The 68,640-nt window shown below is 51.6% G+C and overlaps 4 protein-coding genes across 4 annotated transcripts; 2 read left to right on the top strand and 2 right to left on the bottom strand.

Moving 5' to 3' along the window:
* The first annotated feature begins 912 nt into the window (after window positions 1-912).
* Window positions 913-9,118, top strand: PRPF19 (pre-mRNA processing factor 19). The gene is made up of 15 exons (XM_027858914.1): window positions 913-1,142; window positions 2,331-2,480; window positions 2,678-2,754; window positions 3,355-3,570; window positions 3,698-3,760; window positions 4,023-4,064; window positions 4,174-4,248; window positions 4,754-4,829; window positions 5,008-5,117; window positions 6,849-7,004; window positions 7,193-7,262; window positions 7,356-7,441; window positions 7,652-7,822; window positions 7,951-8,056; window positions 8,960-9,118. Exons 1-15 carry the CDS (start codon window positions 1,124-1,126, stop codon window positions 9,055-9,057), a joined length of 1,515 nt encoding a protein of 504 aa, XP_027714715.1. The 5' UTR covers window positions 913-1,123; the 3' UTR covers window positions 9,058-9,118.
* Window positions 9,119-17,039: 7,921 nt separating this feature from the next.
* Window positions 17,040-27,347, bottom strand: ZP1 (zona pellucida glycoprotein 1). Its single transcript, XM_027858859.1, has 12 exons — window positions 26,919-27,347; window positions 25,708-25,829; window positions 24,759-25,092; window positions 24,420-24,563; window positions 23,753-23,940; window positions 23,560-23,657; window positions 20,520-20,647; window positions 20,238-20,427; window positions 20,021-20,168; window positions 17,847-17,928; window positions 17,543-17,662; window positions 17,040-17,272 (listed from the first exon to the last, which is right to left on the bottom strand). Exons 1-12 carry the CDS (start codon window positions 27,124-27,126, stop codon window positions 17,040-17,042), a joined length of 1,995 nt encoding a protein of 664 aa, XP_027714660.1. The 5' UTR covers window positions 27,127-27,347.
* A 109-nt stretch (window positions 27,348-27,456) lies between these two features.
* Window positions 27,457-49,633, top strand: PTGDR2 (prostaglandin D2 receptor 2). Its single transcript, XM_027858846.1, has 3 exons — window positions 27,457-27,671; window positions 42,947-43,050; window positions 48,218-49,633. Exons 1-3 carry the CDS (start codon window positions 27,602-27,604, stop codon window positions 49,394-49,396), a joined length of 1,353 nt encoding a protein of 450 aa, XP_027714647.1. The 5' UTR covers window positions 27,457-27,601; the 3' UTR covers window positions 49,397-49,633.
* Window positions 49,634-49,725: 92 nt separating this feature from the next.
* Window positions 49,726-58,125, bottom strand: CCDC86 (coiled-coil domain containing 86). Its single transcript, XM_027858847.1, has 4 exons — window positions 57,173-58,125; window positions 55,070-55,199; window positions 50,810-50,884; window positions 49,726-50,560 (listed from the first exon to the last, which is right to left on the bottom strand). Exons 1-4 carry the CDS (start codon window positions 58,045-58,047, stop codon window positions 50,441-50,443), a joined length of 1,200 nt encoding a protein of 399 aa, XP_027714648.1. The 5' UTR covers window positions 58,048-58,125; the 3' UTR covers window positions 49,726-50,440.
* Window positions 58,126-68,640: the final 10,515 nt, after the last annotated feature.

The following is a 68,640-nucleotide window of genomic DNA, read 5'->3' on the forward strand; positions in this document are numbered from 1 at the left end:
GAAAGGACTTGCCCAAGGTCACACATATGAGAAACATCTAGTCACAGGACTCCAGAATGGTAGGTTTAGGTTCAGAAGGGACCTTTGGAGGCATTGAGTCCAATCTCTTATTTTACAGGTGGGGAAACTAAGGCACAGAGAGGTTATTGGTGACCTGCCCAGGGCTCTACAGCTATGAAAGTGTCTGAGGCAAGATTCAAACCCAGCGCTTTTTCTGCTGTACCAGCATGCTGCCTGAGCTTAAAGGTTTTGCAAACACTTTGGCATTATGTCCCCCAGGGAACTGATGGATTGTAAACGCCTAGAAGGCAGAGGCGGTTCTGCTGGAGCCTGGCACTGCGGAGCATGAGGACAGGTGCTAACTACAGTCTTTACCCAGGCACGCCAGCAAGCATTTAGTAAGCAGCTACTTCGTGCGTGCCAGGCCCTGGGCTGTCACCCCTGAATGTGATATGAAAAGCTATTAAAGGTATTATGTGCTCCGTACTGGGCGCGTCATTCCCCTCCCCGGGCCTCAGTGTACCCATCTGTAAAATGGGAGGGAGGCGGTCTGGGTGCTGTCTGAGGTTCCGACCTGCTCCATCTTTGTGGTCCTGTATCTTTAGATGTAAAATTAGTACGTCTCATCCAGGCCAAGCCTGTGGGGTCCCGGCCCCCCCCCCCCCCCCCCCCCCCGTTCCAAACAAATTGAGTGACTCAGGGAAGCGGCGAGGCGAAGGCCGGTAATACTAAATCTCGCGATCTTTCAGCCTCTCCGTAATCCTCCCGGGAATTGGACGCGTCCTAGTCCGTCTGCATCATGGGAAATGTAGTTCCTGACTCCGTGTTCTTCCGGAAGAAACCGAACGCCCTCCGGAAAGTCCGGATGGGGGCGGGAGGGCTCCTTCCGGGCCCATTGCATGCCGGGAAGCGCCCGTTTCCGTTAGTTGCCCCAGGATCCCGCGCGCGACGGGTTCCCCCACGTGAAGCCCCGCGCTCCCGGCCCTCCTCTTTCCCCCTCTCCCTCCTCGAACCGGAACCACCCCCGGGAGAGGGGGAGAACCGGAAGTAGAGCCCGCGGCCCCGGAAGCAGAGCCCGGCGGGAAGGGATCCCCAGCGCGGCGGCGGCGGCGGCGGCGGCGCCATGTCCCTCATCTGCTCCAGTGAGTAGTGGCCTCCGGCCCCCGCTCCCGGCCGGGCGGCCCTCCCACCGCGGCCTCAGTGTCCTCGTCTGTAACATGGGACAGGGAGGGTTGGACGCGGTGCCTCCGGGCCCACGAGCCGGCGCGTCAGCGGCCTGGAGAGCGGTCCGTCAGTCAGCAAGCATTTATTAAGCGCCGACGGCGTGCCGCGCACGGCGCTCTGCCCTAGGGAGCAAGGGCACGGCCCCGGGCGCCCCTGCCCTCCGGGAGCTGCCAGTCTCGGGGGCGCGCACAGGCGGGGGCGGGGTGGTCCTTATCTCCTTCGGCGCACAGTAGGCGTGCTCACCCCCCCCACCCCGCTGCGCCACCCGGGGAGGGGCCGGAAGATGGGGTCTGGGGGCGCCCTGGGACCCTGGCTGGGGGCGGGGGGCTGACCCCGCAGTTTCCGCTTCCACAAGAGGGGGGGGCTGGCCTCAGATCCTCAGAAGCTGCCCCGGGGAGCCCCCGCCGGCCTGCCCTGGCCCACGGACTCCCCCGACCTTCCTTTCTGGGTGCATTAATGCGACAGACATTTGTCAGGTGCTGCCCCAGGGTCGGAGGAGGCCGCGGCGACCCACCGAGGTGGGGCAGTGGTTAGAGCACCAGCCCTAGGATCAGGAGGGCCTGAGTGCAAATCCAGCCTCAGACACTTAGCTGTGTGACCCCGGGCAAGTCGCTTCACCCCACTGCCTCAAAAGAGACTCTCCCAGTGTTTCCGATATTCCAAGCTTCTCATCTGATCCTCTCGCCCTTTAAGGGGTGGGTGCTGTTCTCCTGTTTCACAGATGAGCAGAGAGGCCGAATGTGTCGCCCAGTGTGACACGGCAGGTCTGAGAGTTCAAAGCCCAGAGCTCTTTGTGCTTCTCCTCAGTGTTTCACAAACACAAACGACTCTGTTTATTACCGAGAAGCGCATTGGACAGGTACCGACTGACGGGAGGTTAGCGAATGCTTAGGGAGCGTCCTTTGCTCCGAGCAGCTGGCTTCTGACGCGGTCCGTGGCTCCTCTTGGGCAGGCTTTCCTGGTGGCAGGGTTCTGGTCCGGCTTGGGAAGGGGGCGAGGTGCCTTGCCTGTTGTAAGCACTCAGTAAATCCTCGTGGAAGGCACGTGGCAGCTGTTGGCCTGGGGCCCCTTCTATCACTACACTCATAAGTCCTCTTTCTTTACAGTCTCCAACGAGGTGCCAGAGCACCCCTGTGTATCCCCCGTCTCCAACCACGTGTACGAGCGGAGGCTTATTGAGAAGTATATTGCAGAGAATGGCACCGACCCCATCAACAACCAGCCTCTGTCTGAGGAGCAGCTCATTGACATCAAAGGTGCCTCCTCCAGGGTCTGCCCATCCCAGTGTCCAGGGGGGCCAGGGCTCCAGTAGGGAGTGGATCTGAGGAGGATGTGACAGCTAGTAATAGCCTTGAGGAAAAGCCAAGGAAAAAAGGGACCAGAAGGGAAAAGACATGGGAGGGGTAGACTTTCCTGGAAATTTATCAAGAACCTCTGTCTGTCTCTTGGACAGTTGCCCACCCCATCCGGCCCAAGCCACCATCTGCCACGAGCATCCCAGCCATCCTGAAAGCCCTGCAAGACGAATGGGTGAGAGCACCAAGGGAAAACATCTCTCCAGTGCAGGGCAGCGGGTGCGAGGTTGTGTGTGGGCTGGAGATGAGGACAACCAAAGAGTGCTCACTAGTGGGGAAGGCGGTCTTAAGAAGCCCGTTTTTTCTTTTTCAGAAGTGTGAATTAGACCGGGTGGAGAGGGGTTGGGGTTGTAAAAGTGACCTTGTCAGTTTGCTCTAGCTGTACCCTTTGGTACAAGGGGGCTGTGTGGAAAAAGAGGGCTTCTTATTTCTTGGGTGCCCACAGACGTTGTGACAAGGTGGGAGCATCATAGCCCCCCCAAAAGGAGAACAAGTGGCAGGTCAGCTCCTCTTAGCAGAGGCCCCAGGAATCCTTGATAGTGGACGTCTGCCTGTTGGCTGAACCCTGCTCCTGGAGGAGTGTGGCCTGACTGGGCTAGGGGAGGGCTTTCGGAAGGACCCACACAGGCTGTCCCCAAGCCTCTACGTCAGCTTCCCTCGAATTCCGTTAATCATCGTCTCGCTCTCTTCCTGGTGCAGCGTCGGCCACAGACGTGGCCTGGCCTGGCATCGGGCCAGCTGCTTCTGCTCTCACCCCAGCCCGTTTCTCTCCAAGGACGCGGTCATGCTCCACAGCTTCACCCTGCGCCAGCAGCTGCAGACCACCCGCCAGGAGTTGTCACACGCGCTCTACCAGCATGATGCTGCCTGCCGTGTCATCGCCCGTCTCACAAAGGAGGTCACTGCTGCCCGAGAAGCTCTGGCCACACTCAAGCCCCAAGCTGGTCTCATTGTCCCCCAGGCCGTGCCCAGCTCCCAGCCCAGCGTGGTGGTGAGTGTCTCTGTCCAGCTGCTCCACTGACCAGGACTGTGTGTGCCCACAGCTGAGTCCTGATGGGCCTCCTACCTGTCCAGGCCTCACTTTGGGCCCCCTCTCAGCCGTGCTTTTTTTCCTCTAGGGTGCTGGTGAGCCAATGGATTTGGGAGAGCTGGTTGGAATGACCCCCGAGATTATCCAGAAGGTAGATACCTTGACTCCCCATTTTAAACTTAGCAGAGTTCCTGTGTCTTCTGCCTTCGCCTCCCTTCTCCTGTCCCTGATGGCTGCCTGGATAAAGGCTTAGTGTCTGAGTGTCAGACTGAGCCCCGGCTCCCTTTATTGTCTCTGGGTCTGGAGAAGGACATGGGTGGTGACCCGGTCACTGGCAGTCCCGTGGGCCTCTGCGCGGGGTGAGTAGTGGGGTCTGTAGCCTGGGTTTCATGGTCCTTTGCTCTCCTCTCCAGCTTCAAGACAAAGCAACGGTGCTCACCACGGAGCGTAAAAAGGTAAGTCCTGCACCTGGGAGGATTTGGGCAGTACCTTGGAGGGAGGGGGCTCAGGAGGGACCTTTGTCTCCACTCACCAGCATTCCTCCGGGGCTGTTCTTTTTGTTAGAGAGGGAAGACAGTGCCGGAGGAGCTGGTGAAGCCGGAGGAGCTCAGCAAATATCGGCAGGTGGCATCTCACGTGGTGAGTGGCACGCCTCAAAGCTGGACCCCAGGCCCTTTTGTGGTATTTCTTGTGACCCTTGAGAACTGAATCTTCTCTGCTTCTGCCTCATCTCCAGTCCTCAAGTAGAAGGGCCTCCTCCTTCCTGCCCCCTGCCCATCTCTCCTTTTAGAGAGATGGAATGCTGGTGTCCTGGTGGAAATATTCCAGGGCCCTGGGCCTCCTGCATGGAGGCATCAAGTGATCAGGGTGGGAGGGACATTGTCTTTCAGAAGAGTGGTCTGAACATTCCTTTTCTCCACTCAGTTCAGACCGCCTCTTCCCCTTGGTACGGTCCCTGCCGGGAGCAGAATGAGAAATTCCTGACTATTAGTAAAGGAGAGCGTTTGGAGGGAGATAAGTCAGTGCAGGCTTTGAGTCACGGGGCACTGAAGGGGGCGCAGAAGCCACGCTTGTCCCCCCGGCCTCGGATCAGGGATGACCTCAGGTAAAATTGGGTTGGTGAGCCACCCTTCTCTCTGTAAAGGGGCTGCACAGTGCCAGCATCCCGGGAATCCTTGCCTTGGACCTCTGCCCCTCAGACACCAACAAGATCCTCACTGGTAAGTGATGAGCCCACCCATCTTGGTAGAAGGAAAGACATGGGGTGGCCGGGTCTTGCCCCCCTTCATTCTCCCCAGGGCCTCGGGAGGGTGGGGCCCCTAGGGCGTTATCAAACGGGGTGAGGAGGGGTGTCCTGGGGCCCTTCTTGACAGCTCTTTGAATGTGGGTCATTCTCAGGAGGGGCCGATAAAAATGTTGTTGTCTTCGACAAGAGTTCAGAGCAGATCCTGGCCACGCTCAAAGGCCACGCCAAGAAGGTCACCAGCGTGGTGTTCCACCCATCCCAGGTAAGGCTGTCGCTTTTTGAGTATCTCTTGGGAGCAGCTTTGTAGGCCTCGGTCACTTGGAAGTTACTTCCACAGGCCAGTGGTCACCAGGCTGCCTAGGTTGGTATGCAGGTCAGAGGTCAGAGTGGTTGCCCTTTCCCGTAGTGTCCCTTCAGTGGACTGGGCTTGACTTAGAGGATTCCGGCTCTCAGACCTGGAAGGACCTTCAGCCCTGTCATTTGACAAGTGGGAAAACGAGCCTGAGGTGGGGAAGGAGTTGTTGAGGCCCCGTGAGCATTCCCTCTGACCAAGGGCCCCTGTGCCCCCTCAGAGTGCCGTCACGCTCCTAGGGAGCGTTTTAAAGGCTCGAGGGGCCAGACTCCAAGAGGAAACCTCCTCGTCATATCACACATGGGGGGAAAATAACAGTTCTGCTCTTTCTGCTGGGCTGTCTTTGTTTCAGCGTTCACCAGGGTCAGCCCTGCTGCGCTGCCTCAGTGGGCACACCCATGAATGAAGCCGCTGGGTGCTGTAGAGTGTCCCTTGTGTGTCCTTGCTGTGACCTCTGTCAGAGGGCTAATAAACAGACACCACAGCTAGGAGGCGGTGTGGTCGGTGCCAGAAGAGCTCTGGGTTTAAATTCTGCCTCCTCTTGATTCCTGGGTTACTCTGGGCGAGTTGCATCACCTCTGGGCCTCAGTTTCCTCATAAGTAAAATGGGGGCGTTGGAGGAGGTGAACTCGGGGACGTTCTAGCTTTAGTTTGATGAGCCCAGTGTCACTGAGTGTGTTGATGCTTGTCCATAGTTCTTTGATTTGACTAATGACCGCTGTCTCTGTTTAGAAGTTGAGGGGGCAGCTAGGTGGCACAGTGGATAGAACACCGGCCATGGAGTCAGGAGGACCTGAGTTCAAATCTGACCTCAGACACTTGACACTTACTATCTTGTGTGACCCTGGGCAAGTCACTTAACCTCGATTGTCTCACCAAAAAAAATAAGTCGATCGTGGAATTTGGGTCCTTTAAACTAGGAGCAGTGGTTGGGGGGGTCGAGTGGACTCTGAAGTTGGTCCGGTCTCCTTGAGGTCTGTTGTACCCAGCCTGTGGGAAGGATCATTAATGACCTTTCATCACAAGGTGTCCTGTTCTGGGAAAACCAAAGATGAAACAAATTCATTTCCTCTGCATTGGCCTGTCCTTCCCTACTTCTGCCGCTAGGTGGCAGAGTGATGATCTACCCTCCACCATCTACACTGAGCACAGACCTGGGCTCTGGGGGAGCTTCCAGCACATATGGTAGCATCTGCACAGGAGAGGGCCACCCATGGTCCTGGAGGGCATGGGGAGGCAGAAAGGGCAGCAATAGTTTGGCCAGACGTAAGACATGTGAAGGGGAGGGAATGAACTAAGGCTGGGAAATAGTGGGAGCCATGTTGCTGACCCTTTATTTGGTGGGCATCGGGAGTCCCCTGATGGCGTCTGCCTAGTGGTAGGGTGAGAGCAGCAAGTCAGGAAGATCCTTCAGGCAGCGGCATGAAGACCAGAAAGGCAGGAGGTGGGAAGGACGCCCAAAACATTCCCCAAACCTGGGGAAAGACACAGGCCCTTTTTTAAGGGGGTGAGCCAATAAGCAAAATCAGGAGTGGTGAAGACGGGGCCCCAGACTTGTGGCCGTCCTTGGTTTCCATTCATTGTAGTCCCATGTTCTGTCTAGTTCATTTCTGATTTCTCGTCTCTTTTCTTTCTCCCCAGGATCTAGTGTTTTCTGCCTCCCCGGATGCCACCATCCGCATTTGGTCGGTCCCCAACGCCTCTTGTGTGCAAGTTGTCCGGGCACATGAGAGTGCCGTGACAGGCCTCAGTCTTCACGCCACAGGCGATTACCTCCTGAGCTCTTCTGACGATCAGGTGAGTTCCTCTTCAGAGTCATTGGGGTGCCAAAACCCTCAAATCCTTGCAAGCCCATGTGACCACGAGCAGTGAAAGCGTTGCCTTTTGGGGGGACATTAAATCATGGAGCCCCCTCTGTCTCCATGGTACTTGTGTTCTCTAAGGGGCAGCTGCATCCCCACGCTCTCATCTTTGCTTGTCTATAGTACTGGGCCTTCTCGGACATCCAGACGGGACGAGTGCTCACCAAGGTCACTGATGAGACTTCGGGTTGCGGTAAGTGGCCCAGAAGGCCTGCCAGTTCCTCTCCTTCCCCTTTGTCACGGTCAGGCCGGCACGGACTCAACTTGTCTTCCTTTCCCTCTGCAGCTCTCACCTGTGCTCAGTTCCATCCTGATGGGCTCATTTTTGGAACAGGGACCATGGACTCCCAAATCAAGATCTGGGACCTGAAGGTAGGCGTTTGATCAGCGTGATTTAGTGTGCCTCGCAGCCGCGGCAGGTGGAGAGATGGGCTGCCGTCACCCTCCGTTGCATCCGTGGGGTGCCTTGCCCGTGCAGGCCTCCCTGGCTGTGTCTCTTCTCTCTAGAATACCCCTATATTCCCTTCTGTGGTCAGACCCCAAGAAGTACCTCTAGCTAACTTGTCTTCTCTCTGACTGCAGGAACGCACCAATGTGGCCAATTTCCCTGGACACTCTGGCCCCATCACCAGCATCGCCTTCTCAGAGAATGGTTATTATTTGGCTACTGCGGCCGATGATTCGTCTGTCAAACTCTGGGATCTTCGCAAACTCAAGAATTTCAAGACTTTGCAGCTGGATAACAACTTTGAGGTGGGTGGGTGGGTGATTCTGTCCCCGCCTTGAGCTGGATCCTCGGTCCTCTCTCTGTCCATCCGTCACCCCCGGCCTGGGGTCCCCCGCCCTCCACTCCTGATTCTCTCCCCGTCTCTCTGTGGCAGGTGAAGTCACTGATCTTCGACCAGAGCGGCACATACTTGGCTCTGGGAGGCACTGATGTTCAGATCTACATCTGCAAGCAGTGGACAGAAATCCTCCATTTCACAGGTAGGAAGGTCTTCATTCTCCATGGCCCCTGGGTGTATGGAGGATAGGCTGGAGTGGGGTGGCCCCAGAGGCAGGGAGAGCGCCGGGAAGGCTCCCTCGACGCAAGGTCCTGCCTGCAGGGCGCGACCTCTGGGTGCAGAGAAGGGACGACACCGAGAGCTTTCTGAAGGTAGAGACGGCCGGCTCGTCTGGGTCTGCCACGCTTCTCTGTACTCTGCTCTCCATTGCTTCTCCCAGCTCAGTGACATCCCATCGCAGGAAGTCCTGATGAAAATATCTTGCTTCTGCCCCTGACCCCCTTGGACGTGTAGATGTCTGGGTCAGACTGCTTTTCGGAAGAGTTAGGCTAGCTTTTCTTCGTCCGTGGTTGTTTGCCTGTTGCCTCCTCCTTTAGATTGTGAGCTCCTTGAGGGCGGGGCTGTTCTTGCTTTTCTTTGCTGCCTGGCACACAGAAGGTGTTTAATAAGTGCTTGTTGACAGTTCACAGCTCCACCAACAATGCATGAGTGTGTCTGTCTCCACAGCCCCTCCAGCACAGACCATTCCTACCATCTTCTGTCCCAGTTTGCTGGGGTGAGGGGAAAGCTTAGGGTTGGTTGGGCTTGCGTTGAGAGCCCTTTGTCCACCTCCTTTGACCAATCCGCAGGGGAATGGCTTTTGGTCTTACTCTCTTGAGCTGGTTTCCTCCGTGTCTTGGATATAACCCTTATGGGGATCATTGAGTGCAAAGGTTTTTCACACCCAGACTTCTGGAGGTCAGAGGGCGTGGCTTGGGTCACGTTGGCCCCTGCTGTTGTGGAGCGCTTCTGGAGAGGGAAGGGCAGACTGAGGAGGGGACTGTGCGCCTTCTGAGACCCCCGCGGCCACTCCTCCAGTGGTAATGGGCATCTTCTCTCCCCTCAGAGCACAGTGGCCTGACCACGGGGGTGGCCTTTGGGCACCACGCCAAGTTCATCGCTTCGACAGGCATGGACAGGAGCCTCAAGTTCTACAGCCTGTAGGCCCCGTCCCTTCCGGAACAGCTGAGGCCTCGTCCCGTAGTGGGTAGTGTGGGGGTGGGGGGTGGGGGGGGGGGAGGGGGGAGGAATTTGGAAAGGGACGCTCACATCATTTCACTCTGGTCTGAATGGTGGCTTCAGCCAGTGCTGACTGTCCTGGAGGCATGGGCTGCCCCCTGCAGGCACCCATGGTGAGGATGGATCGGGGTGCTGTGATGAGCCATTGCCCCAGAGGCTCCACAGAAGGGGTTGGGGCGCCCAGAGCTTCCCTTTTAAATAGAAATGATTTGGGACTCTCGGCCTGCCCCACATCCAGTTTGCTTTGACTCCTAGGGGAGGCTGAGCAGAGGGGAAGGGCACAGGAATTGTGCAGGTTTTTGTAAGCAGTGATCTAGTTTCATTAAAAAAAATAAACGAATGTTTTCTTGTCTCTGTAGCTGAAACGCTTGTTAGAAGGGCTCTGAGCTTCCCTTGGAGAAAAAGAGGGAGGGCTGTTAGCAGCAGAGAGGTGTTTGTTGTGGCCGGGAGCCTTGAGGGGGTGGTCCTGGGGCTGCCAGAGATGGCCTACGACAGACACACACCCACCATGGCCAGTCCTCGGGTCTGGGCCGCCTCTTCTGCCCCAGTGGGAGCATGGAATCAGAGCTGGAGGGGGCCTCACTGACCAGGAGGGCTGAGCCAGGCCTTGCAGGAATCTGCTGTGGCTTCACCCTCGAGTGACCGTCCAGCTCTGCTCAAAGGCTTGCGGGGAGAGGATGCCGCACGCGCACACGTTCACGCACTCACGCTCACACACGCCTCTCCCCCCCTGCACACCCAGAAGAATCTCTCCTCCCTGTAACTGCACTTGTAGCTAGTTGCAGGCAGCTGTCGTGTTCCCCCGAAGAGCCCGGGCCTAGCCTGTAGGTGACCCAGGCTGACCGACAGTGGAAGCACGGTCCCCGGTTCTGAATGCCTGACTGGTCAGGAGGAGTTTGGCACAAAGGAGACGCTTTTCCCAAAGGGGGCCTGAGACGTCCATCTTTGAGCCTTGGGAAGAAGTCTCAGGTTAAAGTTTGGTGCCGTCGCTCAGTACACGGAACCTGGGATGACCTGGCTGGGCTCGCGCAGCTAGTCAGTGTTAGTGGTGGCACTCGAGCTTGGTTCCTGCACTTGGCCCTCTGGAGGTGCCTTTCCAGCGTTCCCTGGGATTCTGTAATCGGGACCTGCGGGCGGGGACGGCTCTGAAGGCTGGTGCTTTGGGATCAAACCCTTCTTCTTGAGCCATCTCTCCTCCAATCCCTACGTTGAGCCCCCAGATCCTACTTTCCCACACTTTCAACCACTCGAGAGAATAAATAGCCCACTGATCATAAATATTTATCTAGTGCCTCAAGGCTTTTCAGAACGTTGGATCTGTATCATCTTTAGGTCCTCAGCGAGGTGACGTAGGTGCTTATAATCAGGCCATTTGACAGAGGAGGAAATGGCTGGGTGCGCTTGGCAGGGACACGCCCAGGGTCACAAAGTTAGCGAAGGTTGGGGGTGATACCAGAAGCTGAGGCTTCCTGACTCCCCAGCCCAGTGCCCTGTCTGCCAAACCCCCATAGATGCTTCAGAACAGCCAGCCTTTATGTAGTGCCTGGGGTCTTCTCAACCCTGTAAGGCAGGTGCTGTTATTCCCAGTTTGAAGTGGGAGACTGAGTGTAGGTGACGTGCCAGGCTCAGCTGGAAAGTGTCTCAGGCAGGATATGAACTCGGGTACTCCTGACCCAAGTCTAGCGCTCCTCCACCACCCAACTGCCCAATGAACGGTCGTCACCAATCTCACCCAGCTGGGCTTTGGGTCCCAAACCCTGACCATCCTTGTGCACTGCCCTGTGCTTCTTGGCAGCTGTTAGGACCCCTTAAGAGGGGCCTGGGATCCCCCGGACCTAAGTGCAGGCTCTGGCGGGTCCTCTGCTCATCTGATTGTTGAAGCCTCAGAGAGATCCTTTCTTTGTGGGTCTATAATGGCCCAGCTCCTCCCCCTCGCTCGGCCCCATCCAAGCTCCATGCAGGAAACTGCATCCATTGCTTGTCAGCTTCACCTTCTCGTTCTTGGGCCTGGCGTGGCGTGGGTTCCGAATCTCAAACCAGCAGCTCTGGGGGTTACATCCCAAAATGCCCACGAGGGGGCGGCAGGCCTGCACGCCGGAATCGGAGCCTGGGCTGCTGCTTTCCAGGCTGCCGGGTTCCTCAGCGGGCTGGACAGCCCCAGCCCTGGTGGCGAGGGCCCCCCAGCCTGCCCAGGCAGTGCGCTGCACTTCCGAATAGCCCCGGAGCCCAGACCAGCCCCTCCCTGCTCACCGATGGCTCCTGGTTCCGACCTCTTGGGCCTGTGTCCTCCCCGCCCGGCCATCACACGCCCGTGCTTGCTGTTCCTCTAGAACAGGGCACTGCACTCTGGGCCTCGCCTTCCTCAGCAGCCGAATGAGGTCACACCAGACAACCTCTGAGGTCCTTTTCAGCCCCCAAATCTGGGCTTCCCTCCGGATCCTTCCAGTCCCAGGCCCCAGGCCCCCTGCCCTTTGCCAGTTCTGAGTGCCCTCCAGACACACCTGGTTTCCCAATGCCATTTCTTTTTCTTTCTTTTTGTTTTGTTTATTTGCTTTTTTGGTGAGGCAATTGGGGTTAAGTGACTTGCCCTGGGTCACACGGCTAGTAAGCGTCAAGTGTGAGAGGTCGGATTTGAACTCAGGTCCTCCTGACTCCAAGGCCGGAGCTCTATCCTCTGTGCCACCTAGCTACCCCCCCCCCCGCCAATGCCGTTTCTAAAGCACAGCACCCAGAATTGGACCAGAGATATGGGCTGACCGGCACAGGGTTTAACAGGAGATATTGCCTCATTTCTCCGTAGCTGGCACAGTGGATGGAGTTCCAGGCCTGGAGTCAGAAAGACCAGAGTTCAAATCCAGCTTCAGACGCTTACTAGTTGTGTGACCCTGGGCAAGTCACTTAACCTTTTATTGCTGAAACTATTGCCTTGGGAAAATGTTTTATTAATTCTCTGGTAAACTACCCTTTGGGCACTAGGGCACCAGGCCTGGAGTCAGGAAGACTCTCTTACCAATTTCAAATTCAGCCTCAGACACTTATTAGCTGTGTGACCCTGGGCAAGTCACTTCACCCTGTTTGCCTCACTTTCCTCGTCTGTCAAATGAGCTGGAGAAGGAATGGCAAACCTCTCCAAGAAAACCCCAAATGGGACCACAAAGAGTCAGACACGACTGAACAGCAATTACTACCATCCCGCCTGAGACCACAGCATTCTTCCTTACTCCATCACAGTGTTGGCTCTGAACTTGCAGTCCACTGAAACCCACAGATCATCTTCTTGGGAGAACCTCGTCTGACCAAACATCCTCCATCTTCTTACCTGTGGGTTCCAAACCAATCGGCTTCCCGAGCGAAGGTTTCTGCGAGCAGCGATCTTTACATCTTCCACAATGGGAGCCGGACTGAGGCCGTCTGGGCCCCCCAAAACGAGGGCTTTCTTCTCTTTTCTTCCTCCCTGTGCCTCTTCTCCCTCCCCACCCCACCTCCACCCCATGGGCGTCATTTCATTCCTGTCTGGCCAAGAAGAATTATTTGTAGTTTAATTATTCTACTTACTGATGGAGCTTCAGGACGTTTAATCTAACTCCATTTTACAGATGAGGAAACTGAGGCTGAGGGAGGTGACACAGTCCAGGGGAGAGGGAAGGAGGCAAGCACCTGTTAAGCACCTTTCTAAGGGCAGTGTGCTCAGTGCTTTACAAATAGGATCTCATTGGATTACGTAAAGGAGAGAGCTCCAACAGGCCAGGACCTGGGTTCAAATCCCTTCTCAGAAGCTTCTTCTGTAATCTTGGGCAAATTATGCAGCCTCCTGGATCTCAGTTTCCCCGCCTATAAAATAGGGAGCTGGAGCTAGACCTCTGAGCGCTAGATCTGTGAGCTTATGGCCGTATTTAATGCAAAGCGGAGTCAAGGTAGCAAGCAAATGGGTGGGGATTTGAACCCAGTACCCCCAGCTTCCTCACTGTACTGGCCATCCTAGCCCATCCTTTTCCATGCCTGCTCCTTTCCCCCAGAAGCATCTTTGCAGACTGAGGCTAGAAAAAGTCTCTTCTATATCGAGGCAGCTCCATTTCACGTGCATCCAAATAGAAGACGCCCCGCCTCTGGTCGGCCGGCTCTATCTGTAAAGAGTGGGGTTTGCCGCAGAGCTGAGGCCTGGGAGGCCGGGCCCCAGAGCAGGCCTTGCTCCATACAGGCCCGGGCTGTGGTTGCTGTGGGGCTGGAGAAGAGAGAGAAAGTGGGGGTTTCCCGAGGTGCCCCTGAACCCTCGCCCAAGAAGAGAGAGCAGAGAAAACGCTGAAGCTTGCCCTTCCCCTCCGGTGGAGGGGCCCTGGTGGTTTTTTCCCCCTCTCCACCTCTTGGCAAACAAAGATTATCACCTCCATCTCCCCTGACACGGCTGTTTTCTTTATTCTGTGGTGGCTTAAGTCACACGAGAAGGTGTGGAGCAATGAGGCTGAGGCAGGGACAGATTGCTTAGAAGCCTGCTTCTGTGCCACCAGAGTCGAGGCTGATGCCTCCCCCACTGCACCTAGGGTAGGGTGGAGGGCCGGTGCCCTAGGGCGCTGGCATTCAGGGGAACTCATCCTCCCCGTGGCAATCTGGATAATGCAGGGGTTGTTAGGGCCTGCCATCTCAGTCCCAGGCCTCCATCCCTCTCCTGTCCCTGGTGGGGAGGGGGCACCCTTTTTCTTGGCATCAGTATGTGTAGGACCCACCCCCACCTCGCTTTGCTAGACTTGGCCATGCTGCTGTCCACTCTCCCCTGCCACAGCTGCTCTTGCGTCCTGGTCACGGTCCCAGCCCCAAAGCCAAGGCTGCCTTCCCCTAAAGGCTGGCTGTGAGCCAAGGCTTCCCAGCCCCGGGGCAATCACAGACCCCACCCAGGCTTCCCTTTCTTCCCTCTCTCCTTCCAACCTAGTTCAATCAACAAGCATTTATTATGTGCATACTGCGTAAGCAGAAATGAAATAATTCCCGATAAGAAAAGCTTTCCGTGTGCATGAGAAGCTATGGCTACAGGCTATCTGCTCCGCTATCTACCAGTAACCTATCAGCAATGAGAGCTAGCATTTTCATAGCGCTCAAAGGCTGGCAAAGCACCTCATAGTATAACCTCATTTGAGCCTCACAACAGCCTGGGGGGGCTGGGGAGGCACTGCAATGATCCCCATTTTACAGATGAGGAAACTGAGGCAGAGAGAGGCTAACTTGCCCAGGATCACACAGCTTGCAAGTGTCTGAGGCTGGATTTGAACTCGGGTCTTCCTGACTCCAGGTCCCATCCCCTGTGTCATCTAGCTGCCCCCAATTTATGCCGCATGCTAATCAGTCAGAAGGGAAAGCAGGCTAGGCAGTTTGCCAGGCAAGCTAGAGGAGGGGTAAGGTGGGGGAGGGATGCTAGAGGCCTTTTTCTCCATTGGCGACCTCGCCCTATGACAGTCCCAACTTTGAGCCTGTTGGCTGCCCCACAACTGTTAGGAGGTAGAACGTAGGATAGAATTAGTCATTGTATCTCCACAAGGCCTGGCCCAGAGGCAAGGGCTTGTTGACTGACTGATGGTAGCAACTGAATGTGGAGGCTAAAGGGATTTAGATCCCCATCCTAGCTGTGCGACCTTTGGTCGGTCACTTAACCACTCTGTTCAGCATTGGTATCTTTAATGAGGAATAGGCATGGGAAAAGGACTACACCTGAGGTTCGGGTACCTCCCAAGGCTGTTATCAGCAATCAAGTTAGATGGTGCCTACACAGCCCAGCTCGTTAAATTAAATGTCAGCTATTACTTAGAGACCAATTAGTTTTATACACTGGGAAATATGCCAGGCCCAGGGAGGCTAAATTCATCAAACACTCATTAAATAAGGGCTCTATAAAATGGGGCTCAAGTTTCCCCAAGTGTCCACCCACCCCCAAACAGCCCTGGAAGGTAGGGTCCTGGTATAATTCCAATTTTATAGATAAGAAACCGAGACTCGGCGATGGAAGGACGTGCTGGCAATCTTGGCCACCTCCGGAGCCAGGCTTCTACCTCCCAAATCAGAGGAAGCAACACATCCTTGGTAAACCGAGGACTCAGTCCCTAAAGAAAGGCAGTCTGAGGATCTAACTGTACAGGCTTTCCCCACCCCCACCCCACTGCCCTCCAGTTAGTCGAAGGTTTCAGGACAGTCTTCATGATGGTTCCTGCGACAGGTTCACCTGGCTCTCTGGGAAGAGCCGAGTTTGGATTCTTCCACTTACTCCCTGCGTGACTTGGGCCAGGCCCCTTTGAGCCTTAGTTTTCCCTCTAGGAAGAGGAAGGGGCTGGACTAGATGGTCTGGAAGGTGCCCCCCAGCTCCCAGGGGTTGCTAGGTTTTCCATACAGCCAGAGGCGGCTCATTGCCTCCTACACGATCGCCAATAAGGGCTGCTCTTCATGCACTTTTTCCTGACCTTCTGAGCCACATGGGCACAGCCACCTTCACAAAGAGCCCCCCTGGGTCACGTCCGTCTCAGTCAGCCCGACCTCTTCTGTTCAGACTTCCTATCGGCTCCTTCTCTCCAAACACCAGCCCGGCCTTTTAGATCCGGCTCCCCTATTTATTCTCCACTCAGTCCCTTCTCCTGGCCCCAGGTTACAGCCCCTCCCCTCCCCTGCCCAGTTTAATACAAGACTCCTGTCACAGAGGCCCTCCGGGTCACCAGTGTACCCACAGCCTGCTTGTAGGACCCACTGCCGTTGGCCAGCTGAGGCACCATAACACGCCAACGCCGTTGGGCCACAAAAAGGAGAGATCTTCGAGAATGGGAAATGGGACAATCGCTGCAAAAGAAGCAGCCCATGTTTTTCACCGCTACTCCCTCCTCCCCAGAGGCACCATCCGGTAGAGGACTTGACCCCCAGACAAATGCCCCAACAGATAGTCCCAGCAGCCTCGTCAGAGATCGAGGAGGACGACCGGAGGAAAGTCACTTCTCACACACGGGGCAGAGCTGACGCTCCAGTGGGGCCTGCTTGAAGCCCACTCCCTGTTTTGCCATGCACCGTGCCCACCCAGAGTCCGACTACACAATGGGAGATGCTGGTGGGAGTTAGGGAGTAGAGGCGGTGGCGACAATAGCTGAAAGCCAGAAGGCAGGTAGAGCCAAGAGCTCCCTGTAGCCTATGTAGGCAGAAAGGATGCCCCCAGGCATCATGGGCACAGTGCAGCCTCATCCCTATTTCTGTGAGCTAATTTTGTGCCAGACCCAAGTACGGCTCTAGATCAATTCTGGTTATGAGAAAAGTCTGTTAGAAGAAATGCCTACCAGCCTGCAGGCCTTTTTGGTTTGAGGGAGGGTTTTAGTCATTGGCAGCCCCAGGGCCCACTTCACCTTGCATTCTGGGGACGCTGCAAACCTTTTTACCCTGGGAGCTCTGTGTGCTCCAATGGCCTCAAGACTGACCTTGGTTCTGGCAAACTTGGCGGGAGCAGCTCCAGTGCTTTGGGGTAGGGGCTGGAGATGAATTTTAGGGGAAATAGAGACAGCTTCTTTTTGAAAGACCCAAATTGGTGTTCAAGAAAAGAACAATGGGGCAGCTAGGTGGCACAATGGATAGAGCACCAGCCCTGGATTCCGGAGGACCAGAGTTCAAATCCCACCTCAGACACATAACACTTACTAGCTGTGTGACCCTGGGCAAGTCATTTAACCCCATTGCCTAGCCAAAAAAGAAAAAAAAAGAAGAAGAAAGAAAGGACGATTTTAGCAGAGACAAAATAGAGGAAAGACTCACAGGCAGGGCATCACACAGTGGATCACACACTGGACCAGAACCAGAGCCCTTAAATCCCGTAAGGCGCCACAGATGGGGAGATCCTCTCAAATCAGGGTCTTTGCCGCTCCCAAATCAGAAGAGGACACCGTTGGTGCAAAATGTCAACATTTGGGTTTATTGACACATTCCCTGCTCTGCTCTCGAGCCTTCTGGCTCCTTCCAAGGAGCGCTGCCACCACCAGCAAGATGGCGATAACCACCAGGGAGAAGGTCACCCACAGCAGAGGCTTCAGGGTCGTGTTCCAGGAGGATCTTTCTGGAAGAAGGGGCTCCGAGACGTTGGGCCGCAAGATGACAGATCTCTCCTTGGAGTCAGGCTCCGTGGAGGGTGAAGCTATAGCATTTATGAGCCACTCCCAGTTAAAACTGTGAAGACTCAGCACAGTCCTAAGATTTTAGCCAAAGGAACCCAGAGCAACCTGGACAGGCCAGTTGTCAAGGTCTACGTCAAATGTAGACAGAGGTCATGGGGAAGTTGTAATGCCCTCATCTGAGGGGAATTTTTTTGCCCAGGTCACATCCTGGGGGTAGTTCTTGACCCAACGGGACATATGCATGTGTCTACGTGCCCCCCCAACATATACCCCAGCCCTCCAACACTCACCTTTATTGTGCAAGTTAATCTTCCGTTTGCTAGAATTCCCAAATTCCACTGGTCCTGGAGAACCCACAATGTCCTGGACTCCTTCCATGTAATTATGGCCATCTACAAAGCGCCTCCGCTCTGTGGAAAGCGAAGTCAGAGGTGCTCTGTTGCATATGCCTCCGAGATTAGGGTAGCATCCCAGCAGGGCAGTGTTGTATTATACAAATGGGGAGGGACAGACGTGCAAACCGGGTGACCTGGTACTCATGCCTGAGAAGGAGATGCCAACCCCCCCCACAAGACCCCAAATCTAAAAACTCACTTGTACTCCCTGGGTAACATACAGCCTTGCAAGTTTCTGTCTCAGAAGGATAGCAGGCAGAAGCTCTACAGAAGAAGTAAACCTGGGCCAAGGGAGGAGGGGAAAACAAAAAACTGGTCATCTTCCCAAGTCAATCCACCATGACTGGTAGCTACCGTTGGTGTCAACACTCTCTAATCTAAGCAGAGTTTGGAGGTCCTGCAGGGTCTGTCTCTCTGTCTCTCTTTTTTTTTTTTTTTTTTGATACCACGATGAGGCATTGGATTAGTATTTTAATGGATCAGAGTTGAGTCCTAATTTGAAGAACACAAATATAGGGTAGTCTACATAGCAAGTCATATTAGAGCAACTTCTAATGGTACCCCTACGTGGCTGGGTCTAGTCTTCCGTTAAGAATTGGAGGGTATTTGACTACCATGGTTTCATTCTCCGCTTAGAGACAGAATTCTGAGATGGGCTGATCACGGTAAGTGTTCCCATTACATCTGAGTAAGTAGAACTGATTTCAAATGTTTTGTTCAATACCACCCATGTGGGGTGGTATGCTTCCACAGAAACATAAGAGTTAATGCTGAGGGGACAGCTAGGTGGTGCAGTGGATAGAGCACTGGCCCTGGATTCAGGAGGACCCGAGTTCAAATCCGGCCTCAGACACATAACACTTACTAGCTGTGTGACCCTGGGCAAGTCACTTAACCCCACTGCCTAGCCAAAACAAACAAACAAAAAAAAAACAAAAAAAAACAAAAAAAACAAAAACAAAAACAAGAGTTAATGCTGAATGAGACCTGAAAAGGTCATCTTGTTCAATCCCCTTATTTTACAAATGAGGAAAGCGGGACCCTAGTGACTTGTCCAAGGTCACGCTGATAGTAGATGTCTGAGGCTGGATTTGAACCTAGGTCTAAGAATCCAAGCTATCTTCCTCTGGAGAGGCCCAGGGCTATGGGGACCATAAAACAGGTATATGATCATGTCACTCTCCTATTCAATAACCACAGTTATCTATTATCTCTAGGTTAAATTATAAATTCGTCCGCTTGGCTGTGCTTCTGACTCTCCCAGACCTTACGGCCATGTCTTCTTAGCCTGGTATTTCCCTCAGCCCCTAAGGCCTTCTCACACTGGGATATCCCTCCTCCATGCCAGTCCTTTTGTCCTGCTGGCGAGTTTTTTCCCAGGGACTTCTATAATAGGGACAGACCCAGACTAGCCACGCTTTATTCAGGGACCATCTCTTGGAAGGTGACTAAGATCAGCTTCTGGAGGCCAGTAGCCAAAGATGGCAGTCCAAGAAGGGGGATTGGCCCCTTGCCTTGACTCTGGGGGAAGCAGCATGGTGTCTGCTATTGAACTCGTGTCCCTTCGAGGATCTAGTTCTCGGCTAGATCAAACCCTTCCCTCATGTGCCCTGGCTCCCTAAAGCTGAACCTTAAGACCATAATGGAGCATCTCGAGTCTAGGGTTAAGGGGGTCAAGCGGGTGCATTCAAGTACATTAGAGAGCCGACGTTCAAGAGCAAAATTTCAAGTTTGGGGCAGTCTACTAGAATGACGATACCCAGAACTGCCCGTGATGTCACCAGGGACATGTTCTGTCCTGGTGAAAGGTAGTCATGGGCCTTAGACTTGAGTAGGCTCTTAGCCAGCAGATGCCAGTGGCAGAGGAATCATCCATGGGACCTCCGCAGAGGAATCTCCCATTCCTTGAGGCCAGCTTCTCAGGGCTATGCTTCCAAGTCTTGCCCTCCTCTCTCCAATCTCTTCCTGCTCATACATCTGTCACCCTAAACTGGGCCCTCGCCACCTTTTGCAATGGCCTCCTAACTGGTCTCTCTGCCCCAATACTCTGCTTACTGCAATCCATCCTCCACACGGCTGCCAGAGGGAATTTGTGAGGTTCACGGCTCTGACCGTATCACCCCCTCCTGTGAGGTAAATTCCAGCGACTTCTATAGTGTTCTATTATGTCTATAGCAGAGGGACAGATTCCTGCTTAGCATTTGAATCTCTTCACACCGACTCCTCCCTGCCTTTGCAGTCTTCATACACCTCTCCCTCTCATCATACTCTATGGTCCAGTCATCCTGGCCGGTCTGTCTCCTATCTCTGCCCCTTCGGTCCTCGAAAGCAGCCTTTCCTCCTGTCTGTTCAGAACTGAGCCATGGTCCTTACCGGTCCACTGAGAGCCCTCTGGGAGACCGAGTCAACAAAGGTAAAAGTGGAAACAACGAAACGCTGATAATGAGTTGGGAAAAGGAGCTCTGATGTACCCTCCACAGGTGCCAACCGGGTCTTGTAGCCATCTCCAGCAAATGGGCATCTAGGGAAGATATCAGCAAGAACTTAGCCATGCCCTGCTGGGAAGTCAGGCCCTCAACTAGCCACTCACCTATCAAACAGAAGATGCCACTGAGGTTCCTTGAAGAGATTGGTGCTGGGGGTAGCCCAGCAGTGATGCAGAACCAGCACCAGGTTGGGGTCCGTCCTCCCGAGGAGTCGCACCTCTACGTGTACGGGTTCCCGAAGCATCTTGAAAATGGGGTAGTCCTCCACGTGGTAGTAGGAGCTGTATTTCTGATCTATGGTTGGGAGAGGAGGGGGATCTTATGAGCCTTCAGGCATAGACACTGGTATAAAAGGTCTGGGGATGGTAAGACAGAGGTCTCTTTACCTCTGGCAATTCGAAGCTCAAGGTGCAATGGGCCAGACCCGAGCGCAGGGACAGATGACGGTGGCAGGAGGACCTCCATCTGGAGGGGCAGGAAGCTGCTGGCATTGTAGATGCAGCGCACATGGAGACTGTAGTGGGGCGAAAAGGTATAGACTAGGTTGTCAGAAGATGTAGCCTGGGGGCGGGCTCACGCCTCTTACCAAGCAAAGCTGAATTCACATTGTGCCAAGGAGCTGGGACAACACAGCTGGACGTAAGCCATCTGCAGAAAGCTAGAGCTCCTCAATGAATCCGTCAGTCTTTACCCAGCAAGGAAGCACACCTCCCTTCTGAGAGGCGGTGGACTACAGGGAGAGAATGGGGCATACGTCCCTTGAACAAGACAAAAACATCATCCATGACTGATTCTATGCTATTACAAGGGTGGGTTTGGAAGTCGCTGGAAAGTTAACACATGCCTCAGTAAAATAACAGCAGGTCCCAAATATACTTGAGGTGGGCATGAGACCAGGGTCCAGGGAGATTTCCTAGTGCACGTCTCTAATTCACTAGATTCTGCCTCAAAAGCACAATGGGCCTAGAATCAGAAGACCGGAGTTCAAGTCTGACTTCAGACACTTCCTAAATGTGCGACTCTACTGGGCAAGTCACTTACCTCTTGTTTGCCTCAATTTCCTCATCCGTAAAATGGGGATAATAATAGCACCTATCTCCCAGATTTGTTGTGAAAAATCAAATGAGATAATATTTAATCTCCAGCTACCCTGAGTTAAGCCCCAAGGAGCCAAGATGAATGAGGAGAGAACAGAGGTCATTCAACAGAAGAAATGTAGGCTCTGAGGGGAATGTATTTTTCCAAGGTCTCATAGGCGGGAAGTGTCAGAGCTTTAGTTCTGATCAAACTCAGTGACTGCTTACCATGATGTCTCCCTGATACTTATGGGTAAGGGGGTAAGTCTTAAGAGGAAGTCACAGGCCAAGGAGAACCCCTCTGGGTCTCACCAGGATCTCTAATAGCCATGACGTCCTGTGCCTAGGACCTCCCCTTCCTGCCTTGTAGAGTTAAAATGGACAGAACTACGGTCATTCCTTCTTGTTCTATCCTTCCCAATCCAGACTGAGGAAGAGGTCCATCTTTTCTTCACTCCCAAGTGAACGTCCCTTTTCTATTCCCACCCCTCATTTCACTCCTCTGGGGAATGTGACCTGAGAAATATTCTGGCCTCCAATTAATCTGGGGATGAGACTAGCTCACATTTAAATGGTGCCTTAAGGCTTGACAGCCCTACTCTCATAAGCATCTACAAAGGATCTGCCATTATCCCCGTTTTGTAGGGAGCCCCCCAAAAGGACTCAGGCCTAGGACTATATAATTCTGAAGTTATACTCTCTTATTTCTAGCCCTTATTAACTAGGTGGTGACAAGGGCCGAGTAAGCTACTAGTAATGGGGCATGGATAGAACAGCCTTCCTCAAGTATTTGAGGGGCTGTTACACAGAAGAGGGGCTCAATGATCACTAGCATTTACATAGCACCTACTATGTACCAGGCATTCTGCAAAGCGCTTTACAAATGTCCTCTCTTTCGATTTTCAGAACAAACTTGGGAGGTACATGCTATTATTACCCCCATTTTACAGATGAGGGGATTGAGACAAACACAGGTTAAGTGACTTGCCCAAAGTCATGTAGCTAGCACGTATTCGAGGCTAGATTTGAACCCAGGCCTTCCTGACCCCAGGTCTGGTGCTTTATCCACTGAGCCACCTAGCTGCCCCAATGAGATTTGTTCTTGGTGGTCGAGGGTTTCAGACCAATGGGTTGAAGCCCATTTCATGTAGTAGAGGGAAGATACCAACCATCAGAACTGACAAAGAGCCAGGGAGCTCATTATCACTAGCTGACCTTCTACAAGAAGCAAAGCTATTTATTAGAGACGTCAAAGGGATCAGGGTTCAGGTATGCACGCTTCTAGTCTCATTTCTACAGTATCGTTGCCAGCTTGGCCGTAAGTTCACAGATCTAAAGTTGGAAGGGACCTTAAAAGACCAAGTCCATCTCCTTCATTTTACAAATGGGTAAAATGAGGCACTAAGCAGGTAAGTGATTTATCTAAGGTCCCACAGGTAGTAAGAGGGAGAGACGGGATTTGAATCCAGCTCCTTGGATTCTAGAAACAATAATCAGGCTGCTTCCCTGAATGTTATTGTCCTCCATACCACAATTCCTGGACTCATTCTCTCAGCTGGATCGTAAGCCCCTTGAAGGCCAGGACTGACCTTTATCACTAGAGCGCCAAGCAGGGTAACTCAGAGAAGAGAGAAGCCAAGGCCTCCTACGCAGTAGGTCTGTAGAAGGACAGCTCAGGCTCCTGTGCTCGGTGAAGGCGGGCATCTCTCACTGCCTCCGAGTACTTAGGACCTAGCCCAGCCGTGGTAAGAGGCTCGTTCTCTCCAAGAAGCGGGGGTCTTCTACGGATGTGGGATCTTGCCAACATGTAGGCCCTGAGCAGTGATGGGAGTCTTCTCCGACCCCATCCCTGCCTCCCTCTGGAGGGTTTCGGGGCAGGATCTGTACCTTTGGCTTCCCGTTCCTTGGGGCCAACTCAATGTTTCTTTACCAGTACTGAAACCAAGGCCATTTGCTACACGGAGCAGACATCTTACTTTCAGATTAAGACTTTTGCTTATTACTATAGTTTCTCAGGAACGAAATCTCCTGACCAAAGTTCTTGCGTGGCTTCCAGATACCTGTTTTCATGCTAAAAGGAGGCCTCCTTTTCCCCTGCCACCGTCTCCCATCGCTCTCAATTCCCCTGTAAGGGCCTGACTGCGACTAGCGCAAAGGACGCTATTGTGTTCTGAAGGCCAAAATTCACATCCTGGCCCATTTCTGTAACCTTGGACAACTTGTTTTACTTCTCTGGGACTTGGGTCATTGAATCTAATCCCCCTGTACTGCACAGATGAAGAAACCCAGGCCCCTGCCCAGCTCTGAAGCCTGCAGATTGGTGCCCAAACATCCCATGTCCTCTACTCACAGGAAGATACTGTCCCGAGTGATGGCGCCTTCTGGCCCTGTCTGGATATCCATGTCTGACACCAGTTGGTTCTCGTAGATGAGCTGGTTGTCGACCAGCTGGGGCAGGGGAGACAGAGAGAAGCCGGATGAGTGCCTTCACCCACGGGACACAGTAGCCAGGTCACCCCTAGAGAGCCATGCCTGCCCCCTACCTGGATGGTGGTGCCACACTGGGTGACTGGAAAATGGAAGACCACAAAGTCTTCTGTCCTCTGGGTTGGGGTGCAGCCACCCGAAGCATAGGCTAGCTTGATGCTCTCGAGACCAACCTGCTTTTCAGAGGTGGTATTCTGGGAGACCACCAGGACGAAGTGGCCGTCTTCCAAACACTGGACGGTGGCTGGGACGGAGGGCCAGATAACCAAGGCAAGTTAGTGTCAGAGGGATGTCCAGGGGCTCAGAAGCTAAACTCTGGTCCTCACTCTGCTAGTAAATAGCTGTAGGACCTAGGCCCAACCAAGGCATGCAGCTTCTTCACACCTCATTTTCAGAAGCTTCAGCACTCAAGTCCTTGCCTGGAACTTAATCCCTCCAAGGCCTGGCATACTGAGAAATTCTTGAGGGCTGGTGGGGCTTCTAGACCACTCCTTTCACTCTCTGGAGCACCCCTTTTCTTCCTGATCCCCCAACTACTCTCTCCAAATACCTATACACATTAGTATTTATTAACTTTACATCTATGCTATATATGTTTATGTTATTTGTTGTAAGCTTGCCAGTTAGGAAGGCCCGTATCATTCTTTGTACCTGTGCGCCCAGTGCCTCATACTGAGGAAGTATTTAATAAAAATAGCCGATTGCTTAGGGATGGGAATGTACCTGTGTCACCATAGTAACATGGCACCTTGGCATCCGTGTTATCATAGCAGCAACCAGCTTGGAGACAGGCTTCAGAGCGCGCACCTTCTGCGCAGGGGACGCGGCCAGAGATGACCTGGCATTGCTCCCGGCTCAGGGGGTTTCCTGGGATCACACAAAGTCTATCTTGAGCTACCAAGAAGCCGTTAACCCAGCCTAGTTGGATTCCCTACTTCAGCATCAAGCAGTCCAGCACAGATGTTGCACGGGGGCAGGGGTGGGAATTCGCCTCAAGAGAGGGGCGAGTCCGCTAAGAGAGCACCCAGGCAGAAAGAACCGAGGGAAAGGAGTCAGACTCACCTGTGTGATATGGTGAGATCTGATGCACTGAAGTGACAGGGCTGGGGGAGGGAGAAGACCAGGTGGAGTGGGCACGGGAGGGTCGACGGCTGCCATGAGCAGCTGGCAAGAGAGACAAATGTCTCAAGTCCAGGTGAAAAGGGCTAAGGCGAGGAGGAGGATGGAGCCCGGCAGGGGAGGGAGAGAGATGGGAGGCGGGATGAGGGAGAGGACGAGGAGGGCCGGGGCTCTTGGGATGCCCGGCTTTGGGGCAGATCAAGGTCACATTTTGAGCTTCATCAAGCCGAGCGCCCAACATCGCTTCTACAAACACTCCCAAGTGGTACCGGCCATCCTGAGGTAGAGACAGAGACGGGTCAGAGGGTGGGACAGAGTGCGAAGGTCACTCGGCCTCTCACATTCACAGTCCCTCATTCCTAAGCGAGCTCCGACAACCACCTGGCATATTAGTGAGAAGAACACCAGTTTGTATAATGCTTCATTTTGGAGGGAGCACCCTGAAGAAGTCTGGTGTGGTGAAAAGAACACTGGCTCTCGAGTCAGGGGTCCTGGGTTCAAAGCCAACTGTAGATGTTTCCTACTTTGACGACCCCGTTACCTTAATCCCAAGTCACCCCCTTTCTCTAGGCCTCAGTTTCCTCCTCTGTAAAATGAGGGGGTTGGTTAGATAGCACATAAGGCCCACCCAGCTCTAAATCTGTGATCCTAGGGACCTCTGAGCCCCAGCTTCCTCATCTGTAAAATGGGGACATGTGATTTCCAGGTCACACGGCCAGTGTCTCAAGCCTAGGTCCCAGCCCCAAGGTCAATTTTCTGTTTTAAACTGTAGAGGAGAATAGGGTCCTGCCTTGCGCTCAGGCAGGGCTCAGTGATCAGTAGAATAGGCTCATGACTGGGGCAGACAAGGCCATACCCCAGCCCCACCAGCAGAACAGGAAGGAGGGCCTACCTTCTTCATCACGTGACATCCATGGTAACCTGCAGAGAAGATGGTGGGGCCCTGGGGCTCGGAGGTGACCCAGTGGAGACAGATGGAGCAGTTGGTCACTTCAAAGTGGCTCCCGAACTCATCTGGGGGGGAGAGAGGCCCACATATCCATCCCTGCAAGCTGCAGGCACCATACTCGGGCTAGCCAACGAAGACAGCCCTACGCTTCTCACTAGAAGGCCAACCTCAGAAAGTGAGGCACTCTTCAAGAACCCAATCAAAGGCTTGTGAAGTGCCTACTGTGTTCCAGGTGCTTGGGAGGCAAAGGCAGAAATGAACCAGTCCCTGCCCTCAGGGGCTCACACTTGGGTAGGGGGTGGGGGTAGAGAACCCCACCACCATTCAGGTACATGTGCCAAATGTGCAAAGTAGTGAGGGGTTATCTTTTGGGGGGTCCTCTGAACCAGCTCAACTGGTAGGGTCCCCCAATTGGGGTCCTTGGAGCTTTGAGAGAATCACAGCTCTCTCACATCCAGGAAAGGACCTCCTTTACACCAGACAGGAAACTATCCTGCCTCTGATCAAAGACCCCTAGCCAGGGGCCCCTCCTTTCTGAGGCAAGGCTGCTGTCTCCACCAAGCTCCCAAGGCCAGTGGCCCACAGCTTGGGGCCATCTCGCCATGCCCGCCCTCTCCCACACAGTCCTCCTTCTTAGTCAGCCTCAGGCTTCTCAGAATGTTCTTGGACCCCTTGGCTGGCCCCTCAGGAGCGAGGGCACACATAATGTGCCTTTAGTGGCACTATCCAGCAGCTGGTTTCCTGCCCGGGGCAGCCAGTCAGTCAACAAACATTCATTAATGCCTCTGTGCGCTAAGCCAGAGAGAGGAGAGGGGTCCTTGAACCAACAATTCCCCTTATCCTTACACAGCAGGAAGGAGTAGCCCAGGAATTCTCAAGGACTTGGCAAGGATGGTAGGACTTAGAGATCCAGTCAAACCCCCTCATTTTACATAAGGGGAAACTGAGGCCAAGGAGGATTAAGTGATTCATCCCCAGTCACACAGCAATGCTTATAGAGCCAGGATTTGATCCCAGGTGCTTTGATTCCAAACCATCAACAAGCACTTGTTAAGTACCTACTATGCGCCAGGCCCTGGGGATACAAAATGAGGTGGTTCCTACATTCTATCCAGCCAGAGACTAGAGCACCACCTCAAACAAGAGCCACTCACCCACCACCTTGAAACGGATCGTTTGACCAGGCCTCGGGACCACCAGCAGCTGCATGCTGTAGGAGCCACATTCATGGCTGAGCTGCAGGCCCCAGGCTCCAGGTCTCTGGCCCAGGCCAAGTCCCAGAACCAGGAGGAGCAGGTACTCCAAACAGGTTCCCCAACTCATCGTGAGACCTCCAGCCCCTAACCGGGAGGCAGGCCCCATGCCCCCTTCTGCCAACGGCAAGCAAGCTGCAGACCCTGGCTTATATGGATTGTCTGGAAAAGCAGCTGAGGCCAGGAGGAGAAAGGTAGCACCTGGAGAAGCCCCCACCTGCCTCGAGAAAGGGACTGTGTGGAAACTACCACCCTGGGGGAAGGAGGAGACAAGGCCTCCTTGCAGAAAACCCAGCCTGGTCTCCTTCCCTGGGGGTCTCAGTCTGCCACCTGAGGCTGGTCCCTAAGCTCTAGGGGCTTAGACTCGCCCACACCTGCAGGGTGGGGGAAACCATTGACCAATTTTGTGTCTTATTTCCTATGCAGAGCAGATGAGGAGCTGGGAGAGAGAACTGCTCAGTAAACAGGGAACCGAGAATGAAGGGTGGGCCCCGGGCTGATAACGCCACTCTGGCCTGGCATGGCACCCAAGCCCAAGTCTGGCTGATGCCTCTCGGGCTTTGCCTGGGAAAGAAGCACAGTACATGGACCAGGGGTCACAGGACCTGAGATTAGATCCTTCCTCCTCTCCTCCCTGTCCCTGTGTGACCTCGGGTGAGTGACTTCCCCTCTCTGGGCCTCTGTTTTCTCATCTGTAAAATGGTAGGGTTGGACCAGAAAGGCCTCTGAATTACTTCCTAGCTCTATGATCCTGTGATTCTCTAAGCCCTGATCACTTCTTTAAGTGGGTATTATTCTTCTTAATTATATTATTATATTATATTATATGATTATTATATAATCATATATATTATATGATAATATAATTACATATATGTGTAATTATATATAGAATCATAAGTTTTATGATTCTTAAATCATGTTTTAAGATTTAGGAAGTATTTTTCTCCAAGTCAACAAACATTAACTACTTCACAGGCCAGGTTCGGGATTACGAAGCCAAAATGGAAACATCCTGCCCTCAAGGAGTTTACTGTCTACGGACCCCTTACTGGGTGAGGATAGAATTAAAGGTAATTTGAGGGGTGCGAAAATGCCCCCTGCTGGCAGATCAGGAAAGGTTTCCTGTAGGAGGCATCACCTGAGCGGAGCCTTGACAGAAGCCAGACCAGAACCATGTGAGGAGGAAGTGATCCCCCATGGCTGGGGATAGCCTATACCACTGCAGAGAGGCGGGCAATGGGGGGCCTTGAGTTTAGGAAGCGGCTATGGGTCCAGTTCAGCCGGAATGAAAACGTCGTGGAGGGGGATCACCTGAAGTAAGTCTAAAAAGTAGATTGGAGCCGGATTGGAGCTGAAGAGTTCTTTTAGAGGTAACCCATGGCCCAGGGCACCCTAGCTCTAAGTGAGGCCAGGTCTGATTTGGGCACTGGCCCCAAAGATACTAGTCTCTCTTTGGCTTGATAATGCCCGTATCCAAATTTGTTCAATATAGCTTGTGTCTAGGTTCCTACAAATAGAAGTTAGGGTCCTCGGTTCCCCTAAAAGCACTCAAGGTAACATATTTTTGGGGAAGGGATGGCATATTGCCCCTCAGAAGACGCAGAAGGTCAGGAAGGCTAGAAGGAACTCATAAACCATGAACACAATTCTCCCTCTCCAGTGAGTCCTATTTTTCTACGAGACCTTTGGACTCAGTCTCGCCCCATCATGTGGGCTCCCTCAGAATGGACCTGAACGTGGGGTGGCCATGGTGAGACTCCCTCCCTGCCACAGTCCTGCCCAGACCTAGAGTGCTAGCTACTCTGTATTTTGGACCCCCCAAATGATTCTCTCCATTTTACCCATGTGGGTCACGAGGGAGATGTGAATTGCTTAGAGTCATACATCTAGTAAGTGTTGAAATTGAGATTTGAGACCCGGGTCTCTCGTCTCCAAGTTCAATATTCTTTGCACCACACCAGGCTGTCTCCTCAAGCCCAACTGATTGATGCAAGCACAGGAAAAGATCTTAAAGAAATAAAACACAGTGTTAATGGTTCTTCTTATCTTAACATCACAGCTACTCTCCAATGAGTCCTACTCCCAGTATAACCCTCTTAGGAAATGAAGATTGAGCTGTTCAACACAAACAAAACAATACTGAAAGATCTCTGGAGCCCACAGCAATAGTCAAGAAAGGGTTCAGTGACCCACAACATACTCAGGAGGATTAAGGGCTCTGAGATATTTGTTATGACCCAGGAGGGAGATATTGAGGTCACTGTGGGCTGTTCTCTGAAGGCCCTCACTCAATAAATATGCTACTGGGGCCAACAAAACTCCAACAGAATAGGACCCATGAATGTCAGAGCTGGGAAGGGCTGGAGAACATTCATAGGAGGATGTTCTAAGTTTAGGGAATGGTGTGAGCAGAGGAACAAAGTGGGATGAGGGTAGAGGGGTTTTGGGGGGCAGAGAGACCAATTTGTCTGGAACAAAGCATATAGGGAGGAAAAGTCAGGATGATAGGATATGATGAGCTGTGAAAGGTGTTGAGCACCAGATAAAGGAAACTGAATTTGATTTGGTTGGCAAGATTAAGCCGTTGAAGATAGGGTCATACGGTCGATGACGAGTTTGCAATGGATCACTGAAAGAAAATAGAGTTTGTATGTGTGTGCGTGTGTGTGTGTGTGTCTGGGGGTGGTGGTGGTAATAAGGCATCCTGAGCACTCCCACACTTCCTAGAGAATGCAGCCCTCCTGGTCCCTGGTGGCCAAATTCTTAGAAGGCCCAGAAAGCACAGAGGATTGAGGCCTCGTTTCCCAGGCAGGCACCAAGGGAAGGAAAGACATCTGGATTTGGCTTAGGATCCTCGTCTCAGGAGGGGGTCGGAGAGAGTTAAGGCCTGCCAAGACAAAGTCCTGTGTTCTGCCTCACTGCTTCTCCACCCCCCACCCTGCTGCAAAGGACTGCATGTGGTTTGGGTATGCAAATGCTGGAGCCCTAGTAAGGGAACTGGTTAGAGCAGGATGTTCAAAATAACGCAACAAAACACAAACAACCCCCAACTTCTCCCTTGAGTACCTGGAAATTAGTGACTACCGTAATGATATTATTAACATTTTGGGGTATTAGAAATTTCAATCGTTATATTGATGTCTTTTGTTGCAGGCATTTCACACCCAATCTCCGTATTGGACTTTGTGACAAAGAAAAAAGAAAGAAAGAAAGCAAAATTGAGGAAAAAATTAAGCAAAAATATCAAATACTTGTGTATACAACAGAAACTTGTGCATACAATATTCAGTCCTGGTAGGCCCCCACCTCTGCTGGGCAAGAGGAGGTGTTTTGTTATTTCTTTTCTGGAATCTTCATTGGTTTTTTTCCTCAGTAATTCCAAATTCAACCTCCATTTAGTAATCTTATCTTTTACATTGTTGTAATCATTGAGTATGATGTTTTTCCTTGTTTCTGTTTAGCTCGCTCTGTATGAAGGTAGCCTGGCACAGTGGGAAAAGGGCTGGCCTCAGAGCCAGGAAGACCTGAGTTCAAGAACCACCTCTCATATATATTGATCATATGACCTTGAAAAAGTTACTTACCTGGCCAGAGTTCAAGGCAAGTCCCTAAGATGAGAAGGTGCAGACCGGCATGGTTGAAGGGAATTTCCTCACCCAGGAGTTCCTTATATCAGTGAAATCACAGGCCCCAGTCCCTATTCCCAACAGTTCACACAGATTGTTCCCTATATTTGTCCTTTCTTACAGCCCAGCAATAGTCCATTCATATATCAGACTTCTAGTTGCTCTCTACTCGATGGGCTATCCATCCTCTGTTAACACAGAGAAGGCTACTAGGAATATTTCTGTACGTGGTGGACCTTTGCTTCTCTCTTGGTCCATCCCCAGGAGTGGGATTCCTGGATCAAGGGGGATGAGCATTGGTGGCATCATCTTGGCCACACATGGGCTCCCCTCACAGAGTCTTGGAGCTGGAGGCCATCCTGAAGATCATTCAGTCCAAATCGAACCGGGCTCCTCTCTGCTTGCTTTGGCACATGTCCTTAGGCCTCAGTTGACCTTTGTCTTCACTGTCTCTGCTCAGCTTCTCTCTGCAGGTTTTCTACAAACTTTCTCCACACGGTAATGCTCTCTGGGTATTTAGAGGTCATGAAATATTAAGAGTTGGGAGGGAAGTTGGAATAGAAAAACGTCCGAGCTGGAAGGAAACTTCTTAGAGAGATCGCTGGAGTTGGAAGAAGCCTTAGAATGGAGAATGTCCAAACTGGAAGAGACATGGAAGGTAGACTTTTAGAACTGGAATGGACTTTAAATATAAAATATCAGAGCTGGAAGGGACCCCAGAACACACGAGAGGCATCATGCAGAAAAGCTTGCTTCAGGCTTTGGAAGGGTCCCTAGAACATGGATGCTCAACCTGGAAAGGACTTTAGAACATAGAAAATCAAGTGTTAGAGTTAGGAGAGAACGAAGGACGTAGGACTGAGAGTTTCAGGACTGGACGAGATTTTAGAGAACATCCAGTCCAGCCCTCTTATTTTACAGAAGGGGAAACTGAGGTCTAAGGAAGAGGAGTGACGGGCCCAAGGTCACATGTTGAGTGTTGAGTTGACCTTGGGTCTCAGGACGAGGACTCGATACCACTTTAGTTTCAAAATCTGTTCTTTCCAGGTGAGCTGGAGGATGGGTTGCTTGGCCCCTGGCAGAACTGCCCTATCTTCAACCTTTTTTTTTTTCTCTGTTTCCCCCTCATCTCGTCAGCATCCCGCCTTCCCCCAGATCTCCAGCAGTCTCGGAAGTCTTAGCAAGGGGACAGAAAGAGAGGAAGAAGGGGACAGAGCCGGGAAGCAGAGCTTAGGGCCTCCGGGCAGGCAGTGTGGCAGTGACCTGGGATTCCCAGTGCCCGAGTTTGAATTCCAGCTTGGCCCCTTATTACCTGTGTGACCTTGGACCAGTCACTTAAACCTTTTAGAGCCTCAGTTCCCTCATCTGAAAATGAAGGAGTTGGCCTGGATGACCTCAAAGGTTCTCTTCAACTTTATCTTAGACTCTCCTTCCCCAGAGAACCGAAAGTGAGGACAAGAAAGGAATGACCAAACCAATGAAGTGATCAGTACTCAATTTTTAAGCACCCTTCTAGTTCCAGGCACTATGCGAAATACTAGAGCTACAAAGACAAGAATGAAATAGATTCTGCCCTCAAGGAGATTACAATCTAAGGGGAGAGTCAGCATATAACGATACCTGGTTGCCTACAAAGCAGGCTCAAGGAGGCGAGGGGACTAGCAGGAGGGAAAATGGGAGTGGGGGGAAGGCCTCCCGCCCACCCTGGTGATTGGGCCGAGCATGGAAGGAAAACAGAAATCCCAGGAGGTCCAAGTGAGAGAGAGTCAAAGACCTGGAGGTTGAAGATAAGGGGAGGGGGTGTCAAAGAACAGAAGCAGCAACAGTGGGAGTTGCCCCCATTTCTATAAAACTTTAAGATTCACGACCACCCTCTGAAGGTAGATAGTGAAAGGACGTTAACCCCCATTTTGCAGATGAGGAAATTGAGACCCAGGGTGGTTACAGTCCATGACAGGTGTTCATGGCCAGACAACTAATATTAGTCAGACAGTTAATATGTCGGAGTTGTGCCTGAGTCTCCTAATTTGAAGTCTAATTCCTATTCTACTACACCTTGGGTGATGGGGTTTAGGGGGATATTTGGGGGAAAGGCTAGCATTTATATAGTGCTTTAAGGTTTGCAAAGCTCTTTTCAAGTATTTGTTTTTTCCTCAGAACAACTAGGAAAGGTAGGTGCTATTACCTCCGTTTTGCATTTGAAGAAACTGAGGCAGTTAACTGCCTTATCCGGGGTTGAACAGCTAATAAGTGTTGGAGGCTGCACCACCCAGCTGCTAGAGTAAGAGGCCTTCCTGGGGTTCCAAAAAGCACACTTTTTGCTCACTTCTCAGAATGTCTAGGCCAGGAAGAACCTGCAGCCTCGAGGCTTCATGTGGGCCTCCACGTCCTCAAGTGCGGCCCTTTGACCAAATCCAAGTTTTACAGAAAAAGCCTTTTATTAAAGCTTTATTATAACATTATTATGTTCTGTGAAGTTTGGATTTGGTCAAAGGGCCGCACTTGAGGGCCTAGAGGGCCACATGAGGCCTTGAGGCTGCAGGTTCCCCAGCCCTGGTCTAGGTGAAGCCCACCAGACACCTTGCTAAGTAGGACAAAGGGTTTGCCTCTTCCTCTCCCACGGCCTCTCTCTGGCTCCCACGCTCCATACACCTGACCTCGTCCAGGACACAAAGTTCCATGGGGAGCCTTGCCCTGTACTCATTCAACGGGCAGAAGGAATCAACGCTTCAGTCCATTCAGGGCTGACTTCTAAAGCTGATAGGTCAGCGGTCAGACTTGGCAGCTCACAGAGCAAGTGGGGAGGTTGAACACATGGCCAAAGGAACAGGCTGGATTTGGAATCGGAGGGTCTGGCTTCTAGCTGTGTGTCCTTGGGAAAGTCACACAGGCCGCCTCCCACCGATAGCGATATCTTATAACCAGCAAGCTTTGCTGTCTCATCTTCTGTTTCCTCTTCTCATCTCGGCTCCGTCGGGATCACGGGAGCACGGATTCGGAGCAAGAAGGGTCCTTAGAGATCATCTCATCATTTTACAGTGGAGGAAACTGAGGCCTGGAGAGAGTGAGTGCCCTACCCATGGTCCCTTGATGCCCCTCCAGCTCTGACATCCCACCTTTTGGGTCTCTTCTGGTCCTAACATTTGATGCATGAGTTTTATGAGTCCTGTTCTCGACCTGAGCTTTGCTCACACTCTGGTATCTGGGGAGCAGCCCCCCCCCCAGATCCCACAATAACGAATCAGATTATCCCCCCAAAATGATAACCACATCCGGATCTGATTATTTAATCCAGATTCCTGAGAAGCGCAGATGTGCTCGTGGGCCAGGAAGCTCTGTGGGAGAGTCGGGGAGGGGGCCGTGGAAAAACAAACAGGGATTTTGGAGAGCTGTCTTCTGTCAGCGCCCTCACATCCTACAACTTTCTCATGTTATACTTCTGCCAGGTGTGGAGGCTGAGGGACATCCCAGGGGAAAGCCGCGTTGTCAATTCTGGGGCTGGAGATGAGGACGCTAGAGGGGGTAGAGGGGCTAACATTTCACCCGGGGAAAGAGAAGGCAGCCGAGCCCCCAAGCTTTGGAGGGTGGGGGGGGGGGGGTGAACTGCTATGGGATTAGAGAGGGGAGATTAGCTTTTGCTGAAGCCCGAACATGAGGACCATGGGCTTAAATTGGAGCAGGGAGCCTTGAGATGAAGGAGGGAAGAAGTGGGCGGCAATAGAGCCAGGAGTCAGGAGACCAGGGTTCTGGTCCTTGACTGTAACTGTGCGACCTGGAGCAAGTCGCTTCTCTGTCTGTGGACCTCAGTTTCCTCAGCTATAAAATGGGGACAACAATAATTGCACCGCCTCAAATAACAGGGTATTATGAAGACTGAGTGAGATAATAGATGAGAATGTGGTTTGAAAGCTATGCATATCAGGCATCACTGTGAGCACTCTCAAAAACTCGGATGGGTCTGGGATCTTATCAATTCAGGGCGCTACCAAAAATGTAGCTTATAACCCATCCACGCTTGTCCATTCTGGGCAACTCAAAGTTCTTTTGAGGATCAGAGAAAATGTCTCCTCTTAATTTCTTGTTGGCCACGTGATCTAGAAACGCAACAGACATTTTTCATCCACTTGGTCTTTCTTGTGTGCACGGACAGGTCAATCTCCTTTAAATGATTACAAAACTCTTCCAAGAAACTCTGCAATTATAGCATGTATCATCATGATCAATACAAGTCTCCAGTAAAGTCTTCCCCTGATACCTCATTGTGGCAAGGAGGGGATCCTGGGTTCTCAAAGGCTTTGCCGTTGGAGCTCAAACTCAAGAAAGTCCTACTGAGCTGAGAAGGCTTAGAGTTTAGCCTGAGCAACAGACTGTGTGTCTTTGGTCTGATTACCAGCCTCATTAAGTCTGGAGGGGCTCATCACCAAACTGACTACAAGGGGATGAATTTTTTGACCCTAGCAATTGTCAAAGTCAGTCTACTGAAACCTTGTCGATAAGCCAGGGTCTGTAACGGTGAATGGAGTGCCCATGATCAGGTCTTCAAAGGATGGAAGTAGTGTTAATACAGTCATGTTTTATAGACTTTCTTAACCTTTTTGTGACCTGGACCCATGGGCAGTCTGTTGGTGAAGCTACGGGCCCCTTCTCAGGACAATATTTACAGAAGAGGAGCCTGAGGTCCAGAGAAGGCCGTGGCTAACCTCGGCTCACACTTGTTGTTCACCCTTCGTTTTCAGAGACCAGTGACATCACAATATTGATGAGTGATGTCTTGACTTGCTCATGAATTGGATTTGAGCAAGGCAAGAGCCTCACTTTCTTCTTGCCTTAGTTTCCTCATCTGTAAAATGAATGGGAGAAGGAAATGGCAAACCATCCAGTATCTTTGCCAAGAAGATCCCAAATAGGGTCACGGACAGTCGGACATGACTGAAAAACAACTCGGCGACGCCACCTTCCAAGCCCTGTGCTAAGGATACGAACAGAAAAAACCAGGAACTCCCTGCTTTGACTGGGGAGATGACACAGAATGGAAGGGTCACTTGCAGGGCAGATGGCAAGATCTGCTGGTCTTCCATCTGCCCCTGAGGAATAGACCTAGTGACTCTCATCTCCTCCCAGCTGGGTGAACAGTCAGGCAGCCCAGATGGAATGTGGATGGCCTCTAGCCTAAGGATCTGGGCGGGCAGGGGAAGGGTATCATCTGGTGGGGTTGGAAAAAACACTGACTATGGAGTCAGAGAACGCTGCAATTTGCTACTTACAGCCAGCGTGACCTTGGCAAGTCATCTAATTGCTGCAAAGAATACAGAATGTCTCCCTGACCTCAGTGACTCATGCGTAAAACGAGAGGGGGTACACTTGGCCTCTGAGACTCCTTCATCTCTGGATCCGTGACCCAGCAGGTCATCAGCCGCATCCAGGGAAGTGGGCACCCTGTCTGGTGGGCTCACACCTTCCCATCCACTCTTGACTGCTTCTGGTAGAGAAGGGTGGGCCCAAATCCCTTTGCCATAATTCCATAATCACCAAGCAACCTGTTAGCTCTGGGTATTTTTGCCAGAGGAGAGCTGGCCTCAGAGCCCTGGACCTTTGGAATAATCGGGCAGCCAGGTCACTTCCTTCCGGAGAAGATGTGAAAGGGTGTCCAAGCATCTAATCACTGGAGAGCCTTCCACCCCAATCCATCAGGGATCCTTCTACCAGTGTCCATCATCCCCTCCCTGCTCTTGGGGAGCTGCCTGGGGTAGGGTCGGGGTTCAGGGACTTGCACAGGGTCACCTAGCTCTCTGCCCAGTACTCCATGTTACCTCTTGTTATTATAAGGGTCTGAGAACCTGTGTTTTTTCTTAAAAGTGTTTTGATCAATGTGTTTTAATAATTGGCTCCCTTTGTAATCTTATGTACTTCATTTTACGCACTTATAAATATCATTCTGAGAAGGGGCCCATATCTTCACCAGACAGCCTGCCCAAGGGTCCAGGACACCAAAAAGGTTAAGAAAATCTGTAAAGGATTATTGTATTAACGTTATTTCCGTCTTTTGAGGACCTTTGATCACATGATTGTGGATACTCCATTCACCAATGCAGACACGCACTCAACAACTTTTAAGTAGACTGAGAATTGCTAGGAAAAATTCACCCACCTCCAAGAGTTGTTATAAGGAACAAAATAAATAATATTTGTAAATTATTGTTATTATTTCATTTATTTATCTATTTGTTTTTAATTTTCAACATTTACTTTTATAAGATTTTGAGTTCTAAATATTATTATTACAAAGAGAGAATAATAACCTGTAATACTGGCCACACAGAACTGTAAAATATTATTTCCTTTGTTCCTTATAACTCTAGGAGGTGGGTACTATTAATAATCCCTTTTTACAGCTGAGGAAACTGAGACAGATAGCTGTTAAGTGATTTGCCAAGGGTCATACAGCTAGCTAGCATCTTTGGCCAGATTTGAACTCAGGTCTTTCTGACTACAGTTAACTAAGGAAATTGAAGCTGTGAGAGGTTAAATGACTTGCCCATGGATATATGGCTAAGTCAATATAACCCATGGCCCAGCATTCCTAAGTCTGAGGCTTACCCAAACTCATTGTGATCTTGGGGGCCCCCCTAAAAGATCACTTTCTCTTTGGCTCATATTGTCAAAACCCAGCATTTACTCCAGGAAAATCACTGATTATAAATAATGTCGTTCAGTTGTGTCTGACTCTTTGTGACCCCATTTGAGTTTTTCCTGGCAAAGATGCTGGAGTGGTTTGCCATTTCCTTCTCCAGCTTATTTTACATTTGAGAAAACTGAGGCAAACAGGGTTAGGTGACTTGCCCAGGTTTTGATAGCTAGTCAGTGTTTGGGGCCAGATTTGAATTCAGCTTCTCCTGACTCCAGGCATGGTGCTCTAACCACTGCATATCTAGCTGCCCCCAGATAGTATCTAGGTCTCCACCAATGTGGGTAAGAGGGTGCTCAAGTCCTACACAAACACTCAAGCCAAAAGAATGCCAACAGCCCGTTGATTTGATGTAGGATGACCTCTATTTCATCACCGCAGAAATTCAGAAAGAGTCCATAAACAATGCACAAAACTCATGAAGGATTTACAATAGTCCGTAAATAATAGAATTCTTTTAGCTTTTCAGCGAATCTTACTATTTTATGAAACCATAGTCAGGAGCCTGCCCACAGAGCAAATTGTTAAATTTTCAGTGTGCACATTTACACCTTGGAACTAGCCTGGGAAATACTACACATCTGGGCTCAATAGATTGCTTTGTTGACCATCATGAATTAAGATGTTAATAATACAGATTAAACTTAAGTGTGTCATGCATCCATTTCTTCCTCCCCACCCCCACCCATGAGAGCTGGTTGTTAAGCATTTTACCAGCACATCCCTGACGGGAGTTAGTCTCTCTGATTTGAACTCCTTTCAGAAGGGAACTGCACTTGGGGTTGTCATCAGGGCAATCTCTCCAACATTCTGGTTAGTTCCTTTTTCAATAGGGATGTAAGTGGTTTGCCCACCGCAGGCCACTCCCTGTGGTTCGGACCCCTCCTGGGGCTCCCAGAAAAGCAGCATCCATTCCTGTCTGGTCTACACAAATGACTCACTGTCCTAGTAGAATGCGAAGCCCAGATTACTGGCTCCTCCATGGCCTGGCTTTAGTCCCTGGCTCCTTCCAGCACAAAGGGCTGTTGGCTGCACTCTGACTCCCTCTAGAATAGAGGTTTTCAATCAAGGGGTACTGTGGATAGATTTCAGGATAGATTTTGCTTATATTTCTATCCCCAAATACTTAACACAGTGCCAGGCACATAGGAGCATTTAAATGCCCACTCTCTCTCTCTCTCTCTCTCTCTCTCTCTCTCTATCTATCTATCTTTCTATCTCAGGAGGTGCCAAGGGGGTGGCTCAAACTCACCAGTTCATTGAGGGCTGGCTTAATCAGTTGGCTTTCTTCCTTTTCAGAAGGTGCCAGGTCTACCTTCTAGTTTGAGATGCATTCAAACATCCCAGATAAAGATTCACTGTCCTGGAAGTTTGGGAGAACCCCTCTGGTCATCCTGCTAAAGAAGTACTAGGGAGAGCATTTGACTTCTCCTTGCCCTTCACCAAAGTAGAAGGCTCCCTTCTATATTATCTGTGAAAACTTCCAAGAACAATATGTCTATGAAAATCATAACAAGAAAAAAGAAGAACATCCAGTCCTCTGTCCATTAAGACCAAGTGCTTTCCCAGGATGCTTTCCATTCCTGAAATTGCATGCCCCAGGTTCCAAGGGCATATGTTGCTTTTACATTCTGTGCTCTGAGTTCCTTCCAAGTTCCACTATTCTATGCTCTAAGGCACCGTCCAAAATGTCAGGACATTCAACTGTTTGCGTTTTCAGGCTGCGAGTGGGGTCTGTTTGGTCATGCTCATCGTCTTCACCATTGACTACCCACCACTCTCTCAACCCTAGTCACCTTGGCTCTACCCTCTAACATCTCAGATTTGGCTTTGGGGTACCTCTCTATTGTATCCCCTGGAACAAAGGATTACCAAGGAGACTGAGCATTTTCTCATGCCTGGAATACTCTCCCTCCTCTGTTCTGATGACTGACCTCCCTGGGGGTCCCAACTAAAATTCCACTTTCTACAGAAAACCTTCCCTAGCACCTCTTAATTCCAGTGCCTTCTCTGTTAATTATCTCCTATTTACCCTATATATAGCTTGCTTTGCATATATTTATTTGCATGTTGTCTCCTGAATTAGATTGTAAGTTCCTTGAGGGCAGGGGCTATCTTTGGCCTCTTCTTGTATCCCCAGCACTTAGCACAGTGCCTGGCACATAATAGGCACTTAACAAATGTTTATTGATTGATATTTTGATAGTTATCACATATTTAAAGAAAAAACAAGTTCAAATCTCAAGTCAAGAACTCCTGTGACCTAAAGCTATTCTTTATCTTCACTTGGCTTCCAGTTTTTCTGCTGCTCACAGCAATCTCGGCCAATTATCCCTGCTCTGGCCTGTTTCCTCCCTTCCCGATCTCGCTCCTACAGTTAACCAGTTAAACTAGATAATATCCTCAGTTCTGGAATTCTTTGTCCCTTTTCCTGTAGTGTTACCCATGTAACTTGCCAAACCTTCACCCTGGGTTGTCCTCAGCACCCATCTTCTCCGCCGATCACACACTGCTGAATGGTGCTGAAGGAAGTCACACAACTGTGCTGACTGGGTTCATTTCAGATTTATGTGATCTAATCTTCTCTAACTGACTCTGTTGCACATGCTACAGAATCTGTTCCAGATCTTCTCTTTTTCTCCCAGCGTCCTACATGACCACTTCTCCACTTTTGATTTGCAGAGGACCTCCCCTCCCTTCCATTCCTAATCTCCAATCTCAAGATATCTGTCGGCTCCTTGGGCAGCTGGGTGGCACAACGGATAGAGCACCGGGTTTGGAGTCAGGAAGACTCCTCTTCCTTAGTGCTAATCTGCCCTCAGACACTTACTAACTGTGTGACCCTGGGCAAGTGACTTCATCCTCCTTGCCTCAGTTCCCTCATTTGTAAAATGAGCTGGAGAAGGAAATGGCAAACCAATCCAGTGTCTTTGCTAAGAAAACCCCAGATGGGTCACAAAGAGTCTGAAATGACTGAACAATAACAGCTTGGCTCCTTCCCTGCTGCCTATAAACATTCTCATTTCTCTCCCCAGTTCTTTGAAGAAAAAAAAAAATTATGATGATCTAGCAAATCCTCGGTAAGCGTGAACATTTCCTACCCAGAGGTCAGAAAATGAGGATTGGGCATGAAACAATGAATCTATAGCTCATCTCCCTTGCTCCTTCCAATAGCCATTACATTTATCTTGGTAGCACCAGCATGGCTCCTTTTGTGAGTCTTTCTCCAAACCCTACTTAGGGCTCATTCTGTGCATTTTGTAAATGGGTCATTGATGCTCTTTTTCCTTTTTTGGGGGGGGGGTCTCACCATTGCTACTCTTCTACTGTACTCCTCCCTACTCTCCTACTCTATCCCTCCCCCTAAACGAAAGCTCTCCCTTTTAATAAAAACCAAGGAAGACAAATGTTTATTTTAATGGTCGTGTCTGGAAATGTAGGTTGTGTTCCAAACATCCAGTCCATCCCCATGCCCATGCCCATGCCCATCCCCATCCCCATCCCCCTCTTGAGGTGGCAGGCATACTTTCCCATGAGTCTCTGTTGGTTGTCGCATTCATCAATCTGTCCCTCCTTCTAAACAAACACTTTCTCTAGGTCTTATCAGCTCCTCAGGGTCTCCGCCCTTTCATTCACAGCCAGATGCCTAGAAAAAATCAGGCCTTGTCTACGCCCACTCACTTCTCATCACTTTACAATCTTGTCTCTCACTTCCCAATTCTAACTTTGTTTTCCAGGGTCATATAGATCTCATAAGGGCTACCTCCGGGGACTTTTGCTCAGTTCTCATCCTCTTTGATTTCACTCAAGACAAATCAACAAGCATTTATTAAGCGTTTACTGTGTGCCAAGCACTGTACTAAGCCCTGGGGATACAAAGAGAGGTGAAAGACAATTCTGATCTCAAGGAGCTCACAGTCTAATAGGGGAAACGGCACGCAGAACTGTTGTACAGAGGATTTAATACTTGGCACCCCGTCTCTTTAATCTTAGTGCCTTCCTCCCCCTCACCATCTCCCTTTCCTGCCTCATTAGTCTTTTCCTGCTTCACAACTGTGGGTGCACGCTAAGGCCCTCTTCTTTTCTCTCTATACCCCTCCCACTTTGGCAATCACATTAACGCCCATACGTTCAATTCTAAGCCTCCTGCCCATGACTCCTGACATTATATACCCAGTCCTAATGTCTCTGGGAAATTCTAGCCCCACATCCTCAATGACCTGTTAAACATGGCTGGCTCAAGGTCACCATGCCCACGATGGAACTCATCATCTTCCCCATCTTAGTCCCTGCCACCCTTCCGAATTTCTCCATTTGTGTAGAGGTCAGCGCCATGCTTTTAGTACCGAGGCTCACAAACCCTGAATCATCCCGGACTTTGACTCTCCCTCACCCGAAGGTGGGTGGATAAGGCAGCTGGGTGGCAGAGGGGTAGAACACCAGACTTGGGGTATTCACTCTCCATCTGGGAAAACTCCCACTTTTACAAACAGGGGGATTGAAGAACGGGGAGGAAAAACTTTGTGATGTGGATTCAAAGGGAAGAACCCAGACCTGGGGACTTGTAGCACACAGTCAGTTTCTGCATCTCCTCCTGTTCTGGATGAGCTCCTATGGGGCAGATGGCATAGCAGCAGAGAGGGACAAAGAGAGAGAGCGTCTGCATTGCCCTGGTCCTGAAGGTCAGATATCTCTCTCCCTCCCTCCTTCCCTACCTCCCCAGGCCCTGTCTCTCTGTCTCTGACTGCGTCTCTTCTTTCTCTTTCCCTGACACACACTCTCTCCCTCAGCACTTTCTTTCACTAACACACTAACACACATGCCTCTCATGTGTTCTCTCACCTTCCCACACCCCCCCCCCGCCTTTCACACACTAGCTGTGTGAACTCAGACAACTTACTATAGTATATTAAACAACCTTTCTGAAGCTGTCCCACAAACTTTCTCATATACACATTTTTCTTCTCCCCATCTCCCACCCTCCTCTCAACTCTTACACGTTTCAGTTTTTTAAATTGATCTTTGGCTTTCATATCACTTTCATCTCCATACAGTTCCCTCCTTTATAACCTCAGTTTCTCTTGTAACAAAGACTAAGCAGTTTAGGAAAACTAGAACATTAGCGGAATTGAAGTGTTTGTTTTACACTTGTAGACCCGCAAACCCGAAGAAAGGAGGGAGGTGCCTCTTCCCATCTCTTTGGGGGACTAAGTTGGGACAGTACAATTACTCAGTGTTTTCGTTCTGATAATAGTTACGGTTGCCCCTTCCATTCACATTGCTGTCATCATTGTGTGTAGACTGTTTTCCCGGTTCTGCTCACCGGTTTTTGCACACTCCTACCATTCGTGTCCGAGACACACTCAAAAATTCTCTCTGTCACGGCAGGATTTCTAAAAAGCAGTCTACAAAGGGAGGGGCTGAGGGCTCCCTGCGCAGGGTAAATTAGGGGCGGGCTGGTTGACTTGGCTGAGTTATCTCCCATCTACACTGAGATAAGGACGCCGGGAGAGAAACCTGACAAAATTAACTCCCGCCAGAGGTTACAGTCATTTCCTCCTCCTCCAGCCTCCCTTCTCCTCATCGCCACCAACCTCACCTCTGCTCTTGTCCAGCCTCAGGGGACTCAACAGCTGCGTGCAGCCTCCTGATGGGAGCCGGCAGCCTGGGATCAGGGGACCCCCTCCATCTCCACCTCTCACTTCCAGCTGGGACCCAGGTAAGAGGGGCCAGAAGCTCAGCAAGCTGGGGTGAGGCCAGGCACCAGGTCCAGTTGGCTGTGCTGCCCCTTCCTCGAAGGATGTTGGCTTAGTGAGCGGCGTGCGTCTGGCAGGGAGAGACCTCGTAGCCTTAGTAGGGACAACCGCATTATTGGCCTCGGGGAGGCAACGGGAGCCCGCCTGGCTGAGTGCCCTGGGGAAGTGGTGGCCAGTCCTGCATCCTCGCCAAACCGAACTCTGCAGGCTGGATGGGCACCGTGAAGGAGCTCTGGGGAGGGAGGCTAGGCAGGGACCAGAGTGGGTTAGGCACATTCACTTTCCCTCTTGCTTTCCTCTTCTAAAATGAGGCGGCTGGACTAAATGATCGCCAGGGTCCCTTCCAGTCCTAAATCTAAGGTTCTTTCCCCTCCCCCCACCTGAGCCTCAGTTTCCTCACCTGTAAAGTGAGGGGGTTGGATAGAAGGCCTCTCACGTCCCTTCTAACCCTACATCTGGGGTCTTATGAAGCCCTTCAGCTTCCCTAAAGCCAACGCTCTGTCTTGGCCTTTCTTCCAAGTTGTCAGCAGAGGATCGCATCACATACAAAATGCCTAGAAAGCACTCATGCTATAATCACATGAATTGTCCAGCAAGGTCAGTGTGATCTGCCATGGATTACCATATTGAGAATAACCACCAGCCTTCCCGTGGCATTTTAGTGTCTGAAAGGCAATCGACAAGTATCTGATTTGATCCTCAGGACAGCCCTGGGAGGTAGCGGCTTTTGTAATTTCCGTTTTACAGATGAGGAAACTGAGACAGCCAGAAGTTAAATGACTTGCCCAGGGACACACAGTTGGTGTCTGAGGTAGGATCTGAACTCATTTCTTCTGCCTCTAGGTCTAGAGATTATATAAACTGCTCCTACTTTATGCTGCATGCTAATCAGTCAAATGCCAAACAGCTAATAGTAATGTGAGTGGTTTAAATGAGTGTTTTAAGAATCAAACCCAATTTTTAGTCCTCTTCTCCTGGATTTCTAATATCTATAAAGGGACTGGTGTCAAGACAGTTTTAAAATTTTTTTTTATTTATTTCATTCCTGGGGAGGGAAGGGAAAAAAAGGGAAAAAAATAGATTTACATGATACATGATTTAAAAGGGATATTGAGGCAGTGAGGTGGTGCGGTGGATAGAGCATGGGAGGCCTGAGTTCAAATCCAGCCTCAGACACTTGACATTTACTAGCTGTGTGACCCTGGCCAAGTCACTTAACCCTGTTTGCTTTGCCAAAAAAAAAAAAAAAAAAGGACTGGTAAGTTGTACACAATAGGTTTGCAGTTTCATGTGCAATCATCTTTTAAAAAAAAATTCTACTGTTTTGGAAATGCTTGTTTTGTTTCATAAATGAAAAATAAATAAAAATTTTAAAAACTGGGCAATAACTCATGTCTGCACATACACAATCTTAACTTGCTCTTCACTGTAAGCATTCTGATCTCCATTTTACAGATGAGGAAACTGAGGCTCAAAGAGTTTCAAAGTGACCTCGGAGGTCCCTCCAGCTCTAAGTTTATGTTTTTAGATCTAAAAATGATACCACAGGGCTTGAAAGGGACTTTAGAGGGCATCTAGGCCTGATTGTACAGGGGAGGAGACAGAGGCTCAGAGAGCTAAAGTAACTATTTGTGGGAGCTGGGGTTCCAACCTCTGTCCTTCATCTTCAATTTCTTTGTCCTATTCCTGACATGCTGTGACCTGGAACATGTCTTACTTACTGTAGATGCCCTTAGCCTTGGCTTCAGGGCAGGTCTTTCATTACCTAGGGTGCCTCTGGGGTCTACCTACTTGGAGATGATGCCAGGGTCTGAGGTTGGACTGTCTGGAGAGGACTGTAGGCTGTGGGCTAGGACAGAGCTGGGACCTTTGGCGCTGGAGGCACCATCTGTTGGCGTGACTCCTTAGCCGTGTTTGGCTGAAGAGGCAGGGGATAGCGGGTCTGCGAGAACTCATCTGGCTCTGGGAGCTGCTCTGACATCTTGTCTATGGTTTATTTGAAGCTGGGCCACAGGCCAGGCTGTTTTAAGCTGTTTTCCCAAATCCACCTCCCGGAGTCTCTCTGCTAAAGCAGAGAGCCTTCTGGCTTTAGCCTAGGCTGGGAACAGATCTAGGGAGGCTCATAGCTTTTTAGAGCTGGAACAAACCTTACAGGCCAACTGTGTGATCTTATTTTACAGAGGGGTAATCTGAAGCCCTGAGAAGGTGAGATGACTCGGTCAGGGTCACACAGGTAGTAAATGTCGGTCTCAGGATGGGTATACTGGATCTGGTGTTGGGAAGAGACAATTTCAAACTGCAGCACAGACACCTCCGTGCTATGTGACCCTGGGAAATCCCTTCATCTTCCTGAGCCTCTCTTTCCCTATCTGTGAAATGGGGCTGAATAGCTGATCTTGTTGCCCACAGGGTCGTGTTATGAGGACCAAGTGAGCTCGTGCACAAGAGCTTTATAAGCCTGAGACCCTAAGTGTGAGCTGAGATTCTTAGTTTTGGGCATTTGGCAGACCCCACGACACGTGAGCTGTGGTTGTCTCTTGGTTGGGGGATGGGACACCATTCATATTCTGTTCCCGTCCTCTTCTCCACTCCCCTCCCCTCTCAGCTTTACCACTTCCCGTATGATTCTGGGTGAGTCAGGCACCCTCTCCTGCCTCAGTTTCCTCATCTGTAAAATTGGGGGGGTTGGACTAACTGACCTCTAAGGCTTCTTCCAGCTGATTATCTTTGCTCCTCCAATGTCTTTCTGCCTACCTGAATTCTGAGCATTCTTTAAGGCTCAGCTCAGAGACTTCCTCGACACCTCTCCCTCCCCAATCTCACCCCCTTCTCCAACCTACAAGCAGTTACATGGCACAGTGGAGAGGGTACAGGACCTGGAATCTGGAAGAGCTGAGTTCAAATCCTGCCTCTGACATTTACTAGCTGTAGGACCCTGAAGTGACTTAACCTCTCTCTGCTTCAGATTCCTCAGCTATAAAACCAAGGGAATTCTAACATCCAGCTTACATCCCTTCCTTCTCACCCCCTCCTGGGAGCTCCCACAGTGTTAGCTCATTCAGCCATCACATACTCTTGTGTCTTGTTCATGAATGTTTTCTAGCAGCATCTCCCAGTTGGAAGTCCCTCAATCGCAGGGGCTGCCTTGCTCGGGGACCTCACAGCGCCCAGCACGGGGCTGGAGACATGAGTGGCCCAGCTCTGTGTTTGAGGAGGTTTCCTCAGGCAGTGGCTCGAAGCTTGGTTGAAGGCTCTTGGGCAGCCTAGCCCTTGGTCCTCCATCCTCGGAACTGGACGAATCCATTTCTGCTGCCCTTGTCAGTGGGTCACAATATCCGGGGGCTGCCCAAACCTGGCCCACTTTCTCAGATGGGGCAGCAGTCTCCATATCTGGGTCTCAGCTTTCCTTCTGCTGTTGTTCCTATCTCGCTTGCTCTTGGCATATCAGATGGGGGTGGCCAGTGCTGGAGGCCTTAGCCATCACTGGGCCTGCAGTTACTAGTGGAGTTACTATTGGAGACCAGCCACTGGAGAGGACCGTCTGAGCAGGTCGAGGGGTACCCGGGGGAGTCAGGACAAGACCCGAAGCCCTTAGCTGCAGGCTGACAGCTTCCTGCCCTCACCATCCATCCCCTTCACCCACTGCTTCTCTGCAAAGGGACTGAGGACTTAGGAACGGCTCTTTTTGGGAAGAGCAGGTCAGAAGCAGAACTGCCCCCTGCCCCCATCCCACCAGCCGAAGGGGCAGAGCACAGACCTGGCTTTCTAGGGGTCTAGCAGAGGGAGGGACATAAGGATGACAGCTTCAGAAGGCGAGGCTAAGGGAAAGAGTTTTGTTTTGACACTGGGGGTGATGGGAACACATTTGTGAACAAGAGGGAAGTAGGCAGGGTAGAGATGGGAGAGAGAGAAGGAACAGTTCATTAGGTGAGCTATTAAACTGTAGGTATATCTGTGGATAGATGGCGGGGAGAGGGGGAAGAAAGGGAAGGTCTGTCCAATTGTTTTTAAAAAATGTTTCTATAACTGCATTTTGATGTAATTGGCTTCTTTTGTGATCCTATGTGTTTTATTTTATGCATTTAGCAACATTATTCATTAACAACATTAATTATGCATTAACATTATTATGGAGAAAGGGGTCCGTGGGTCTTATCAGACTGGCCAAAGGGGGCCATGGCACAAACAAAATTTAAGAGCTTTTATCCTTACTAGCTGTGACCCTGGGCAAGTCACTTAACCCCAATTGCCAAAAAAAAAAAAAAGAAAAAAAGAAAGCTTTTATCTTAGAGGATGGGGAGGGAACAGGATGAAGGGGAAAAGTCTTTGGAGACCCAGGTACTGCAGGTCTGCCTCTGAGCTTTTGCACAGGCTCTGCCCTGTGCCTGGAATACTTTCCCTCCTGTTCTCAGAATGCTCAGCCTCCTTCAAAGTTCAGCTCCAGGACCACCTCCTACTCCGGGAAGTCTGACTGCCCCTCAGGTAGAGATGCTCTCTCCATCAGAAACAGCACAAATAACTACATAAGATTTTGCGTTTATTTTTCTGAACAGGTTGGGAGACCAGGGGGGATTGACCGGGAGGTCAAGGTGAGGACAAACAGGAGATGAAGGGACCTGGCTCCCAGGGGAACTTTGGGAGAACTGAGCTCTGTGGGGACAAAGAAGAACGGGACGGGATGGTACAGGGCAGCTGAACTGCAGAGGATGAATAAGCTGGAGAGGTAACCCAGGAGAGGAAGAGAGGCAGGCACGCCCGTGTCGGATGACGCTCAGGGTGCTGCCACGGAGGCTGGCGGGCAGGGAAATCTTCAGAGCGTGCCCTGCCCTCTCCACGTGGGGCCTCCTCGGCGGCTAGGAGCAATGGAGAGAAGTTGCTTCCAGTTCTGACACTGTATTTCAAACTTACAGGTCTTGGGGAATCCTGGTTTTATTTCTTAAGTTCAGAATAAGATTAATAAAATGATAATAAGAATAAAAAGGCAGAAAGCTAAGGCTGCAAGTAGTCAAGTGGGATTAGCACAGGGTAAAGGACGGACATGGGGAGGGGAGAACCCTGGCCCTGCAAGGTTCTGAGGGCAGAGGAGGGGACTCAGGGGCACTCCAGCTCAGCACGGCCTTTCCCATGCAGGACCCCGAGATGTCGTCCAACATCACCCTGTGCCCCGTCTTGGAGTACATGACTAACATCACGGGCCACACCAGCTCCAACGGGCGCTACATCGACTACGCCTCCGTGACCCTGCACGGGCTGGTGTCTCTGCTGGGCATGGTGGAGAACGCCGTCATCCTCTTCGTGGTCGGCTGCCGCATGCGCCAGACGGTGGTCACCACCTGGGTGCTGCACCTGGCCCTGTCGGACCTGCTGGCCACGGCGAGCTTGCCCTTCTTCACCTACTTCCTGGCCGTGGGCCACTCGTGGAAGCTAGGCACCACCTTCTGCAAGGTGCACTCGTCCATCTTCTTCCTGAACATGTTTGCTAGCGGTTTCCTGCTCAGTGCCATCAGCCTGGATCGCTGCCTGCAGGTGGTGAAGCCCATCTGGGCCCAGAACCACCGCACAGTGGCCGCGGCCCGCAAGGTCTGCCTGGTACTGTGGGGCCTGGCCCTGCTCAACACCATCCCCTACTTCCTGTTCCGTGACACCATCACACGGCGGGATAATCGGATCATGTGCTACTACAATCTCCTGCTCCATAACCCCGGGACAGACAGGGATGCCGCCTGTGGTCGCCGCCAAACGGCCCTGGCGGTCAGCAAGTTCTTGCTGGCTTTCGTCATCCCCCTGGGCATCATTGGCACCTGCTACGTGGCCGTGAGCCTGCAGCTACGCCACCGCTGCCGCCAGCACCCCAGCCGCTTTGTACGCCTGGTGATGGCGGTCATCGCCGCGTTTGTCCTCTGCTGGCTGCCCTACCACATCTTCAGTCTGATGGAGGTCCAGGCCCACTATGACCCCAGTCTGCGCCCGATGGTGCAGGTGGCCCTGCCCTTCGTGACCAGCCTGGCCTTCATCAACAGCGTGGTCAACCCCTTCCTCTACGTGTTCACCTGCCCGGACGTGCTGAAGAAGCTGCGCCACTCCCTGCGCTGCGTGCTCGAGAGCATGCTGGTGGAGGACACCGAGTTCGGCTGCGGCAGCCGCAGGCGCCGCAGCTCCCAAGCGGCCTCCTTGTCTAGATCCTCCTCCACTTCCAGCTCCCCGGGCTTCCGCAGCCGCTGGCTCACCTGGGTGGGGGTCAAGGTGGCCGGACAGCCAGGCAAGGCCCCAGCCCCAGCTGAGCTGCAGGAGGAGGTTTCCTTGAAATGAGGCTGCCGGCTGGGGTATGGGACACGCCTCCTCCTCCAAACAGAACACCCCACCGTTCCAGGGGCCAGGTGCTGCCCATTCCCTGTCTCTCACAGCACACAAATCCCGCTGGGAATAGTCACTTGTTAAGCCACAGGATCAAACATTTACAAGTGGAGGAGGCCTTGGAGATCAGCTAAATCCAAACCCATTGTTTTAGAGACAACCGAGATCAACCCCATTTTAGAGATGGGGAAACTGAGGTCCAAAGAGATGAATAAGCTTGCTAAAGGGGAGCAGGTTGGTAAGCAGAGGTGGTTCTTTGGATTCTAAATCACTTCACCAAATCATTAACATTTGAAAGGTAATGAGTTTATTGGATCAATTTCTCCAGGAATGGGCACATCCTCAGGTTACAGGGCCACCCAAAACATGGGTTCCTGAGGGACGGCTCCTATGCTTCTGGCCTTCCCTCCCCGCCCCGGATCTTCCCAGAGGACCACCAAGGAGCCCTTCCCTCCCATCCACGTCCTCTCCAACGTTGTCTCAAGCTGGGAGGAGAAGGAACCCTGATTTGTTGTTTCTCCCTGGGCCGGCCCATGGGCTTGAGTCTTGAGGGCAAAGGGGTGTCCCCCCACCCCGGGCCTGGCTTCCTAATGACAGGGGCATGGAGTGTAGGGCACAGACACTCCTGGCTGGCAGCCAGATGCCCTCCGGGCCCCCACGCCTCCCCCAAGACCTGTGACGGACAATAAAATGGCACGTGTCCCTCGTCTCGTGTCCGTGCCGTGAAAGGCTAGCTGGGAGGAGACAATATTTACCGCTCACAAAGAGACAAAGTCTGCTCCCCTCCCCTGGTTCAGCCACCAGCCCTTCTGTCCAGGTCTCGGGCTCCAAGGGGTGAGGCCCCCCACGTTCCCCACAGTACCCAAGGTCTGAGCCTGGGCTTCCTCCCCTGCTGTCCTTGGGAATGATGTCCAGGTGGCCATCACGGCTGCCTGGAGGTGCCAATGGCCAGAGGGCTGGGGCTAGAAGCCGAGGGACAGCCAGGCCCCCGGCATCCACTCATTCCTTGGCCACTGGGCACCGTGGGGGCTGCTTCTGCAGAAGCGCCAAGGTGTCCCGCTTCTCGATGCGCCGAAGCTGCTTTTTCTTGGCCCGCTTGAGCTTGGTGGGGTTCCGGATCTAGTGGGGAGCAAGGAGGGGAAAAAGTTCCTGAGAAACTTCTGGCCCCTAGCTTCTCCTCTCTTTCTCATACTCCAGAGACTCCCTCACAGGTCCCCACTGCTTGGGGTCAAACCTCCCCTCGTTCCCAATACCCCACGGTAGCCGACAATCTAAACACATCTGCCTCCTCCTGCCGCTGGGCACGTGGCCAGAGGCTGTCCATCATCCCACGTGCCTGGGCGAGGCCAGGGGCCCTGGTGCACTCACCACTTGGACAATCTCTGCCTTCCGCTCATTCTCCAAGCGCCTCTTCAGGTTCTCCGCCCGCCGCCTTTTCTTCTCCTAGAGGGAAGAGCAAGGGGACAGGTGCTACAGAGCTCGGCAAGGACTGGGGGGAGGAAATCCTGGGTGGGCCCAGCAGTAGCAACACCCACCTCTGGGCCCCTCTGCTCCTCTGGGAGAGGATGGGGTTTGCATATGCCTGAGCTCCCCCTTCCCAGCCCTGATGTTCCCGGCTCTAAGCCCTTCCCGGCTGTGACATTCCATGTTCTAAGGTTCCTCTCAGCTGTCATTCCATGTCCTAAGGCCCCTCCCAGCTTTGACATTCCCATTTCTAAGATCTCTTCCAACCGGGATATTCCACATTCTCAGATCTCTTCTAGCTCTGGCAGTCCCTGTTCTAAGATGTCTCCCAGCCCTGACATTCCACATTCTCAGATCTCTTCTAGCTCTGACAGTCCCTGTTCTAAGGCCCCTCCCAGCTGTGACATTCCCTGTTCTAAGATCTCTCCCAGCCCTGACATTCCACATTCGAGGGCCTCTCCCAGTATTAACAATCTATAGACTTATACATGGATTCTATAAAGAGCCTGAAGGGACCTCATATCATCTAATCCAACATTTCACTCCCATTTTATTGAGAAAACAGAAGCTCAGCAGTGACTTGCCCAAGGTCACAGAGTTGAACCTTGACAAAGGCTAGATTTGAATGACACGATGTGCTGGAGTCCTCGCCCTCTGGAGAGCAGAGGTGGACACCACCTAATTTGGCCGTAGCCCATGGACAGCAGGCACATGGGATGGCGGATCATCTTGAGGCATCATCATAGTAAAGACAATGCTGGACCCAAGTTCAAATCCAGTCTGGGATGCTTCCTAGCTGGACAAGTCACTTAGCCACTGGCTGTCTCAGTTTCCTCACCTGTAAAACGGGGAATGACAATAATAGTGCCTACTTCCCAAGGTTGCTGTGAGGATCAAACGATACAAGATTGTAGAATGCTTTGTGAATCTTACAAGTGCTACATAAACGTCATTATTATTACATTCCCATCTCTGACTCCATGTTCACACCTCACTCCCCGGCCCGGGCCTCTGGTTGGGTTTTGGCAATCAGAGGTGGCTGGGAGGCCCAGCCTCCCTAGAGGAGATGTAGGGGCACCAGGTCAGGGAGAGGTCAAAGCCACGCTGCAGGGATGGGGGGCTGAGGGGAGGTGGGGAATGGGGGCAGGGGCGAGCAGCCTGGGAGGATGAGGGGAACTAGGCTTGAGACACTTCCTCTTGCCCAAGACACATAGTGAGCAGTGCGATCCCAGGGCGTGCCACGGCCCTGTGGCCTCTCCAGGCACAGGCCAGGGCACAGCCCCGAGGGAATCCTAGGACGTCCAAGACAAGGGGCCCAGAGTGGGGAAGCTGGGGCCGCAGCCCGCTGCCTCCTGCGCTGGGCAGCAAGTGAAGGGTCAGTGGTCAGGGTCATCTCCAGCCCTCATGAGCCCAGACAGAGCTGCTGTAGGAGAGGACAGTCCAGGAGGGTGGGGAGGGGTCTCAGCCAGGCCCCTACTGGTGACAATTCCCAGTCTCAGTCCCACAATCCTCCCAGTATAAAATCATGAATTTGAACAACGTCTGAAGGCTGGATAAATAAAGGTGGCTTAGGGGGCTGGGGTCCTTTCCGGGACCCTCTTATGCCCGTGGCCCAGCCCGCTCTGCACGCAGTCCTGTCCCTTGGCTATCAAACACCCCTATTTAGCGTCCCTTACAGATGGACCTTCCAGCCTCTGTCTGAAGCCCTCCAGGGACTCCACTAGAAACCTCCTTGTTAACATCCAAGCAACACATGCCATGACGTCGCTGGCAGGACAGTGGAAGCAGAGCTGGGAGCTCAGAGGGCGTTTTAAGGATGAGGAAACAGGTCCAGAGAGGCAGTGCGGTACAGGCGATAGGATACTGACTGGACCTGGGTTTAAATTTTACCTCAAACACCTACTAATTGTGGGACCCTGGGTAAGTCCCTTAATCTCCCCAGGCCTCAGTTTTCTCATCTGCAAAGTGGGAGAACTAGAATCACTGGCCTCCAAGGTCCCAATCAATCTATGATTCTAAGACCAGAGTTAGAATTTTGGCTCAGGCGTGTACTAGCTGTGTAATTTTGGTCAAATTACTTACCTCCTCAGTCTCAGTTCTCTCATTTGTGAAATGGGGATTACCACAGCACCTCCTTCACAGGGTTGCCCTTTATAAGCCTTCATTTGCTACAGAAATATTAGCTCCCCCCGCTCCAATAGGATCATGGATTTTTATAAACGAGGAAACCGAGGCACGGGGAAGGAACTTTTCACACACTAGGTAACAACCGTGCCAGATGATAGCAGGACGAATAACTCAACATGGAATGGGGATAAATGGGAAGTTTCCCAAGTCCAGGCAGGGTGAGAAACTGGGTCATCTGACAAAACCCGGGGGTGGGGCTGACCTGCAGGCAAGAGAGCTTGTGCCACCCTGAGCTGGATCAGGACCCCGGAGGAGGTGAGGAGCCCCCCGGGAAGCTGCCCAGGTCAGGCTCCCCCCCGGAGTGCTGTGGTCAGTGTGGGGCCCACGGTGGGAGTGAAGGCCTTTGGGTCTGGATGCAGGAAAACCAGCCAAAGGGACCAGGGATGCTTAGGCTGGGGGGTGGCAGTCGTGGTGAGGACGTGGCATCTTCAAACAAGAGAGATCAGACTTTATTTGTGAGGTCAAGGGCAGAGCTGAGAATAAGGAGTGGAAGGGGCAGAGAAGCAGATGTCAGCCTAGATTTTACAGATGTCTGTGAGTGGGATAAGCTGCCCCAGGGCGCAGGGAGGTCTCTCTGGGACGTCTCCAGGAGAGGCTGCTAACCTCGGTCAGCCATAACCTCACAGGGCTCCTTCCTACTCTGAAATCCTACGGGCCTCTGAAGCAGCAGAAGCCAGGCTGAGACGTCCCACCTGCCTTCCTCCTCCGCCCCCTGGGCGTCTCCCCCACATCAGAAGGTGGGCCCGGCAGGAATCCCTGGAGAGGACTCGTCCTGCCCTCACCCCCTGCCTGTGTCGGCCTTTTCATCGTCTCCTACGTCCAATAAATCGCCAGTTCCTGCTGCTCTGACCTCTGCCAAGTCTCCTCCCCTGCCTGGGCCAGGCCCTGGTCACACCGCTCACCCGGGAGAGTCTCCTAACTGGTCTGTCTTCCTTAGGCTAGTGCAGGGGTGGGGAACCTGCAGCCTCGAGGCCACTTGTGGCCCTCTAGGTCCTCAAGTGCGGCCCTCTGACTGAATCCAAATGTCACACAACAAACCCCCTTCATAAGAGGATTTGTTCTGTAAAACTTGGACCGAGTCAAAAGGCCACACCCAAGGCTAGGGCCTTCTAGGGAAGGCCACATGTGGCCTCGGGGCCACAGCTTCTCCATCCCTAGGCTAGTGTCTCACAGTCTGGTGGAGGGGATGGAAAGCTGTCCCTGGAATCGGGACGAGCTGGGTTCACATCTTGCCTATCACTGGCTAACTCACTTAATGTCTCTAAGCCAATTCTGTCACCTGGAGGTGAGGATAATCCTGGCCGGCCCCACCTTCCAGGGGGGCTGTGGGGCTCAAGAATTTTTGTAAAATGCCTAGACAACTGGGGCCTTGCTGCTGGAAGGGAGATCCTCTTGTGCCAAGCCCTCCTTTCACAAATGAGGAAACGGAGGCCCCCAGATGGGGCAGATCTGTGGCAGAGCCCAGACCCTCCCCCAGCCCTTACCCGGCACAGTGCTACAGAAGCACCAGCCACCACCGCCCTCACTAATCTTGGCTCCACCCCTCCGTGCTCCCTCTCAATAAAGCCTGGCACTCGAAGCTCCCTGCCAGCAGTGCCACGTCCCGTCAGGCCCCTCTGCCACGCTGGACTAGTGACCGCCCCCAATGCAGACGCCCAGCTTTTGTTCACATCCCCAGGCCTGATACACCCCCACCATCTCATACTGCCTCCTCCAGGAAGCTAACCCTGATTGCCACCCGTCCAGGATCCAGCCAGTACACGCAGCCATGCACTTGCCCTCCCTGCACTTCAGAGAACTGGGCTCACATGTCCTGTCTAGATTTTAAGCTCCCAGCGGGCGGGCACCTCGTCTCGTCTTGCCTCGTATCTCCCTGCATCTGGCCCGGGCCTAACAATACCTGCACGAGTCTGTTTGGAAGCAGGGCCCTCCGTCGGCCGCACCGTCACCTGCCCCGCTTTCCACCCCAGGCCTCACCTCTTTGCGTCTTTGCTTCTCCTCCTCCAGGTGTCGGGCAAAGTCCTTGGCCAGCTTCCTCTCCTGCCGCTCCTTCATCTTGCGCTCCCAGGATGTGCGAAGCGGCTTGTCCTGGACCATCTGGGAAAACCTGGAGGCGGGAGGAGAGAGGGCAGACCCCCCAGTGAGAGCTCTGCAGGAGGATCCCAAATGCCCCGCGCTGGGCGCTGGGGCTGCAAAGATGAGTCCCTGCCCTCCAGGAGCTCACAGTGAGGGTGGGGGAGGGGGCCAGGCGCCAGCTCGGCTACACGATGTCCACCCCAAACACAGGAAGTGGCTGAAAGGGGAAGGGAAGAAAACTTGCATTTACAGAGTACCTACTGTGTGCTTACTTATACTGACTCTTGTTGGATCCTCACAACAACCCTAAGAGGTGGGTGCTATCGTGACCCCCTTTGTACAGCTGAGGAAGCCAAGGCAAAGGAGATGAAGTGACTTGCCCAGGGTCACACAGCTGGTAAGAGAGCCCAAGGCTGTGTTCCAAGCCAGGTTTTCCTGACTCTCAGGCCGGCTCCATCCCACGCATGCTGTGCTGATGGGGTCGGCACCTCCTACCTGACCTCTGACCCTACCAAACTGGAAGGGCCCTTTGAGACCATCTCACCCAACCAGAGATGGGGAGCTCACTACCTCAGGAGAAGCCCCCTTCACTCTGACGTGAAGGTTTTCCGTCACACTAAGCCAAAATCTGCCCTCCACTCCTCACTCCGCCCTTTAAGGTAGCCCCTCTCTCACAAGGCAGTCCAAAAAACTGGGGCAGAGGAGGAAGGTGCTCTCTTTGCCCTTGTTCGGGACCCTTGGCCTGGGCTCTGGAATGTGGGCAGAGAGCACTGGCAGCCCAGCCCTGCCAGTTAGGAACTGTGTGACCTTAGGGAAGAGCCTTACCCATCCTGAGCCTCAGTTTCCTCACCTGTAAAATGAGGGGGTCAGCCTCCTTAGTTTCAACAACCCTTTCAGCTCTAAATCCTCCAATTCAATTCAGTGGACATGAAGAGCACACAGTGTGTGGAGTGACAGGTATTAAGGCCTTGTGAGTGGCAGGTGGGCCACGGAATTAGGGAGACCTGGGTTCCAGTGCCACCCTGACCCATCCTGGCTGTGTGTGATTGGCTAGGAAGCATCCAAGCTTCTCAGTGTCCCAGAGAAGAAAGGTGCAGATCTGCATCAGGAGATAGTCTTGACACAAGGTGTGGACCAAAACAGATTTGAATGGCTCTAGGCCGGGTGCTGGGAATACGAAGTGAAACAAGGCGGTGGGTGAGCTCTGGGCCTGGCTTCGGATGGACCCAAGGTCAGAGCTGGCCTCAGACTCTAGCTGTGTGACCCGGATCACTTAGTCTCCATTTGCCTGTTTCCTCATCTGTAAAATGGGGACGATGAGAACGGCAGCTCCCTCCCAGGCTGGTCGTGAGGATCAGATCTGGCATCTGTAAAGCACCTGGCAGCACCTGGCCCCCTGGCACAGTGGGTGCTCTATAAAGGCTTCTTCCCTTTCTCCCTCTACCACTGGCCAGTTACAACTTGCACGCGAATATATAAATACATCCCATACACAAAAGGAATTTCAGGGCGGGGTGGAGGGAGATCAGATACGCTTCTCTGACCTTTTCTCAGTTTCTTTCTCAGGCTCGAACCCTCTGCTCCCACGGGCTGGTCACAGACCAGAGGGCTGAGAGGGGAGCTTAAAGATCACGCCTCCCAACCAAGCCCCTTCTTTTACAGAGGAAGAAACTGAGGCTCAGTGTGATTTACGATCCCTTCCTCCAGAGGAGGGCTTTCTGACTGCCCACAGCAAACTTTTGGCACCTCACCATTATTGTGGATCCTCTCTTATTACTGTCAAAGTGTTTCCCAAGTGATTGTGCCCAGGCAGCCTGGGAGCTGGCTCGGGGCTGGGGGCTGGGCACCGGGCAGTGGCTGCACTCACAGGGGAGCCTCAGCTTCGCCTCCTGTTGGACTGGGCATCGCTGCAGCTGTGACCTGCTCACCCCAGGAAGGGCAGCTCCAGCTTTCTCTCCCTGAAGCCTTGACCCAAGGGAAAAACCCCTTCCCCCTTTCCCTCACCTTTTCTTGTTGCGATCCTTCCATACGCGGCCAGACTTGGGCTTCCCTTTGGGAATTGCGGGGGCCTCCTTCTGCTTGGGCTTCTTGGGGGCTGGGGTGAGGGCAGGGGCGCCACCCCTCTTCTTGCTTTGGGGTGCCTGGGTCCCCGGCTGCGTCTCTGCAGCTCCGTCCTGGGGCAGCACTCCCGACTTGGGGGCCACTGGCTCAGGCTGACCCAAGGGGCACTCTCTGCCAGGCTCTGGCTGTCCTCGATGGGACCCTGATCCCTTGTCTCTCAGACTTTGGGGGGACAGCGAGCTGGCTTCTGGGGGGGATCTGGAGTCCAGCTCCTGTGGAGTTCTGGGGCTGGGCTCCGCCTGATCCCCAGGGGGTCCCGAGCTCTGAGCTCCATGACCCTTAGGGGACCCCACACAGGGCTTCTTGGGGCTTTGCGAGGGTCTCAGGCCTGGCTCCCTTTCACCTCCAGCGCCCTTGGCCTGCTGATTCTGATGTCTCCTGGGGGACCCCAGACTAGGCTCTGGATGATTCTGAGGGGGGGACCCCGAGTCTTGTCTCTGAGGGCTCTTGGGGGACCCTGGGCAGGGCACTGACTGATTCTGGGATGACCCTGGACCCTGACGCTGGGGCGACCCCGAGTCCTCATGCCTGTTCTTGAGGAATCCCAGGCCAGGGTCTCTGAGGTTCTGGGGGGACTCCGGATCCCCTTCGCCCACTCCCGCCGCCGCTTCCGGCACCGGCTCTAACGCAGCTTCGGCCTTGGATCCCAGGAGGGTGCGCCGGGCCTTGCGGGCCCTCCGAGTTGGGGTCGCCGGAGTGGCGGGGCTCTCGGCCTCCAGCCCCTCCAGGCGGCGGCTTCTCCTTCGAGGCGTCTCCATTCCCTCGCGCAGAGCCCAGCGGCGCCCACCAGAGCCCACCAGAACACGCTCCACGTGGAGCTGCCGGGTTCTGCGGCTGTCGGCGCTCCCCGTGACGTCACAAAACAGCGACCGGCCAATGAAGGGCCGGGAGGCCTGTTACTCGGTCGGCCATATTGGTGAAGGGCAACCCGCCCCCGCCTCATCTTCCAGGAGCATGCGCTCTGCAGCCACTCCCTGAGCAGCTCATTTGCGCTTGCGTCGATTGCACTGAGCCGGCCTTCCTGGACCCCGACTGTGCCGGGCGACCACTCCCAAGAGGGCGGAGTTTGGCCCCCTGGGGAACGGTGCTTAGAGATCGCCTAGTTCAAAGGCCTCAGTTTACCGAGGGGGGCGGGGGGAACTGAAGCCCAGCCAGCCAGCCAGCCAGCCAGCCAGCCAACAAGCATGGTTTGAGTGCCTGCTGTGTGCTACACAAAGCATTTATCTGGGCGAGGCTTTGCGGATACAAAGAAAGAGGGATGGCGGGCCTGCCCTCAAGGAGCTTACATTCTATCAGGAAGTGGGAAACAAGGCTTACCTAAAGATGGAGTGTGCATAAAGGGGAGGCCGGGAGTGTGGGGAAGAATCCGGAAAAGCATCACAGGGTTCTAGAGCCGAACTTTGAAGGGAGCTAGAGACTCTTAGGCGCAAGTGGAGAGGGAGTGCATTGCAGGCACGGCGGGAGCCCAGTGCAAAGACCTGGAGGGGGGAGGTAGAGGATCTGGAGGATGAACGAATTAGGGGGAAAAGAAGAAGGGGCAGGAGCAGAGAAAACAAACTTCACCCCCTCGACCCAGCCCCGGACAGAGCATCACCGACGTTTCTCGTTTGCACCCCTCCCCCTCCAGGAGAGCCATCCTTTACAATAAAGAATGTAAAGGAAGGAATTTTAAAGGTCAGCAGAACTAACGAGCTCAGCAAAGAAACGCCTGAGCGCGTCTGCAGGATCCCACACCTGTGCCCCCCCCCCCCACCTCTGCAAGGAAGGGAAGCTGCGTCTTCTGCTCTCTTCCCCGCCCTGTTTGGTCACTGGAATTTTACAACAATCACTACCCGAGTATAAATGAAAATATTTCCAAAGGCTCCTGGGGTATGGTCAGAAGAGTCGTGAGGCTGGAAGGCAGGAGACCTGGGTTTACTTTTATGTCTTCTACCCTTTTTTTTATACTGGAATTTTACTTTCAGTGATGATGACTTTTTTTTTTTTTTTTGGGCACAGGCAATGGGGTTAAGTGACTTGCCCGGGGTCACACAGCTAATGAGTGTTATGTGCCTAAGGCTGGATTTGAACTCAGAACCTCTAGACTCCAGGGCCTGTGCTCTACCCACTGCATGACTTTTATTAAAACATTTTTTTTTACCTTTTTGTTATTCTGAACTTGATAAACACAACAAACCTGGATATTTCCACAAATACAGAAAAACAGGAAGAAGTCATTGTGCATTGCAATTACGTAGAGTTTGTGGATTGCTCGGTTGGTTGGTGGTCATCCTCTGTCCTCAAAGAGGACCGGAATGGCATCACTATGCTGTAGTCAAGGTACTGGGTGTCCAACTGTGACCGAGCAGGTCAGTTGAAGCTGGGAAGGCCCTACCACAGGTAGTCCATGTGAACGTTTGGAGTGGAGATGTCTCCAAATCTGCATATCTCTGGTTACTTTTGAGCTCTGGCAGTTCAGCTTCGCTCATAGAACGCAGCACATTTTTGATGTGGGCACGCCACGCAGGATGGTCCTGGGTCAAAGTCTCCGTGTCTCACAGTTGATTCCAGACTTCTTCAGACAGACCTTGAGAGTGTCCTTGTTTCGCTTCATCTCACCGTGTCCATGCTTGCTTTGCGTGAGTTCTCCATAAAATAGTCTTTTAGGCAAATGTATGTGAGGCATTTGAACAACGTGGTCGGTCCCTCAGAGAGAATTGTACTCTCTGCGGTAGTCTGAACGACTGTAGTGCATCTCAAGAACGGACCTGGCATCTTATCTTGCCAGGTGAAGTTCAGAGTCTTGCTGAGACCATTCAAATGGAAGAGATTCAGTTTCCTGGCGTGGTGCTGGTAGACTGGCCAGGTTTCACAGGCATACAAAAATGAGGTCAGCGCAATGCCTCTGTGGACCTTCAGACTGGTAGGCAGCCTAACACCTCTTGCCTCTCACACTTTCCTTCAGAGCCTCCCAAGCACTGAGATAGCTCCAGAAATGCAGGCATCAGCTTCGTTTCTATGTGGACATCCCTGGAAAATATACTGCCAAGGTAAGTAAACTTATCCACAACATTCAGTATTTTTCCATTCACTATAACCCCTAATTCCGTGTGTGGTGCTGGCTGGTGGAGAACCTGTGTTTTCTTGGTGCTAATTGTTAGGCCAAAATTAGCAGTACACACACACACACACACATATTTAAAGTATATAATAAATTCAACAGTTTCATTTTGAAGCTGTCCTGCTTCTCTGTGTCTCTTTCTGCACTGCCTTCTCTTCTCTCTTCTACTTTTAAACATAAGCCTTCAATGACTCTCTCTCTTTTTTTGCCTTTTTTCCGGCATCATCATTACTGTCCACCCTTTCTTTGATCATTGCATTTTCTTAAGTTTGTCAGTTTTCTTTACAGTGTTGTAGTCGCTGTGTAAATGGTTCTACTCAATCATTCCGCATCAGTTCATTTAAATCTTTCAGGTTTCTCTGGATCCAACCCTTTCTTCGTTTCTTAGGGTACAATAATGTACCCATACATTCATGTCCTGTAATTTCCTCAGCCTCTCCCTAGTTGATGAGGAGAAGCCACAGTTCTTCATCTGGAAATTCCATGGTTTTCTGTTCTCCATTACAATAAAAAGTGCTGCTTAGGAATGTTTCTGTGCCCCTGGGTGCCTTTCCTCTTTCTTTGACCTTTTAGGGGTCTTGCCTGGCAGTGTCAAAGGGCACACTCAGCACCAGGCCCTTTATCTTGGAGTCCCTTGCAGGGTTTAACACCTTAGTTTTCCTTGTGGTTAAGAGTAGGCCAATTTGGCTACAGTGTAGAGTTTGTGAAGGGGAGGATATGTGAAATAGCTCTGGAAAGATAGGTTAGAGCCAGATGGTGAAGGGCTGTGAATGCCAGAGAGAGGAGTTTGTATCTGGTCCCAGAGGCACTAGGGAGCCATTGGGGCTTCTTGAGCAGAGGGAGAGATTTGGGCAGAGCTGTGCATTAGGAATATCAGGCTGGCAGTTGTTTGGGTTAGCGGGATGAGCTGGGGAAGGGAAAGATAGTCATCAGCAGAACTGGAATTAGAATCCAGGTTCTTTGACTGTGCTTTTTTTGGTCTAGTGCTTTGCTTTTTTCTGTTTTTCTTTTAAGTCAACTTTGTTTAATATTCTGCAAAATGTGTGGGTAGAACCTGAAACGAAATACACATGAAATGGAAGACTGGTGAGCAGGCACAGTGTGCTCAGTGTGTGTATTCCCCACATTGTAGAATGGAAGGGCCCTGTTCCCTGATTTGGATCATACATAGACATTGTGAAATTGGTTCTGGTCTACTAACTACATGAAGAAAAGATAGTTTTATGCAGCCAGAATCAGAGTTCATTCACAAGGCACTACTGGGTCAAATCAAATGATTCCAGCCTAACTGCTGCTCTTTCTTTTAAAAAAAAAATGTATATATATATATATATATATATATGTACATATATATATATATATATATGTACATATATATATAATTTTGTTTTTCATTAAATATTTCTCAAATTAAAAAAATATAAATGTTTATTTAAAAAATTTTTTTGAGTTCCAAATTCCCTCCTGCCTGTCTCCCACCCCTTGAGAAAGCAAGCAATATGATATCAATTATACATTTGAAGTCATGCAAAACATAATTCCATATTACTGGCTGCTGTTCTGGGGAGAGAGACAGTGCTGTTAGAGGAGAGGCCTCAGACCCTCCCATCAGAGGCCAGTGTGTGGTTCTTGAAAGGCCTCTTTGGCCTTTGATTTTTTTCTGTAGTGGAGGTAGCAATGATCTTGTGAGCTTTGAAAGGTCGGAAGAGTGAGCTACCAGAATCCCAGCACCTGGAGTCTGTGCTGGGATTTACAGAAAGCCTGACTGTGATGAGTAGCCTTATCCAATGACCTTGACCTAGCCCACTGAAACTCAGATTCATCCAACTTCTCTGCCCCATTTGGAAGTGAAATTGGCAAGACCCATCCATGCACAGTAGAAACTGTTTTAGGTATGCACTCACTCTCTCCAGGGACTGAGGTGGTATAGGGGAGAATGTTTCTCCCAATTGTTGGGGGGAATGTTTATAATTTCTCTTCTTGCTATATTTATAGTAAATATCTCTTTATAAAAGCAAATTTCTGTTAATTGGTTAAATGAAACTTGATCATTTTTGGCAGTCAATAGTGAGGGTGGGGAATGAGAACACACTAGAATGGGGGCTTAAGTTGATGGTCATAAAGAAATTATCCCCCACTGCCTCATTCCAATCTTGTTAAAGGCTTGCTTTTCTCTTTGGCTGGAATCTGGATACAACCGAGCTGTCCTAATAAAAGGGTTCTTTTGCACCCAGAGTGTAACCTCTCAGAGGTTACAGGCCAGTGGTATGCTCCAGGGTCAGAGGCCTGCTTTGCTGGATAGATTTGTGTCCAAATGGGTTCACACCCCAGGGTTAGTTCATTTGTGAACAAATGAAGGACCTGTCCTCTAGACAGGCTGCCAGGCTGGGTTGGTCATGAATGCCAGCACTGATGGCAGGCCCCTGGGAGTGCTGGGTTAGAACATTACTTGGACATGAACATGGAGGTCTTGGAGGAGCTCAGAGGCTTTCACCACTGCCCAGCACCCCATGTGGGGCCACTCTTAGAGGTAGAAGTGGGCATTCAACAGATCCAAAAAAGTTCAACATTGAGTGCTTCCTATGAGCTGGTATTGTTTTGGGAGCTGAGGATACAAAAATTAAAAAAGTCTGTTCCTGCCCTCCAAGAGATTACATTCTAACATTCTTGGCTTCAGAGTACCTGTGGCAGATTGGGTGATGCATTTCAAGGGACCTGGGGATAAATCTCATTCTCCTCAGCCCCGAAAATCACCCAGTAAAGGCAGAAATTCTAGGTTACTGACCTAGGGAAAGACCTGTAGAACACCTGGCTTGTGGGAGAAATGAAGGAGAGAATCTTGTTAGCAGAAAGTAGCTACGCCAGTGAGTGGTGTGCCGGCTCTCTAAAAAAATACAGAAATTGCACTTTTAAGTTCCATTTGCATTATTAATATTTTCCCAAGTCTAGACCATCAAGAGAACAGTAAATGAAGCCCTGATTTGGAGCATTTTCTGATTTATGAAGCCTATTCTCCCACTGAAAATTTAACAAGTGGCTCTCCAGGCCAGTCTGAACCTGTTCCAGCATGCCTCTGAGCTTAAACTTAGACTATTTATATTTCTAGTGTTCTTTTAAAAATCATAAGAGCACTTTCCCTACAATAGTCCTGCAAGGCGGGCAGTTCAGATATTCACAGAACCAGGCATTTAACTGTAATAATAACTCGCATTTATATATCACTTTAAGGTTTGCTAAGCACTTTACAAATACTATCTCACTTGATTCTCACGGCTACCTTTTATTATCATCCCTGTTTTATAGAGAAAGAAACTGAGGTAGGCAGAGGTTAAATGACAGAGTCACACAGCTAGTAAGTTTCTGAGGATGTATTTGAACTCAGATCTTCCTAACTCCAAGTCTGCATTCGGGCCACGCACCTGCCTCTAGATTTAGTGCTGAAAGGAACCGAAAAGCGCCGGCCCCGTCCCTCAATCCAACCTGTCAGGTTTATGGGAGAGTTACCAAGGTGGGGAGAGTAAGCGTCCTGCCCGAGGGCCCACAGACATTCTTAGGGCAGGGACCCGTTCTGTGGTCAGCGAGTCTGCGCCCTAAGCCTATTGGGAGCCCCCTGCTCTAAGCCCCTAAGGCTGGGTGGAGGGGGAGGGTTCCTTAGCCAGGGAGACCATCGGTTCCTGGAGTTCTCCAGCAGCCCATTCCTGCCTGCCCATCAGGGCCCAAGTACCGTCACTCCCACACAGGGAGAAGTCCAAATCCCCATCATAGCTTATTAGTCCTCTTTTCAGAGAGGGAAACTGGGTTAAGTTCAAGACACTCCCTCCCTGTCCCCTAACTCTTTTTGGGGAGGGGTGAGGCAATCGGGGTTAAGTGACTTGCCCAGCGTCACACAGCTGGGAAGTGTCAAGTGTCTGAGGTCGGATTTGAACTCAGGTCCTCCTGACTCCAAGGCTGGAGCTCTATCCACTGCACCACCTAGCTGCCCTGTCCCCTATTTCTTAACGGGCAGCAGTATCTCAAGCTTACCCCCACAGTCTTCACTCCTTCCCACCCAGTGCTGATTGCACCAGAGAGCAGCCAAATAGTGAAGAGTGAGAAAATCCATCTATTAAACGGGTAACAAATGAAGTTTCTTTGGTGGAGGGGAGGCACCAGCAGCTGGCGGAGAGGGATGGGGAGGTGTCGTCTAGAAGGTGGTCCTTGAACTGAGCTTTGAGGGAAGGTGGGGAGAAAAGAGGGTCTCCCATGGAATTGATTATCCTCTCTAAATCCGCCCTCATTTAAACTTCCCTGAGACTGCAAGCTCCCTGAGGGCAGGGACATACTTAATCCATACTGACTGATTGACCGTGGAAGGCTCTGCCGTCCCTCCCCAGACCCAGGTTGTGGTCCCGGCAGCGTGAGAGTGCCCCCGGGATAAATGTCTGTTTTCTATGAGTTCCCTTGCCAGGCAGGTGCCCTGGACGCAGAACAGCGCTGTTTGCGCAAAGGAGCCAACAAGGAGCCTGCAGTGAGCCGGTCTTGCTCACTCCCAGATGCCTTTGCTGCTGTTTGCTGAGCTGTGCACCCCAAACTAGCCTAAACCAGCCTTGCGGGCCAACTCTTCCTGCAAAACATCCGGCTTCTGTGTCCCACCTGTTCCTGGGAAAGGCTGCCCGTTCACTCTTTTTCCTGACCCCTTCCCGAACCTCCCCTTTGTGGTTTTCAAGCAGAAATCTCCCCTGCTTCTCCTGGGCTCCTTGTACTTTGTGCTTTGTACTGGGGGCCTGGGCGCTACAGTTCCACTTTCCTCCTAGTAAAACCTTTGTGCTTTCGCCTCAGCTTGGACGCTGGGCATTTTGAGAGGTGGGCTTCTCTCGGCTGACAGCCGTACCTGCAGCGCATGGATCTTTCATACCAGGAATCCAGTCACCTGTCAGGTCTTGCTATTGGCTCCTTTTGTTCTCCCATCTGATGCCTTCTCTTCACTCGTGTAACTAGCCATCCCTTTATCGTTCATGCCGTCATCCCTTTTCGTTAGATTGTTTGTAACAACCTCTTGGGTGGGTTGGGTGGCCCCCCTGCCTCCTCTCTAACCACTCCAGTCCTTCCTTCACATTTGGGGTGGGTGGGCTGTGTCCAGGATCATTCCCTGCCCCCCCCCCCCCATACATCTTCTGAGGATGGTCAGCATAGTGAGAATTCAACTAAGTGAGAGCCGGTGAGCCAGGTAGGGAACTAGAGGAGAGGGGAGGAGGGGACAAGAAAAAACAAGGCTGTAAAATGTAAAATAAGCATGCCTCAGGTCTCCCAGGTCCGGAGGTGACTGCGGCCCCAGCACCCCACCCAGGCTGATGCAGCAGCCAGCATTTGGTGATAAGAGCTATTGCGGAAAGAAGAGCTCTGCTCTTCTGCCCAGGGGACACCCTCACCTTGTGCTGGCGGCTGTGAGAATAGGACCAGGGATGAGCCGTATTGGGGGACAGCAGACAGAGGCAAGGGGGAGTCTGTTCACTGTCTGCAACTGTCATTGGGTCTGTTCCTGCCACAGGTATCTTTGCCCTGTATCCTTACCGGCTAAATCGACCCTTTGAAAATAACACGTAGCGCTCCCTAGTGCTATCCCTGTATCGTCTGTGGCCCAAGTGTACAAGGTGGTCCTTGAGCTGAGCTTTGATGGGATCTGGGGCTCACCACAGCTTTCTGAGCTGCCCAGCACGGCCATGCTGCCAGGGGAGGTTCCAAATCGACAAACTTCTCCATTTAGATTTTAAAGCTACACCCAACCTTGTGCAAACCTAGTGCCCAGCCTCTTTGGACATTACTCCCAGTCCCCAGCTCTGCGATCCAGCGAAACCTGTATTCTCTCTGTCACTCACAAACATTTCATCTCCCCCCTCCGTGCCTTTGCATGGACCTTCTCTTATGCCTGGAATGGGTGTCTTCTTTTCCTCTGCCTCATAGAATCCCTCCCTTCCTTTTAGGTGAAGCTTCTTGAAACTTTTAGTAACCCCCCCCCCCCACTCCACCCCCATACTCTTTCTCCCAAAACTACTTGTATTTAGCTACTTTTTATGTATTTATTAACTTTGTACTTATGCTGCATGTATTTCTATATGTACTTCTCTCTCTCTCTCTCTCTCTCTCTCTCTCTCTCTCTCTCTCTCTCTCTCTCTCTCTCTCTCCCTCCCCTCCCCCATTAGGATGTAAGCTCCTGGCGGGTAGGGATTGTGTTTTGAACTTGTATCTCTACTACCTAGGACGGTGCCTAGCACTGTGTAGACACTTAATAAAGGTGTTGTGTATGAGCTGGCTCATAAGAGCTGATTATTAAATTTTCAGTACCAGGATTTACACTTTGGCAATTGACAAAATGCTACAAATCAGGGCTTAATTGTTGTTTTGCTGTTTGTCTGGAATTAAAATGATGGGAAAGTGTTAATAAAGCATTTTACTTTAAAAAAATAAGAAAAAGCACATTTTTGTTTGGTTTGTAGAAAATGTAGTTGGGGATATTGCTTCTGCATATCACTCATCAGGGTGATAAGTAGCTGCTGGGGTATTGATAGCTGTAGGCTATTGACAAGGAAATGTGGGGAGTGGGAGATGTAATTAGGAGCAGGGACTCAGGTGGGGAAATTAGGCGCTGGGGATAGGCTGTAAACCCTGCTTTACCCAGCTGATGGGGAAAGGGGGGGGTGGGGGGGTCCTGAGATTTGGGAAGCCTTGCTCTCCCTTTTGTAAGGTGTGCCCACACATGGGACACTCGGCCTTGCTAGGCCCTTCATAAAATAGTTTTTCTGATTCACCAGTGGTTTCTTGAAACTTTTGTTGGAGGATAGAGTCCTTTGTAGAAATATAACTAACTTTTGGGCATGAAATAAAGATACAGATAAAGGCACCTAGATGGCACCGTGAGCCAATGGGTCTGGAGTCAGGAAGATTCATCCTCCTGAGTTTGAATCCAGCCTCTGATACTTTCTAGCTGTGTGACCCTGGGCAAGTCACTTAGCCCTGTTTGCCTCAGTTTCCTCATCTGTCAAATGAGCTGGAGAAAGAAATGACAAACCATTCCAGTATCTTTGTCAAGAAAATCTCAAATGGGATCACGAAGAGTCAGACATGACTGAAAAAACAACTGAACAGCAAAGATACAGGTATTCAGTTAAAGCCTTCCTTCATCATGGTTGTTGTTGTTTTAATATCAAGATAAAGGAAACAGCTCAGATGGAAAAACAACAAGAGTATATAACAGTATTTCCAACAAATAGATGTGAGGATGGGAAACTGGGGAAAGAATAGAACTTTCGAAACTTCCCTCAATCCTTGAAGAGGTATGAGTTCTATGTTCCAGACCACTGTATTTTCTCTCCATCTCAATTCTTTCTTTCCTTCTCTCTCTCTTTCTCTCTTTTCTATATCTCTCTGTCTCTTTCTCTGTCCCTGTCTCTGTCTCTGTCTCTCTCTCCTTTCCACATCCTTCTCCTCCTCTTTCTTATCCTTCTTGTTCTTTCTCTGTCCCTCTTCTCCCCTCCTCCTTCCCTCTCTCAGGGCCCCTCTGCTGCCATTTCTCTTTAGTTCTGACTGGGCCTGAGCATGCTGCACCCATGCTGTTGTGACTTTTGCAGTCCTAGTACTTTCCTCCCACTTTGCTCTCTCATAAAATGTGTACATTTTTTTCAAAATTCTTGGGCATGACCCATGACTACCTCCTAGCTCTGCACGAAGTGCGCGGTGAATTTCCCCTTACCGGGGTTGAGCAAAGCCAAGATGCTCACTTGTTAGAGATGTTGGAGAGGGGTGCTTGGCCAGGTGTGGCCTCTGTGGCCCCTCCCAGCTCCAGGATTCTCTCTCTCTTTGCCCCCCTCTTCCCTCTCTCCCTCCCTCCTCTCCTCCCCCATCTTCTCCCACTCTACTCTCCCTCTCCCATTCCCATTTCTCTCTGTCTCTGTCTGTCTCTCCCTGTCTTTCTCTCTCTGTCTCTGTCTCTCTCTGTGTCTTTCTCTCTCCTACCCCCCAATTCTGTAAGCCTCGTTGAGGGCAGGAACTAAGTCATACCTTTGTGGCATCTCCCCTGCTGCTTGCCACATAGTAGCGGCCCAAAAAAGACTTGCTGATTGATTAATCACCATTCAATCAATCCATATGATATCATGTCCTCCCTGATTCTCTCTTAGTGCTGTAATTAGAGAGGCCCTACAAAGACTCAAGGACCAGGTAAAAATAAAAGCACAGGAACTGGAGCAGGGAAGAGCGTTAGCGTTCATTCGGTTCA

The sequence above is a fragment of the Vombatus ursinus genome, unplaced genomic scaffold (genome assembly GCF_900497805.2).
Source record: "Vombatus ursinus unplaced genomic scaffold, bare-nosed wombat genome assembly UNPS02013931.1, whole genome shotgun sequence".
Taxonomy (NCBI): domain Eukaryota; kingdom Metazoa; phylum Chordata; class Mammalia; order Diprotodontia; family Vombatidae; genus Vombatus; species Vombatus ursinus.

What these genes read in the sequence shown, in the direction of transcription:
- CCDC86 (XM_027858847.1), bottom strand. Translation starts at nt 58,047, where the DNA reads ATGGAGACGCCTCGAAGGAGAAGCCGCCGCCTGGAGGGGCTGGAGGCC. An exon ending in AGAAGCAAAGACGCAAAGAG is followed by an intron (nt 50,885 to 55,069) that starts GTGAGGCCTGGG and finishes TCTTCCCTCTAG; the next exon opens with GAGAAGAAAAGGCGGCGGGC. An exon ending in AGGCAGAGATTGTCCAAGTG is followed by an intron (nt 50,561 to 50,809) that starts GTGAGTGCACCA and finishes GCTCCCCACTAG; the next exon opens with ATCCGGAACCCCACCAAGCT.
- PTGDR2 (XM_027858846.1), top strand. Translation starts at nt 27,602, where the DNA reads ATGGACCAGGGGTCACAGGACCTGAGATTAGATCCTTCCTCCTCTCCT. An exon ending in CTGTCCCTGTGTGACCTCGG is followed by an intron (nt 27,672 to 42,946) that starts GTGAGTGACTTC and finishes GCTCTTGTCCAG; the next exon opens with CCTCAGGGGACTCAACAGCT. An exon ending in CACTTCCAGCTGGGACCCAG is followed by an intron (nt 43,051 to 48,217) that starts GTAAGAGGGGCC and finishes TTTCCCATGCAG; the next exon opens with GACCCCGAGATGTCGTCCAA.
- ZP1 (XM_027858859.1), bottom strand. Translation starts at nt 27,126, where the DNA reads ATGGGGCCTGCCTCCCGGTTAGGGGCTGGAGGTCTCACGATGAGTTGG. An exon ending in TGAGCTTCGAATTGCCAGAG is followed by an intron (nt 20,428 to 20,519) that starts GTAAAGAGACCT and finishes TCCCAACCATAG; the next exon opens with ATCAGAAATACAGCTCCTAC. An exon ending in ATGTTACCCAGGGAGTACAA is followed by an intron (nt 17,663 to 17,846) that starts GTGAGTTTTTAG and finishes CGCTTTCCACAG; the next exon opens with AGCGGAGGCGCTTTGTAGAT.
- PRPF19 (XM_027858914.1), top strand. An exon ending in TCAAGATCTGGGACCTGAAG is followed by an intron (nt 7,442 to 7,651) that starts GTAGGCGTTTGA and finishes CTCTGACTGCAG; the next exon opens with GAACGCACCAATGTGGCCAA. An exon ending in AGAAATCCTCCATTTCACAG is followed by an intron (nt 8,057 to 8,959) that starts GTAGGAAGGTCT and finishes CTCTCCCCTCAG; the next exon opens with AGCACAGTGGCCTGACCACG.